Source organism: Impatiens glandulifera, chromosome 1 (assembly GCF_907164915.1).
Source record: "Impatiens glandulifera chromosome 1, dImpGla2.1, whole genome shotgun sequence".
In the NCBI taxonomy this organism is placed as follows: Eukaryota; Viridiplantae; Streptophyta; class Magnoliopsida; order Ericales; family Balsaminaceae; genus Impatiens; species Impatiens glandulifera.
Genome location: NC_061862.1, coordinates 50,404,964 through 50,477,052, shown reverse-complemented (window position 1 = coordinate 50,477,052; position 72,089 = coordinate 50,404,964). Strand labels below are relative to the sequence as shown.

The following is a 72,089-nucleotide window of genomic DNA, read 5'->3' as shown; positions in this document are numbered from 1 at the left end:
AAATTCGAAACATACATATAAAATTTTTGATTTTATATTTAACTGTTTTAAGTTTATGGGCGGGTCAACCCATAATCCGACCCAAATATTCATTTACTCTCACATATATATCCAAATTAATCATAGCTCTCGACCGGAAATCCGGACATTTTAAAAATTAAGCATCATTATATATATATATATATTTGGAATTCTTTTTTATTTTTAAATAATTTTGTGTATCTCAACTAATTTATGAAGAGAGAAAACTAACTAATTAATTTATTATTTTAATAGGTTGATTTTCAATAATAATTGAACTTAGAATCTTATATTGAAAAGTCTCTTAATTTAAGTATATTGTGACTTAAATATATAATACGAATTCATAATAATAATTTTGTAGGAGAGATTTTGTGAGGATATCGACAATCCAAAAGATAGTTTTGAATTTCAGGATTTGGAAAGAGTAATGATAGGGAGTGATGCTAGGACAACGACCCCATAGCAGGCTGGAAAAAATAAGGCATAATGGAAAAAAGAATATCATGTAAAAAGTTATGTAAAAAGTTAGTGAGAGAAAGTAATGTTTGGGGACAGAGAATAGTTTCGAACATGGCCATATTCGGGATAAAATACTCTCGAAAATGATTTTCTCTTCCTAACTTTTTAAAATTATAATTTTTTCTCTATAACTTTTTACACAATAAATTATTATTTTCTCACCATGGCTGTCAAATGTGGTTCACTGGGGAGCCGTTGTTAGGGATGACAATGAGTATCCGTATACCCGATACCTGTGAATACTCGATGGTCGGGTTTGGGTATTTAAAATTGGGTTTGGGGTCGGAGATGGGGAGTGAAAAATGTTACCCGATTTGGGTTTTGGTTCGGGAATGGATTGAAAACCCAAACCCGATACCCGAATATATTAATATATATATATTGTTAAAATTTAAATGACTTTTCAAATTCTACATTTAACCATCATTACAATAAATATACTATTTATTTTCTTTTTACCCAAAACCATAAGTCATACCAACATCATTATAATAAGTGTTTTACTCTCATTAATATGACTCTTAATCTTTATTCTTCATTATTCATCTTTTTCACTTTACTTCAACTTCTATCTTAACATTCTCTCTAGTTTTTGTTATAACTCCAAGTCTCTAATAATAAAAAGATATTTATATTGTTCAACCTCTACAACATAACTATAAAGTAAATAATGTTTTATTTGTGTTTTTCAAATTTCGATATTACTAGTTTTAATGTTATTTATTATTTAATAAAGTTATGCTTGTTCTTCAACTTTTATAATCTTATACTTATTTATTAACTTAATATTCGATCTCTATTTTGTAACATATTTTTTTGTTTTAGCAGTAACAAAGCTAACATTTTTATAATTTCTACCGGACCATTCAAGAAGAAATTTTTTTTTAGAAAACTGCATTATGATGAATATTTTGAAGTTTATGTTTAATTAAGTATATGTTTTATGTTTATTTATAAGTATGGATTAATTTATATTCTGTAGTAGGAATAAATTTATATTATGTAATATGGATGATTATTTGTTATTTAAGGATAATATATTTATTAATATTTTTTGGTCAATTATATTTTGTAATAACATATTGATTAAGATATTAGATTTAATTTATAATTATTTTAATTTAAATGTGTTAATTAATTTTTTTTTAATATTTAGTATATTTAGAAAATAATAAATACAATTTCATAAAAAATATATTTTTTAATATTTAGTTAAAATATTGAATCATTGTCATTCTGCATTAATAAATTTGTTGAAGGAATGACACTGTGTTTTCAAGATCTGCTTGATAATGTTCTTGGCATTTGATACGGTTAGAGTTTGTTGCCCGAAATCTTGTTGGGCCGGTGGGCTTTGCCCGCACTGTATGGACATGTAGACTTAATGGGTCTGACCCCTTTTAATTTATGTACATTGTATTTTAGGATTAGACAATATATAAAGAATACGACCGTCTTTTCTCTTATTAGTTTTATGTTGGCCACGAAAATTGTACAATCTTTGATATAGTGAAACCTTCTCTTCTACCCGTGGTTTTTCACCCGTAAAGGATCCACGTAATTCTTGGTGTTCGTTTTTCCTTTTCGCTTTTATTATCGTTTATTGTGGTTTAATTCTAACAAATTGGTATCAAAGCCAAATTTGCTTGTTTTATTTTTGGTCATGACCACTATGAAGTACGATATTCCGCTGATGGATCGTAACACCATATTTTCGTTATGGCAAGTGAAGATGTGGGCTATTTTGGCACAAATGAATTTAGAAGATGTGCTATTTGGCGCTGACAAGATGTCGTCTTCGTGGACTGATAAAAAAAAGCAACGAGCAGATCGAAAGGCTCTATCGCAGATTCATCTACATCTATCGAATCAGATTCTTCAAGATTGTTTTAAAAAAAAACAGTTGATGTGCTCTGGCTGAGATTGGAGCAATTGTGTATGACGAAAACTCTAACTAATAAGCTACACTTTAAGTAACGCCTGTATTCCCAACGTATGTCTAACGACACGTCTTTAGAAAATAACTTAACTGTTTTAAAGTAGTCTCTAATTTGGAATCTATGGAGGTTAAGTACGATGAAGAAAATTTATGTCTGATATTATTGTGTTCACTACCTCCTTCGTATGCTAATTTTAGAGATACTATTCTCTATAGTTGTGATACTTTGACTCTAGATGAGGTTTATGATGCATTGTTCTCGAAAGAGAAGATGCATAAACTCGTTGTTGGTTCAGATAACATGGTTAAAGACCTCGTTGCACGAGGCAGACAGTAGGAGAGGTATTCTAGAAGTAATAATCGTGGCAGGTCAAAATCCAAGAACATTGATAAGACGTGTAGGTACTGCAAGAAGAATGGCCATATTGTTGTTGAGTGTTATAAGTTACAGAATAAGAACAAGAGGGCTGGTGAGGATCATAAGAGAAATCAGCTAGAGAAATATGGCGAAGCTAATGTTGCTGAAAAGTACAATGATGGAGAACTCCTCGTTGCGTCTGATATTGATTCGAAATAGAGCGATGAATGGATTCTTGATTTTGGTTGCACATTTCATATGTGTCCTAATTGGGATTGGTTCTCTACATATGAAGTGGTTTCTAGATGTACCATTGTGATGGGCAATAATGCATCTTACAGAATTGCTGGTATTGGTACGGTTAGAGTTAAGGTGTTTGATGACACTATTTGAATACTTGGTGAAGTAAGGCACGTTCCTAACATGAAGAGAAATCTGATCTCATTAAGTATTCTTGATTCTAAAGGGTACAGATACACCGGTGAAGGTGGAGTTGTGAAAGTTAGCAAGGGGTCTCTTGTTGTGATGAAGGGACTCATGAAAACTGTTAGTTTATATGTTCTGCAAGGCTCTACGATTATAGGTGATGTTGCTATCACTAGTTCGTCTATGTTTGATTCCGATGCTACGAGATTATGACACATGCGTCTGGGTCACATAAGTGAGAATGACATGGTTGAATTGAACAAGAGAGGACTTCTTGATGTGTAGTGTATTACGAAGCTAAAGTTTTGTGAACACTACGTTTTTGGTAAGTAGAAAAGAGTTAGGTTCTCGGCTGGTATTCATAATACGAAGGGGACGCTTGACTACATTCATTCTGATTTGTGGAGGCCTTCTAAAGTACCATCTAAAGGTGGTGCGTTCTATATGTTGACTATTATAAATGATTTCTCCAGGAAGGTTTGGGCATTTTTTTTAAACAAAAGAGTGACGTATTTTCTACCTTTAAAGAGTGGAAGTTCATGATTGAGAAGTAGACAGGGAGGCAAGTGAAGCATCTCCGAACTGATAATGGTTTGGAGTTTTATTCTAATGAGTTTAATACTTTATGTAGAAATGAAGGTATTGTGAGAAATCATACAGTTCGATATAATCCTCAACAGAATGGAGTTGTAGAGAGGATGAATATGACTTTGATGGAGAAGGTGCGTTGTATGCGCCTTAATGCTGGGCTACCGATGTTGTTTTGGGATGAGACCGTTGCGTATGCATGTCATCTCGTTAATCACTCTCCTTTGACTTCTATTGATAATAAAACTCCACAGGAGGTATGGACTAGTTCTCTTGCTAGTTATTCTGATTTAATAACTTTTGGATGTCCTATGTATCCTCATGTGGATAATGGGAAGTTAGAGCCACGTTCGGTGAAATGTGTGTTCATAGGGTTCAAGCAAGGTTTGAAGGGATACAAGCTATGGTGTCCTGAGACTAGTAAAGTTGCCATTAGTAGAGATGTTATTTTTGATGAGACTAGCATATTTCAAGGGTCTCCGTCTTCAACTCCCTCCGAGGGAAATTAACAGAAGTCAAGTATTCAGGTGGAGCTTGAGATTAGGTTGAAACCTACACTAGAGAAAACTCCAGGGCCTATTCCAGTTTCTATGGATGGTGCTAGCTCTTCAAAAGCACCTCCACAACATTTAATTACTAAAAATAGGCCTCGTAGAGAAATTAGACGCCTTTAGAGATATGTAGATGCTGATTTAGTTGCGTATGCATTAAATGTGGCTGAAGAGATTGATTTAGAAGAAGAACCTGCAACGTATTCCGAGGTGGTTACCTGCGAAAACTCTAGTATGTGGATGATTTCTATATAGGAATATATGAAATCGCTTCACAAGAATACTACATGAGATCTAGTGAAGCTACCAAAGAGCAAGAAGGTTGTTCACTACAAGTGGATGTATAAGAGAAAATAAGGTACGTTGGGAGTTGAAGAAGTTAGGTATAAAGCCAGGCTTGTTGCAAAAGGATATAGTCAAACTCTAGGTGTTGATTTTACTGATGTATTTTCTCCAATTGTGAAGCACAGTTCTATTCGGGCTTTACTAGGTATTGAACAGTTAGATGTAAAAATTGTATTCTTACACGGAGAACTTGAGGAAGACATCTACATGGAGCAACCAGAGGGATTCGTAGCCTTAGGAAAGGAGGACTACATATGTCAGCTGAAAAAGTCTCTTTATGGTTTGAAACAGTCACCGAGACAATGGTATAAGAGATTTGATACATTTATGACCACTCGTGATTTCAGAAGGAACAGTTACGATAGTTGTGTCTACTTTAAAGTAAGTGATGATGGATCGTTCGTTTACTTGTTGTTGTATGTTGACGATATGCTAATTGCCGCCAAAGATCAGAGAGAGGTCAGAAAGGTGAAAGCGCGGTTGAGTAGCGAGTTTGAGATGAAAGATTTAGGTGTAACAAAGAAGATGCTTGGAATGTAGATTCTTAGAGATCGATCGGCTGATAAATTGTACATAAGTCAAAAGAGGTACATTGAGAATGTTCTTAGTAGGTTTAACATGCAAAGTGCCAAGCCGATAAGTACTCCACTAGCTGCTAATTTTAGACTTTCGTCTTCTTTGTCACCACAGTCAGATAGTGAGTCAGATAGTGATGATGATTATATATCGCGAGTGCCATACTCTAGTGTCGTTGACTCCCTTATGTATGTTATGGTTTGTTCACAGTCTGACTTAGCATATGCAGTTAGTGTTATTAGTAAATATATGGCAAACCCTAGTAAGGAACATTGGAAAGCAGTTCAGTGGATTCTCAAATACTTATGTGGTTCTATTGATGTTTGCTTATAGTTTGGGAAAAGTAGAGGAGTTGTTGGTTATGTTGATTCATATTACGCTGGAGATCTTGATAAGAGAAGATCATTGTCCGGTTATATTTTTTGTGTTGGTGGTTGCGCTATTAGTTGGAAGGTTATGCTGTAGGCTATAGTTGTTTTGTCTACTACATAGGCTGAGTACATGGCGATTACAAAAGCTTGCAAAGAAGAAATTTGGATGAAAGGCTTATTTGGCAAACTTAGTGAAGATTTGCAGATTTCTACAATCTTTTGTGATAGCCAGAGTGCTATTTTTCTGACGAAGGATTAGATGTTTCACGAGAGGACTAAGCACATTGATGTACAATATTATTTTGTGCGTGATGTGATTGCCCGTGGTGATATTGTTGTGAGAAAGGTGAGTACACACAATAATCCTGAAGATATGATGACCAAGTCACTTCTTGTTACCAAGTTTGAGCATTGCTTGAACTTGGTTGATCTTCATTGTTGAGTTATGCCCTTAGGGGCTTGGGTGGAAGATGTTTGATTTTGTGGTTTTTCTATCAAAGATTGGAATTCGTTTCAAGGTGGAGATTGTTAGAGTTTGTGGCCCGAATTTTTGTTGGGCCGGTGGGCTTTGCCCGCACTGTATGTACCTGTAGACTTAATGGATCTGACCCCTTTTAATTTATATACATTGTATTTTAGGGTTAGACAATATATAGAGAATACAGTCGTTTTTTCTCTTATTAGTTTTATGTTGGCCACCAAAATTGTACAATCTTCGATATAGTGAAACATTATCTTATGCCCGTGGTTTTTCACCTGTAAAGGGTTTTTCATGTAATTCTTGGTGTTTGTTTTTTCTTTTCGCTTTTATTATCGTTTATTGTGGTTTGATTCTAACATATACATGTAAATCTTTATATAGAACTTTTAGTAACTGTGTAATTGTTGGCATTTTTAATTTTGAGTAATGTGTATTTTGTCACAATATCTGTGGCAATAGGATTTCATTGAAAATGTTAAAATTTCATAATAACATGATTCAAATTATAGAGTAATTCTTGATTGGGTAGGAGAGTTTTGACTCACTTCAATTTACAACATTCTTAGTTGAAATTTTGATCTCTCCACTTGCTATCTTAATGAGTCTTAGTTTTTCATGATTCTCACACAAAGATTGGTAACAAGTTTGATGAAAAGTTATTTTAATTTTTTTGTTCAATTTATTTCAGAACAATCAAGTTAATAGTTAGGGGATGGACATGAAACTAGGTAAACTCTTTGTCTAGGTTTTTTTGAATGAATTTCTGACAATGTCATTCTGATTGGGTTTTTTTTCCGGCAGGGAGATAGAACACACACAAAAAAAAGTGGTACAGTAGATCGTGAATATGTGTTTCATAACCTATACAAATCTTTTTCTTATTTTCTTCTAAAAAAATAAATATTATTTTTGCATTTTCATTATCTTCTAAATTCATATCATTTGCATTCAGCTTTAAATATTATTATGGGCTAGTTTGATTCAGCTTATTCTTAGTGTTTATTGACGTCAATTTATCCAGCTCATTTTCAAGTACGTTTTATATAATCTCAATTTATTTAGTCGTTAAATTTGGGTATGTTTGATTCAGCTTATACACCAACTTATTTATTTTTTATATTTATAATATTATTTAATAATTAATATTATATATATAAATGTTATATATATTTATTAATTTAATTTTAAATATTAATAAATTATTTAAATTAAAAAATAATATATTTGAAATAAATTATATTAATATATTAATTTTATAAATTTTTTTTATTAATTTATAATATTAATAAATAATTTAAATTTGAAAACAATATATTTTAAAATAAATGATATGAATAAAGAAAATAATTTATTATTATTATATATATTTTTCATCTTTTAACGCTTCATCTCTAACCCAAATTTTCAATTGTAATACATTTCGGTTACTTTTGATTCATCACAATTGTAATGGGTACGTTTAGATAATTAATTAAAGCTAATTTATTTCTAAAAGTATAATTATAAATAATAAAAAATCACAAATTATTTATATTTTATATTTTGTTTAACTATTTTATATATTAAGATACACATATTATAAATAATAAATAATAATATATTTAAATATATATTTTTTATTATAAATTTTTTATATAAATATATAGAAAATATTATAAATATATGAAATAAATGAGAGAGAAGGAATAAAAGGATTATAAAGAGATTAAATAAATGAGAGATAATGAATAAAATGATTAAAAATAAATAAAATAAATGAAAGAGAATGAATAAAAAAAATTTAAAAATGATGGGAGAAAGATTACCATCTTAAACGCGGAGAGGGAGATAAAGAGAAAATTGAGTTTAAACGTAAATGTGTGTTTAACTATAGCATATTATTACGCAAAACGTTCGTACGCGACTTATAAAACCCGAATCAAAGGAGGCCTATATTTTATTTCTCATACCACGTAATACAACTTCTAAAGATTCATAGAAGGTACAATATCATCACATATCCTTCTATTGGTTTTTGTTTGATCTGTGAGGCTATTTGAAAATTATTTCAACTAAGCCACTTCAAAGGCTCAGATATTGGCTACAAATTTTAAAAAGGTTAATCATTATATTTCTAATTTGTTTTCGGGTTTTATCATATTTAGGGACGGTAGTTGATGTGCAAAGTGATGTAATCTTATATTTGATATTGCAATAAGGCCTTCTTCTCTTTGAGTTTAAAAAAAACTAAACAAAATTAATTTTTCAATAATCACTTCTTGTTGAGTGTGAATGCGATTAGAGTTTGGCATAGTCAAAAAATTTGACATCTGCCTCCCACCAAGAGAATAGTATTTATTTATATTATTAGATCAAGTCCAATAAGTGGGTTACTAGAGATTGAACCACAATTGGACCACTATGTTGGGTCAACCAATACCCAACACTTTTTAACAATCACACCACTTATTTCATTAATCAAAAATATTAAAATATCTTTTATTTAAAATTATTATTTTTTATTTTATTTATATATATCAATACTTTTTAAGTATTTTTACCATAAATAATTATTACCTCCTCAAAATCATCAATAATTATTATTTTTTTCTCCTTCAAGGTTTTAAGAAAATCCGAATCCGGTTTAATTTTGAAATTAAGGTTGAGAATCTTGTAAAATGTGGAAATTGAAATTATTATTTGTAGATAAGGAGACAGTCAACTATAGAACTACAAACTTTTCAGAGGAGACGAGAATTAGCAGCTAAGATCATCTCCAATCGAAAAACTCATTTTCAAACTCATTTTGGTGTAAATGTCACATCAAACAACAATTCTTCTCCAATCGAAAAACTCATTCTCAAACCCAAAAAAATATTCTTATAATATTCTTCTTTACATTAACTTTTATAATTTTTTAATATTACCCCATATATTTTACAAACTTATAAATTACACCACAATATTATAATATTATCCAATTATTTTAAAATTACACCAGTATTTAGTAATTTTTATAATTATATTTATTATAATATATATATATATATATATATATATATATATATATATTAAAGTAAATTGTGTTTTAATATTATTATAATTTTTTTTTGAATATTATTATAAAAAATATTATATAAATGAATTAAATTATATAAATAAATTAAATTAATAATTATATAAATAAGCTCAATGTAAAATATAGAATAAAAATAAAAATATAAACAAATAAAACATATAAATAAATAAAACATATAAACAAATTAAAATATAAATAAATTATATAAATAAGTTTAATATATAAAATTAATTAAGTAAAAGTTAAAGGGCTAAATTGTAAAAAAAAAATATATATATATATATATGTGATTGTGTACAGTAGCAACGCATATTTGCGTTTTTTAAGAGGGAAAATGAGAAATCTCATTTTGGGTTTCCGTTTACCGTACGATTTGAGAAGAAAACCTATTTTGGGTATAGGTTTGCAGTACCATGGAGTTGCTCTAAGGAGGACAAGAAATAGATTGATCCTTTCCTAAAAAAAGAAGATTCACTACCCAAAAATAAATGTAAATATCTAGCTAGATAGGTTATAATTTTGTTTTTAATTTTATAGGTTGATTTCCTCGCATTTTTTTTTTATTTTCAATTTATAGTCTTATAGCTCTCAAGTAACTAACAATTATTTGTGTGATTTCTTTTATTTTTTAGTTTATTTATTTTAATTGTCTAGATATAGTTTGATGATAAATGATTGAGAGAGAGAATTTGAGCAAATGAATGGAGAGAGAATAATGTGGTGCAATTTGATTAGCCAAAAAAATAACAAAATTTGTCTCTCTTCTCTCTCTCCCTTCTCACCTTTTATCATTTTTCCAACACATCATTTCCTCTCTCATTCTCTTTTTCAAAATTCCTCCCGCTCCTCTAGTTTGATTTTATTTTGAATATATGCTTAATTATATATAACACATTCACTTTTCTATACACTTTATTTTTTCTTTTTTAATTATTTTCGTTTTCAATTCTATCCATACATTCAGAATTAATGACCATTGATGTGGATTTGCTGATTTGTGGACGAAATCAACAAAATTAATTATTCATCAAGCAAATTTGTCCGATCAGTTTGAGTTATTTAAATAATTTACATTTTTTAAACATCATTTTACTATATTTTTAATTTTAATTTTTAAATATATAAATATCATTTAAGTTCTTTTTATAAAAAATAATCATTCATAAAAATTATCAATCATCTTAAGTTTTTGTAAGTCAGTGATAATGATCCAATAATAATTAGGTTATTATTGAGTTTCTCTCAGGCCTGGTTCGGATTGAGGTTTTTTAAAAAACCTAGAGGGAGAAAAAAATAATGATTGTTGGTGATTTTGGGAAAGTGATGATTATTTTAGGTAAAAAGACTTAAAGGGTATTGATATATGTGAATAAACTAAAAAATAATAATTTAAAATAAAAGGTATTTTAGTATTTTGGTTAATGAAATGAGTGATGTGATTGTTGAGAAGTGATTGATTGGAAAATTGGTTTTGGTTGGATTTTTTTAAAAACCCAAAGAGAACAAGGCCTTAAAATGTTTATCATGTTATTTAATTTGTTTAATTATTATAATGTTATTGGATATTTTATTATTTTAATTGATTGAATGATTAAACAATAAATAAGATGTGATAGGTAAATTTTCAATAAAAAAACAAAATATAAAATAAATAAATTATTATTTAAATATATAATTATAAGTTATAACTAATATGATATAATCTGTCTTTATTTATTTATTTATTTATTTATTTATTTATTTATTTATTTATTTATTTATTTATTTATTTATTTATATATAGAGAGAGAAATGATTAAGTGAGGGAATTTGGTGAAAGAATGACTTGGCATAATCTTATTATTCGGCTGAAAAAATCAAATAATTTATCTTTTTTTCTCTCTTTCCTCCCACTTTTACATTTCCAACCAAGATGTCAAGTCATTCCCTCACTAAATTTCCTTATCAAATTCCTTCTCTTTATCCCTCATCATATATATATATATATTTATATATATATTGACTAATTTTCTTATATTTGTGTACGGCCTAACTTACAAAATTAATAAATCAGTATACCGAGATTATAAATGGTCTTCATACATGAAATGATTGTTAATTTATAATTTTTAAAATAAATGATAAAAAAATTGATTAACCTTAAACAACTCTTTTTTTAAATTATCTCTAAAACAATTTTTTTTAACAATCTAACATCATTTATATATATTAATTTATTTCAACTTTTCAAGATTAACTAAAAATAAAATGTCAAATTTTGACATCAATTTATATAAATATGTTAAAATAGTGATTTTTTATTTTATTTATAAAAACATTAATTTTATTTCTTAGGAATCCTAGCCAGTAGGACCCATTTAACAAGCCACCTTATCTGGGTCCACCGAAAAACATGGTCAATTTTGCATTGAAATTCAATCTTATTGGGATAAATATTAGATTTATTGGTGAGGTTGGGATTATTTATGTTTATTTTCTTTATAATTTAATTTTTAAATAATTCTACCTTAATAAAATAATTATTTATAAAATTAATAATTATTTATTTTTTTTATAATTTAATTTTTAAATAATTCTTTGATTTATATATAAAAAAAATTAAAAATAGTATTTATAAGATTTTATTTTATTTTAATAAATTTATATATATTATTTTTTTAAATTAGAATTTTCGAATTAATATAGGGATTTAAAAATAAATTTTAACATTATTTTAAATTTGGTCAGTTTAAAATTTTCTTGATAAGATTTTTTAAATCCACATATTAAAAGATTCTAACTTTTTTTAAATAATATATTAAAAATACTACATTTTAAATTATTTATTTTATAAATTTAAATAAATTATTTGAAAAATTAAATTATAAAAAAAATACAGTTGTTATAAAAAAATATATTTTAAATGGTTATTAATTTTATTAAGGTCTCGTTTGATCTTTTTAGGTTTTTGGAATAAAATCCAGATTTTATCTCAAAACCCACCAATCTTATCATAGATCAAATCAACCCTTTTATTAATTAAAATACCCAAATTATCCTTACTTAAATATTTTATTTTATATTAATAAAAAATAATATATATATATTTTATATTATTTTATTACATTATAAAATTTATTTTCATATAAATTAAATTAATAAATTATTTTATTTAAAAAAAATATATTAAATATAAATAAAATTATAACCTACTATATTATCTAAAATACCATTTAAATTTTAAATAGTTTAAATAAATAATTATATTAGAAAATAAAGTGAAATATATTTAAATAAAAATATTAATTAATTTATAAAGAGGATTGATAGAGAGCGCGACTCTGAGACAGCGACTGGGAGAGCGATGCCTACATGGTTGACAGGTGAAATTAATAAATAAATAAAAATATAATAATAATTAAAACACGTTTTGTAGAATATTCTCTCTCCTCTTATTAATTAATTTCTCTCTCTTATTAAACTTTAAACCCTAAATCCTAAACCCTAAACCCTAAATCCTAAATATTAAATTCTAAACTCTAAACCCTAATTAATATCAATTTATCTCTTTTATTTTTATTTTATTTTTATGACTTTTCAATTCCTTTATTTATCAAATATTTTTTATGTTTTTTTTTTTTTTTTATTATTTTTCTCTTGACTTATTAATATTTTTTTTAGTTTTATTACTTGTAAATAATTATAAATAAATGTTTATCTAATATTTCTATTCTCACGATTAATAAGAAGAGAGAAAATAATTAATAATAGGAGAGAGAAAATAATTAACAATCGGAGAGAGAATATTCCACCTGTCAACCCACGTAGGCATCGCTCTCCCAGTCGCTGTCTCAAGTCGTGCTCTCTATCATTTTTCATTTATAAATATATTTCATTTAAATTAAATATTTATAAATAAATTTATTTAATTTTTTTTAATATAAACTAACTTTAAACTATTATTCTAAATAGATATTCTAATAAATTTGTTTGAATTTTAGTTATTATCTTATAACATTAATTTCAAGTAAAAATTTTATATTAATTATATTAAATAAAAATAAATACACAATATAAATAAGATTATAATATACTATATTATTTGATGTAATATTTAAATTATAATAGTAGTTATTTATAAAATTAGTATTTATTTAAATTTTTATTTATATATTAATAAAAGTTAATATTAATATATTTATAGTTTTTTAATATTTATTTATATTTAAAAAAAAATTAATATAAATTAAATTATTTCATTTAAAAAATATTATTAATCATAATATATATATAAAAAAGAGAAGAGGTGTGTGTGGGGGAGAGATAGGGTAAAATATGAACAAAATTTAAAAACCTAGATTTTTACCTAATTTGGTTAAATATGAGTTTTTTTAGAAGAAACCAGACAATATCCTCCTGATAACCCAAAGATCAAACGAAGCCTAAGACTGTTGCACAGTGGTTTGGACTTTGGAGTCACTTGTATTATTTGAAAAATGGTTTATTTGTTTATTAATATGATATATTATTTTACATTTGACTTTTATTTTGAACAAATATTTGTATTTAATTAAAATTTAATGTTACAAAAATATTTTGTTTTATTTATATATATATTTTTAGAGGAGTGATAGAGTGAGAGAATTTAGTGAGGGAATGATGTGGCATCACCTTCATTTGGTTGGAAAATATAAAAGTGAGAGGAAAGAAAAAAAAGAGAGAAATTATTTTGATTATGCCACATCATCCCTCACCAAATTCTCTCACCAAATTCCCTCACCTAATCATTTCTCATATTTTTAACAATATTGAAAACTTTTATTATTATTAAGTAATGCCCAATAAATACAATATTCATAATGACATCATTACTTATGTACTTTATCTAATCTCTAAATATATTCGTTTTCTTTATTGTAGTCGTAAATATTGTCTATAAGATATTTCATCGTTATCATTATTGTTATGGTTAATTGTCACCGTCTTCCTCAACGACATATTATCTTACAAAATTATATAAAAAAATAATTATTAAAAAGATAACTTGTTTAAATCTCTATTGAAAATTCATCATTTTTTTTTATATTCTAATATACGCTTTGACTGTAGTTCAAATATGAGTGTATAGTTTATTTATCTATTTTATTTATTTAAAGTGAGGGCATAGTTTAAGTGTTTGAATTTTTTATATTTTATTATCAAGACTATATATTAATATTATTAGAAGTAAATTTTTTTATCCAATTTTTTTTAGTGAATCAAAATGAGGACATTGAAATTGAGACTAATACTATAAATAAATATATTCCTTTCATCTTAAAGAATTCATAATTTAATTATATTATTAAAATTATTAATTAAAATTATTGTTTTATAAATAATTTTGTTTATTATATATCTTTACATATAGATATATTTACTAAAATAATTAATTTTTCAATTTATTTAACAAATAAAATTATTTACAACTAAATATATTATTTAAAATAGCTCATTTACCAAACAAGTATATTATTTAAAATAACTCGAGCTGGCCCAACTGCTTCCCAACTACCATGTATTTAAAAGTGTTTTTAAACAGTTTTTTTTTGTATTTTTTTTTTCATTTAAATTTGTTTAAGTAAAGATGAATCTTAATAAATTTGGTCTATTAAGAACAAACATTTATGTTATCTAGTTCCCTTAAAATGGTTTAAAAGTATTTATTGATGATTATATTCATCCAATATGGCAATATTGTATCAAGTTTTTTTTCTTTCTGTTAGAAAATGAATTTTATTTATTTATTTTTTCTTCTTTGCTAAGACTTTTCAGGCGTTGATCCAAGTCAGTATTCTCATATATGTCACCCTCAACCAGAACAACTTCCATAGAAAGTTTTATTAATTCCTTTCACCGGGAACTTTAGTCTTCTTCTTATATAAAGATTTTCATCAATTTGATCATCCAGCAGCGTCCATAGTATACTATTTTGTGTAATTGTTGTCTGCACTCACTGTAATTCATCAATGGCAGGTCGCTATGACCAAAATCCTTTCGACGAAGATGGAGTTAATCCATTTTCTGTAAGCTTTACTGTTTACTGTTTGTTTATATACCAACTTCTAAGATTAACAATGTGCTGATAATCAGTGAATTCTTATTAGTATGATGATATCTTTACTGTTTACTGTTTATGTTTTGAAATTGAATTCAATCATGCTGATTCTCCCTTGTGAAGTTACGTGAGAATCAAGGTTATGCATATTCTTATAAAATGTAATTCTTAACAATAGGAATCAGCTGTTAAAGCAACAGGGAAGTCCAATTTCAGTGGAGGTGCATTTTATACAGCAGTAAGTTGAATAGCTTTACTTGGACCTGCTTTCCTGGTTATATAAATGCTAAATCTAGTCAAATCTTAATTCAGTGTTTATGTTGATAACTTAATTGTTTATCGAACTTCCCAAAATACAGCCACAAACTCGAGACTTTCACATTTTCCTCTTGAAGCAGTGGAGTTCAACTATGATACTCAAATTTACTCAGCTGCAGTATGTGCAATGTTTAATTCATTACTTACTTTTCTCTTGGTTTTGGTCATAGTAAGTAGTAAAATGTTTTTTTAGGATTTGGAAAAGAAAGAGAAACAGCTACAAGCCAAGGATGCAGAATTAAGGAAAAGAGAACAGGTAATCTTGAAAGTTATGATGGGTTAATAATACTCATAATTTTGTACTGTTCTTTTGTGATTACATCCAATAGAAATTCTATAATTCTGCAGGAATTGAAGCGCAAAGAGGAGGCTGCTGCAAGAGGTGAATAGAAATTTCTTCATCTTTCCTAGTATTGGATTTTGTTCTGGTTGATGAAGAGTATTTGCTTACTCCAACATTTACTTTGCAGCGGGCATTCTTGTAGAGAAGACAAATTGGCCACCGTTGATCCCAATCATTCATCATAATATTGCAAATGAAATACCAATTCACCTACAGAAGTTGCAGTATATTGCATTTACAACACTACTGGGTAAGTTGCATTATACTTGTGAAAATCATTAACTTTTAATGCAGAATTTCGTTCCACAAATGGAACAAGATGCTACCATTTATTATTCTAACTTTATATCCATTTCTAACAAAATCAGTCTTTTTAAGGAATGAGATTTATTTGTTCTTCATTAAAAAGAGTGGTTTTTAATTGGAATGTTGGAAATTAATAGCTGTGACTGTACAGGACTAGTTTTATGTCTATTATGGAATGCAATAGCTGTGAGTGTGGGATGGATTAAACTGTCATATGATGATAAAGTGGCAGGTGAGTAACTTGTGTAATTTTACAAAATTTTCCTTTTACCATGTTTCATTTTGTTTTGTTGGATATTTCATTTCTTTTGTTTTGCTGCAGGTGTAAAAATATGGTTTCTTGCTATTATATATTTTATAGCAGGAGTTCCATTAGCCTATGTCCTGTGGTATCGGCCACTTTACCGAACTTTTAGGTAATAAAAAAATTACTTTATTTAATTACATTTTAGAATAGAAATATCTTCTGTTTAGCTTTAGTAATAACTAAAATCTTATTATCTACAGGCATGAAAGTGCCCTGAATTTTGGATGGTTTTTCTTCTTCTATTCGGTAAACACTACTATATATAATATACTCCAAATGAACATTCAAGCTCTTAATTTTATTGTTCCTGGCTACAGGTTCACATCTGTTACTGCATATTTGCTGCGGTTGCACCTCCCATATATTATGGTGGATATATGTTTACGTAAGTTCTTGATCCACACAATGAACATGATAAATTATTGGTCTGAAGTCTCGCACTAGAGTTTGATTATATGGTTGATTATTTTTGTGTGGAACAGTGGTATTCTGACTGCTCTGGAAATGATAAGTTTAAGTTTCTTAGTTGGGGTAAGTTTGTGTGATATGTGTTGTTAATTTATCATGAACAACAAATTGGTAGAAGCCATTATTAAGTATGAGCTAGAATTGTACTAAATTTAGTTTGGTCTTCAATTTTCAGATATTTTATTTTGTTGGGTTCGGGTTGTTTTGTCTTGAATCGCTTCTCAGTATCTATATTATGCAGGTACATTGTTGTTTCTAAGGTCTTTTGTTTATTACGTTGACGATACTAATCCTCTGTAGTGTGTGTACGTTTTAATTTCGGTTCTGATGCAGCAAGTATTCATGTATTTCCGAGGAAGTGGGAAAGCCGCTGAATCGAGTAGGAAAGCAGCTGCTGTTGTATGATGATGATGTTGTTGGACTTGGCTGAGTGAACAAAAAATGTAGTTGTTAAAGTTGTTATTATGGTTCGGTAGTGTTATGTTCTGTTTGTTTCATTTTTGTCTTAGTCATTTGTCTTGTTGGTGATAGAACACTATCATATATTTTACTATGATTGTAAGTTGTAACATATACTAGCTTTATCAAATATTGGTGGCATATGTTATAAATTGTGTAAAGATATAAAATTAATAAGTTATTTTTTTTAAGTTATTTTTTTTGTTTGAGAAAACAAATTAGTGTCATTTCATAAAATAAAAAAACCCAAAAGAGGGAAAAAATACAAAAGTTTAAGATCAGAACTAGAAAATTTCTAAATTTGAAAATGAAACAATAATTGAATTATAGCCAACAACAACAATCAATTAGCGCCTACAACGCTTTTACTTTTATTCTACTTGTGATATTCTCAAACGAAATATCTCATATCTGGTAGAGCTTTTTATTCTCTTCAATCCTTTCGATTCCTCTCTATGATTGAATGAATGCATTTTCATCTGAAGTTAAATATCTCAGAATATCTTCAACGGTTCTACTTCTTCCACTGTGAGTTCTTGAATTTCATTTTTTTTCCAGATATTATAGATTACTGCTCTAAATTAGCATTTCAACATACTTACATAGAAAGATCTTTCTTTTGCTTTATTCTTCATCCACTCTTGGATTTTTTTCCCATATTCCTGGAAAGTTGATGATGTTCATGTTTGCAGCATACATCCTCCAAATTTGTATTACAAAAGAGCATTCCCTAAATAAATGGTTTATGCTTTCCTCAACTCCCGAACATAGGACACAGTTGATATCAGGAATGTTTATGTATTTTCGAATTCTGTCTTTTGCTGTCAATCTTTTCCTGTATACCAGCCAGAGAATAAATTGGTGACGATGAATAATTTTGGAGACCATACCACATTATGCCAATCTACCTCCTGTCCTCTTGTTTTTAACTATTTATCATGCCTTTCCTGTAATAAACTTCTCGTTGCTTTCTGTTTTCCAGCATATTTCATCATTACTTTCATTGAGTTGCTTCTGCCTCATTAGGTTTAGGATTTTATCACCTTCTAGAATACGCCTCAAAAGTGAATCACATTTACCTTTATAGACGTCTCTAAATGAGTACTTGGTGTATTCTCTTCTAACTTTGTTTCCTTGCATTTCTTCTTTGAATATAATGGGAATATTATCCAGCCAATATTCATGCCATAATAGTACCCTCTTCCATTTTCAATGGTAGTTTTCACAATTTGAAAGACATATTTTATTGTTCATAAGATTTTTTTCAATGACCATGTCATTCTTTTATTGATGTTTCGTGTCCAAATTGATAAGTTATTACTATTGGGTAGAAATAAATAAATATGAACGTTTGTCCAGCCCGCCATAGCCCGGGCTCGTTTGTTTTATTTTTTATAATTTCTTTTACTCTCATATTTAAGTGCTTTATTTTATTTGAAAATATAAAAATACATAAAAATAATATTTTTAAAAATATATTTTTATTAGGGTCTGTTTAAATCTTATTATATTTTATTTAAAATCATGACATACTTATAATCAATGACCTAACTTAGATGAATGTTTTAAAACTAAATCAACACAAGCCTAGGTAGGACAGATCTATCATAAGGACTGAGGAGTGGGCTAAAAGTCATCCCCAAATTAAAATAAATAATAATAATTTTTTTACGCTAAAATTATTACATAACCCCTCCTTTTCTAATGTTTTAAATTTAATTAACTATGTCTTTCTCTAATTCTCAAATTCTAAAAAATAGGCAAATATATGCGTTGATTTATCCGTTTAATTTATAGTTAAAAAAAAAATTAAAGTCCACCCCTAAATATTTTTATGTCATGATTATATTTGAGAAAAAACTTGATAGTCATGTCTTATGACTATGATTAGAGAGTAAATAAAGGGTAAAAATAATACATTTTAAATGACAAAATTTTTTTAACAGAAATTATTCATTTGGTGGGCACGTGAGACATATTGTCGAAACCCTTTCTTATATGTAATAAAGTCTCGAACCATAAAATAAAATTTCTAAAATGTGTTTAAGAGTGTTTTGCAAATGCAAACAATGTTTTTTTTATATTTTTTCGAGAAATAAATTAAATTGACTCTAAAACAAGTTAAAAATTAGTATAATCAACCAATTAAAAGTCAACTCTATGATATATCTCAATTAATTAGTTTATCGTCTCATCTTTGATATTCTAGAGAAATGTAAGTAGTATTAAAGTATAACTTACAAATTTTATATTATTCCTTAATAATAATTTTCAAAATAGTCATATTTTTTTGCTTAATCAAATTTAAACAATTTCTTGATTTGTGTCATTTTTAAGGAACCATATTCTTATAATGACCATTATTTGTAATATTTAAAAAGATTAAATGGATAAAAGTCAGAAAACTAAAACAATGCCAAATAAATGAAAGTAATTGCCCATGATATGATGTCTCCAACAAAATAATTGAAGACTCAAATATAATGTTAGCCAATATAATGAAAAATGAGTTTAAAACCAAAGTCAATATATCGCCTTACTGTCAAAGATTCTTTCTATTCCTCTTGAGTCAAATGTCCATTAAAAAATGAATGAAACTTGTTACAAGGAACCAATAGTATTTAGTAGTACCACAAATCCTCCAATTTTTGCATGTGCCATGTGAAAGCATACCAAAAGGCACACATGGAAAAGAGTTTTCAAGTAAAATAAGATTTAGGAGTTTAACTGAACCAATGAAGGAGATATCAATAACTTTTAAGAAATCGGCAAGACATTCAAAAGAAACAAAACGAGAAAAATAAAAAAGATGGAGATGCGGGGGATCGAACCCCGTGCCTCTCGCATGCAAAGCGAGCGCTCTACCATTTGAGCTACATCCCCAATTGTTTGTTCTATAATAATTATGTTATTATAAAACATTAATTAAAGTGGTTATTTTATATGATTGAGTATAAGTCATTTGTAATTAGGAGTGATTTAAGAATATCATAAATTTACTCATATTATAAAATTTATATATTCATAGTAAGAAAATTAACAAGACCTAGATATCATTGGATCAGATATACAAGTGACCTCCACCATAATTTAAAACGTTTTTGAACAATGTAAATAAACATTATTACAGCTTATTAAAAATTTAATAGTAAAAAACAAAAACAGGCAAACAATTTAATGATAACAAGCTAAAAACAAAAACGGATCCATAATGTCTCATGTCAAGAGAATCATAACTTTCCGCCAATGTCATGAAGATGAAACTCATAATTAATATTGGAGGACATCATTATGATTGTGTTCCTTAATTTGACTAAGAAACTGGGCTTATAAGTTGGAAGTATGAGTCAATATTTTGCTAGAATGCACATTCATGTGATTTTTCAAGTGTTTTACAAGTCACTTAAGTGTTCCATATGAAACACCACTTGGTTAACTATTATTTGAAAGTCGTGATGCATCTTGTTGCGACTAAGTTTGTTGTCCTTAGAGTTAAGATACTTAAATAGTTTATGTGTGAATCATAAACTTTGATACTAGTCATGGTCGTTGACTCGCTATGAAAAGGTGAAAAGAGTGATTTTATATTTAGATATATGTGAAACACTTAAAATACTTGAAATTGTAATATTTGAAGTAGCTAACTAAGGAATGAGTCACCATCGCTAAAGATATCAGGAGAAATATGTTTATGCACCTTTTTATAACTAATATTTAAATTTATGGTCATAATATGCTTAATATCTCGAGTTGATGATCTCTCCATAATAATAGAAGGACTGAGTTTGTGTTTCATGAAGCGAAGAAAGTATTGTTGGATATGATAATATTGGTCAAGTGAAATTAATGTGAAATTAATTACGGATCTTAAACATAGCTAGAATGCAACCATCGATTGTTCCAAATTATTATAAACAACCAGTATAACCAATACAGAATTTGGAATTGACACAAATAAAAAAAAAAAAACTTAACATTAACAACGACCAATAAAGAAGGTAAAATTGTGGTTATAGCTAGATCAAAATATGGAAGACCTTTAACCACGGTAAACAAACTGTAGTTATAGATAAAATACAGAAGTCCTTTCATTACGGTAAAATCGTAGCTATAGTTAAAACGCGAAAAACCTTTAACCACACTAAAAATCGTAGTAATAGCTAAACCGAAGAAGTCCTTTAACCATGGTAAAAAAAATTGTGGCTATAGTCAAAATACAAAAGTTCTTTAACCACGGTAAAAACATGATTATAGCGAAACGAGGAAGAACGATTAACTATTGCATATACTTACCCTGGTTAAATAGCTTTTGTTTTTGGTATAACCATGGGTATTTTACCCTTGTAAATTCGCAATAGACCATTCAGACTCCTCTTATTTTTCGCTTCATTTTTTTCAAAATTTTTTGTTATGCTTATTTCACTATAGGCTTTTTTCGCCTTGGCTAAAGAGCGTTCTTTTACTTCGACTTCAGACGATGTTTAGGGTTCTGGATGAGGAAGCAGACTAGAGAGTAGCAACTGGTGTGGAGGGGGGAGGGAATCGTGCCAAATTATGATATGAGTCGTGTATTTCGATTAGAACCTTAAGATTAAACTAGTCTCCTTTCTTCTCTAGGTTATATCCATACCGATTCTACCGGTCAAATGACAGATTTATACATTTGCATAAACATTATACAAATATTATTAGATTTATACATTTGCATAAACATTATACAATTACTATTGTCTAAACTTGTTTGTTCGATATGAGAGAATAAAATTTTACATATATTGTTTATTTGTGTTTGACAAAAAAAAAAAAAAAACTTGATCCTTTGACATCATTATTGAAATCAAATTTAGCATAAGTTTTTGAGTTATGGAATTCAATAATTCTGCATATAGAATTTTTATATTTCAAGTCCAAAAATCTTTAAATGGGCAACTCAATGACAATAATTATAATAATAGTAGAGGCGATGAAAGTTGCATACAGTATTTTGGACTTTTAAACTCTTGAAAGAAAATTTACATCAAATAAACATGAATCTTAAGTATAGACACTCATTTTTACCCATAATTTTATAGTTTATGTTTTTAATAAATCTGAGCCTATACAAAAAAATTGAATTCATTCACGGACTTATTGCACGATTTATTTTAAAGACGGTTATTTTTAGAACAATCGAGTTTTTAAAAATAATTGATTTTAAATTCCTAGTAAGTTAAGGTAGTAATTTATCTATAACAACACAGGGAAGTTATTATACTTGGAATATTTAAGGTTTTATTTAATTAATTATCTTGAGTATTTATAAAAAAAAAATTACAAAATATATATTAACGTTTTTTTATAAAGTTTAGTCAGGTATATTTAATGTATTTTTGTTTTCATTAATTAGATTAGTTGTTTTGAATTATTAGATTAGTTGTCGACTAGATTTAGTTGTTAGATTAGATTTTGTGATTTTATATTTATTAGTTAGTTAGCATTTTTATTAATTAGGATTGTTCATTAGAAATAAGAATAATTAAAAATAAAATTATTTATTTGTTTTTTAACAAAACTTTTTTTTTATAGGATATTGAAAGGGTGTGTTAAGGGGATAACTGTGCAAAATAAAAAAGATAACGGTGTATACGCAATCGTGAGTTAAAAAAAGTAAAAGATGAAGTACGGTCAAAGGAATAAAAGAGGTTGCTAAAATAAAGGAGGAAGTTGCCTAAGGAAGAATGATTTAGTCGTGCATTAAAAGAGAAGCGTGAATGCTTAGTCATTTATTTTATTAAAATTAAAATAACCAAATATTGCATCATATATAATTAGAGCATCTCATACCTATCTATACCCATACATATGTATAAATATGTGCCACACCAGAGAAGGAAATTATACCTATCAATTTATACTTTTATTCCCCAACCATCTCAGGTACAATTGTTACTATTTCAGGGTCTCACCATCCACATCATCTAATTCATACAATATTTTTTAATTCAATAATTCAAGAAAATCTTGTTTCATTTTTAATTATATTAATTACAAAATAACAATTTTATATTTTTAATCAAAAATAAACAACATGTCAGGTGGGACCACTTTTTGGCTTACTTTTCTTCATTTGTATCGGTAGTAAATATTTGCTTATCTATTTCTCTCTCCACAATTATACCCATACTCCCATTCATGTACCCAAGTACAATTTGTCTCCACATCAGATTTCCACCCACCAATGGGGATTCTCTTAAAGCTTAAATCATATTGGATATCACTTGACATTTAGTGACATGTCAAGTGAAGATTGCTCCATTTTTTTAAACATTTGTAAATGTTTAAAATGATTTTCTCTGTGTGTTAAATGGGTCGGGTTTCATAGTTTTGCATATAAATACCACTCTTAACACTTTGCACAAGGGTTCTCTATTTCATTCTCAACGCCCCTAAACTGCCTAACTAAAAACCCACTTTTTCAATCTCACTGCCAAACTTTCTCCACAACTGAAACCCTAAGCAAACACCAACCATTCTTGGGTTGTGTCACAAGTTTTGCCTCCCCATTGTAAGCCCCTTTGCACACACCTTGTATTAGAATTTAAATTAGAATTTATTTTTTATCTTTACATACAAATTCCATGCATGATTTCTTTTTAAGTTTACTGTTTTGATAGAAGATTAGGATTTTATTTTTCTGTTGTAAATATTTAAAATAGTTAAACTAAAAAAATAGAACAAAAAAAATAGCAAGTATAAAAAAAAAGAACAATTTTTTTATTTAGTTTATTATTTGTGGAATGTTAGATTTAGGATTTAATTGTATATTATTAATAATCTAGTTAGGTTTAAAAAAAGAAAAACTCAAAAATATATAAAAAAAAGAAAAAGAAATTTATTTTGGTTTAATTTATTATTTGTATGACATTAGAATTAGGATGCATGTTTCAAAATTTTCTGGAAACTTTTTATACAATTTGGGATCCATTTGGATCACCAAATATTTTGTTAGATTAGGATTAGGTCAAAAAATCGGTAGAATAGCAGGTCTGCTGCTTTAAGACCGGAAAAGCTATCCCTAGATAGCATCCGACTGGAAAAGGCACCCTGAAACATACTCGGGTGCCATTCGATCAAGGACCCTCTCTACATGCAAAATTCGACGCCTTCCCAACGTTTCCATTGCTTCTGGATGCTTCTGTGCACATAAAGACCGAGGAAACTAGCCTAGATCCGCGCCTGTGATAGTTTTCTGTCGCTCATAACCCTAAAACTAGATCCAAACATTTTTTTGACCGAGAAAACCTAGTATTTTTCTTACATCCAGTACTTTTTAGACTTTCTTAGGATTTTATTATATGTTATTTCATTTATTAGTCTTTTTGAGTTGCAATTTGTCATATTTTTTAGGCTAACAAAGGAAATAACATATAATAAAATTATAAGGAAGTCTAAAAAGTACTGGATGCAAGAAAAATGCTAGGTTTTCTTAGTCATAAAAAGGTTTGGATCTAGTTTTAGGGTCCTGAGCGACAGGAAAACTAGCATAGGCGCGGAGCTAGGCTAATTTCCTTGGTCTTTATGTGCACAAAAGCATCTAGAAGCAATGGAAACGGCGGGAAGGCGTTGAATTTTGCATGTAGAGAGGCTCTTTGATCGGATGGCACCCGAGTATATTTTAGGGTGCCGTTTTGTCGGTCGGGTGTTATTCCAGGGCTAGCTTTTCCGGTCCTAAAGCAGCAGACCTGCTATTCTACCGATTTTTCGACAGAATCCTGATATAAACAAATATTTGGTGATCCAAATGGATCCCAAATTGCATAAAAAGTTTCCAGAAAATTTTGAAACATGCATCCTAATTCTAATGTCATACAAACAATAAATTAAACAAAAACAAATTTTTTATATATATTTTTGAATTTTTTTTAAACCTAACTAGATTATTAAAAATATACAATTAAATCCTAGATCTAACATTCTACAAACAATAAACTAAATAGAAAAAACAGATGGTTCTTTTCTTTAAAGAGTAAGAAAGTTTTTGTCCCTTTTTTTATACTTGCTGTTTTTTTTTAGTTTAACTATGTTACATATTTACAACAGAAAAATAAAATCCCAAACTTCTATCAAAACAGTAAACTTAAAAAGAAATAATGCATGGAATTTGTATGTAAAGATAAAAAAAATAAAATTTAAATTCTAATACAAGGTGTGCAAAGGGCTTACAATGGGGCTGCTCCTTTGCCTTTGGTATTAAAACAGAAATCACCTTAGCAAAACTTGTGACACAATCCAAGAATGGTTGACACAACCCAAGAATAGTTGGTGTTTGCTTAGGGTTTCGGTTGTGGAGAAAGTTTGGCACGTGAGATTGAAAAAGTGGGTCTTTAGTTGGGCAGTCTAGGAACGTTAGAGAATAAAAAAGATGATCCTTGTGCAAGGTGTTAAGAGGAGTATTTATAGGCAAAGCTATGAAAGGCCCAAAAGCACATAGAAATAGAAAATCATTTTAAACATTTACAAATGTTTAAAAAAATAGAGCAATCTCCACTTGACATGTCACTAAATGTCAAGTGACATCCAATAAGATTTAAGCTTTAATTGATATATGATGCAATACTTGGTCATTTTAATTTTAATAAAAAAAATGACCAAGACGCTTCTCTTCAACGGCTGAATCATTCTTCCTTTGGCAACTTCCTCTTTTATTTTAACAATCTCTTTTATTCCTTTGACCGCACTTCTTCCTTCACTTTTTTTAACTCACGATTGTGATTGTGTAGACACCATTATCTTTTTTTTTTGCACCGTTATCCCCTTAACACACCTTCATCCTATAAAAAAAGTTTTGTTAAAAAACAAATAAGCAATTTTATTTTTAATTATTCCTTCCTATTTTTAATAAAAAAAATCTAATTAATAAAAATGCTAACTAACTAATAAATATAAAATCGTAAAATCTAATCTAACAACTAATGACAACTAATCTAGTAATTCAAAACAACTAATCTAATTAATGAAAACAAAATATAAAAAATATACCTAAGAAACTTTATAAAAAAATCGTTAATATATATTTTGTAATTTTTTTATAAATATCTAAGGTAATTAATTAAATAAAACCTTGAATATTCTAAGTATAATAACTTTCTTAAGTGCTGTAACATAGACAAATTATTACCTTAATTTATTAATTATCAAAAATCAATTATTTTTAAAAACTCGATTGTTCTAAAAATAAATTTCTTTAAAATAAATCGTGTAATGAGCCCGTAAATGAATTTGAATTTTATTTTATAAGTTCAGATTTATTAAAAACATAAACTATAAAATTTGGGGTGGAAATAAGTGTCTACATTATAGATCTTGTTTTAAAAAAATGAGTTCTTAATATTAAATAATTTTAAAAGATCCCTAAATTTGAAAAAAAAAGAGTTATACAATAATATTAAATTTGATATTTATCCGTATATCATTAATTTAAAATATAGTAAAAATAATTTTATACAACAAAAATAATATTTTTTATTTGAAAAATGTCCTTATATATTAAAAATGAAAAAAATAAAGCATATATGAAAATAAAATAAAAATAAATAAATAAGAAAAAACGTTACTTAATAAGTTATGGAGTTTGTAAAATTTTAAAAAATACCGACAAACTTTACTAACTTTTCTAAACTAATTTTAGAAAAATAATAATATTACGCATAAAAAATATTACTTTAATATATTTTTATTTTTCAATTTTAATACAAAAACATATTAATAATTTACTTATTTGTATAATGATTTGACTATATCAATATTTAAAACATTTAGGCTATGTTTGTTAGGTAGTATTAGACTGTTGGTATAGAATAATAATACTAATAGTAAATTTTGTTAAGTGTTTAGTTGATTATTTTGTATAAATAATATTTAAAAGTCATATAATTTATATGAATTAGGTACAAACTTGTACCTAGTAAAACCAGTTACAAGATTTACAAAAAAAAAAAATATATACCCTAATTTTTTATTCCTTGAAAGCCCAATTTTATATTTACCTTTATATTTTAGTTATGTTTTTTTTTCTTCCTAATTGACATGTTATTTAACACTTTTGAATTGTAGTTTGTAGAATCTATATAAGAAGTTAATATATTGTTTATTTACTTCTTCAATTTCAAAAATGTTAAAATTATTAAAAAAAAAATATTAGATCTAGATTCTATTTAAATATATAATATTAAATAAATAAATTATTGGTGCTATAAAATATATAAGATAATTTAATATATTGTGTTAATCTTATTAATTATGTGATGATTAATGTGAGTAACTTGTTTGTTAATCATTTTCTTTATCAATTATATATATATTCTTAAATAAGATAAATAAAAATTACATATTATTAAGTTCATATTTAATATAGTAGTAAAAGATTTGATTATTAAATTAGATATAACGAGTTTAAGTTTTCTCCATAAACAAATAAATAAAACAATTATAAGTGAGAAACAAAGTTTTAATATTCAACATAAACAAATATTACATTTGTTAACAACCATAAAATGTGTTTACAAATTACAAGTAATAATAAAAAAACATGAATAGAAAGAAAGAAAGAAATAATTAAATTAAATAAATATTAATTTAACAATTAAATTAAATTTATATAAATATAAAGAATAAAAATGTATTTTATATTTTATATAACATTTTTATACTATCAACTCAACACAAAATTATAAAATCTATACAATTTATAACCTCTCTTATACTATCAACCTAATACAAATAACCTATATAATTTATACCTCTTAATACTCTTTTACAACTCATATCCCATACAATTAATACTTATATAATTTATACATATAACAAACACTACCTTATAAAATTATTTTTTACATATTTAATTGTGAATAAAAGAACGTGGGCCTCCACAAAGTAGAGTTTTAAAATATTCCTTTTATTTATTAGCACAAAGAACTATGCAATGAATCTGAATCACCCAATATATAACCATTGTTTATTTGGATTTATTTGAAATTAATTCTAAATACTATTCAATTTTTTTAACTTTTTTTTAAAAATATATTTTTACATGTCTTGAATATTTCTTATTAAAATAAACTACTTTATATATAACTATAATTGAAAATAATAATCAAATAACAGGTAAAGACGAAAATGTCCGGTGAACTCCCGCGTTTTTTAATTCAATAATCAAAGTCGTCTCAGAAAAATAAAAATAGAAAAAAAAAGTTTGACTTTTAAGAGTCTTTTGGTTGACCAAAGACTCAAATTCCTTGTTCTTAATTCAAATTTTCATCTGAAGATTCAATTCCTTTCACCGGAAATTTTGCTCTTCATATTCAGATTTACATCGATTTGATTTGATCATCGTCTTTAACTGTTTCGTGAAATTGTTGTCTGCACTGTAATTGTTCATCTATGGCAGGTCGTTATGATCAAAATCCGTTCGCGGAAGAGGACGTTAATCCATTTTCTGTAAGCTTTTCGGCTAATGCACCTTCTCTCTTCTAATATCGTTTTACTATCATTTATTATAGTTCATGTGAACTTCGTTGATCTAGAAATATGCAGTTTGAAGTCAACTTAGTTTTTTAGAATACCGATTTCTAGGGTTAATGATCTGATGATAATCAACTTAAAAATTGGCCTTAGGTTATCGCATCTATTAGTGCGATTCAAAAATCGGTTCATGATTCAATTGAAATGTATGTGGATTGTGATTACCTTGGTTTAGTATGATTCGAGATTTGATTTTTGATTCAACAATCAGAGAAAACATATGTAGATCAATGTCTTCATTGTTTTTACATGCTTCTGCCAAATTTCATTTCATTCAAAAGGTGGTTTGAGCAACATTGACAAATGACAAATGTTATTGATAACTTACTCTCGAGGTTTTGAATACTTTCATATGCTCCTCTGGTGATTGACTTGCTTAATGAATATCCAGAATACAGCCGCAAAATCGAGGCTTTCACCTCTTCCTCCTGAACCTGTTGACTTCAACTATGATCGTGGTGCTCCAGTTGATATTCCTATTCACACACCTGCAGTATGTGCTTTCATATTTATGAGTTTATATTTCCATATTTTTTCTTTGTGTTGCTATAGTAGTAAAACGATCTTGATTTTCAGGATTTGAAAAAGAAAGAGAAACAGCTGCAAGCCAAGGAGGCAGAACTAAGGAAGAGAGAACAGGTACTCTTGGAAATTTTGATGTGTTAATAATGCTCAAAATTTTCATGGATGAATGGTCTCCCATTTTGTAATGTTCTTTTTTCAAGCACCTTTTCTTCTATGATTGTAGATGTACAAAGTATTATGCATAATACACCAAATATAAATTATATAATACAAGAAGTTCCCGATTAGATTCTCAGTTAGGCCACGATTCTTGATCTGCTTGGTCATCTGTATACATGTCAGTGGAAGTCTAAACAAACCATGTTTGAATTAAAATTTGTGCCTATAGATTTTATGTTTTATTGTTGATTACTCCTTTGTTTTCCGGGCGGCGATGGACTTACTCAAAAGACAAACTGCTCCTTGGCTTAAAAGCCAATGCGGAATCAAAGGGTGGTTATTCAATTTTCTAGATTGTTATTTGAAGATTTGATTTTCACGAGTATTAAGAACTTCAATGACTTCCTTTTTCTCATTCTGATATAAACTATCATTCTATTGATATTTTAATTTTGAGAACAATATTGCATTCTTGAATGAATTTGTTTCTTGACAAAATTTGAAACAAGATGTCTTATAGTTCTGATATTTGGTTATCTTTCTTGGACTATGAAGCTCCATTTCATTAGGCATAGGATCCAGGGTCTTTTCCAGTTGTGTTAACCACTAAACATCATCATTGCATCTAGTGCTAGATTTTTCCTCTTCTGTCTTTTGTCGTTGTCAGTGTCTGTTATCGGTTGTGTCATTGGATGGATGCTAATGTCACACATATCATCTTTTTTCCTCCAAATATTTAAACAATGGCTTATGTAATTGTGCAGGAATTGAAGCGGAAAGAGGAGGCTGCTGCAAGAGGTGAATAAGAATTGCTATATCAAAGCTTTAATATCCTCATCTTTCCCAGTCTTAAATTGTTGGATTTTCTTCTGGTTGATGAAGAGTATTTGCTTACTCCAACATTTACTTTGCAGCTGGCATTGTCATTGAGAACAAAAATTGGCCACCGTTCTTCCCAATCATACATCATGATATTGCAAATGAAATACCAATTCACTTACAGAGGTTGCAGTATATTGCATTTACAACACTTTTGGGTAGGTCGCCTTATCCTGGTGAAAATTTGATCAATCTATTTTTTTATGCATAATTATTTTCTAGATATTGATCTTCCAACATTCAAGATGCTACAATTTCTAACAGTATTTTAACGTTTAACTGCTAATGAGGTTAAATTTGTACAAGATGAAAAATCTTTGTTGTATGTTTTATGGATGTTTTAGAGAAGGATTATTTTTTACATACAAACTCAAGATTGAGGAGCTTTTTGTTTTTTTTTCATCTCTTTCTCCCGTGACATTACATTAGCTGTTGCAACCATACCTTATCTTTGCTAGTAATGATTCTTAATCACTGACTTCATTCATATGAGAAATTGGCCTACGAAGTTTTGATAGCTTGGTGACTGGATGGTCCAAACTTGTTGCCGGGTTAATCTTGATATGAAAAGTGATTAATTTTGTTTTATCCACTATGCCTTGTCTTTGCTGGTTTTTGATTAATTTGAATTCTACTTCTTGTGATTTTTCCTTTGAAAGGCTTGGTGTTCTTGTCTTATATGACACCATAAAAGTTGTTTTGGATATTTCATCTATATAATTGTAACCAAAAAAAGGTAATTTGTCTCTTTTCCGAAAAAGAAAGAAAAATAAATTGAAAAAAAAAACTCAGGAAAAGGCCACCTGGAATAGAATCAGAGTGGTGAAATGGGATAGACTTTCGCCCTTGAATTATCATTCTTTGTCCTTCATTAAATGGAGTGATTTTTATTTGGAATATTTGAAAGTTATTAATGATTCCCTAATTAATACTGGTTCATACCATTGTTGACTCTACAGGACTAGTTTTATGTCTCCTCTGGAATGTAATAGCTGTGAGTGTGGCCTGGATTAAAAAGGTTGAAGGTTAGTGAAAATAGCATCATGGTAATTTAAATACTTGTAAATTTAAATAAATTTTCCCTTATACCATGTCTTTTCTTTCTTTTCTCAATTCCTTTGCTTGGCTGGATATTTAATTTTTTTTTTGTTAGTTCTGCTGCAGATGCAGATGTAAGGATCTGGTTTGTCGCTATTATATACTTCATATCAGGAGTTCCATTAGCCTATGTTCTGTGGTATCGACCACTCTACAAGGCTTTTAGGTAATTAAAAAACTAATGTTGTTTAACTTTATAGTTGGTTCATAGAAAGTAACATTTATTTAATGATAGTTTCTTTTAATAAAAATGAGTTATGTTTTCGGTTTTTAGTATCATATCTTATTATCTACAGGAATGAAAGTGCCCTGAGGTTTGGGTGGTTTTTCCTCTTCTATATGGTAAACACTACTACTATACTCTAAATAGTGAAATGGTGCTCTAATATTAATATACACTCTTAATTATGCTTATATTATTCCTGGCTACAGGTTCACATCGCTTACTGCATATTTGCTGCGGTTGCACCTCCTATATTTTTTAGAGGGAAATCACTTACGTAAGATCTTGCTTGATTCAGACTTGACAAACTGTTTTTTTTCTAATGATTTTGACTAGTTTTTATGGTGTGAAACAGTGGTATTCTGCCTGCTATGGATGTGATAAGCAAAAGTGCGTTGGCTGGGGTAAGCTTGTCGTGTTGTTATCAATTAGAAACCGGATTTTGTTGAACCCATTATGAGAATTCTATTTTGCTATCAATTTTCAGATATTTTATTTCATTGGGTTCGGGCTGTTTTGTCTTGAATCGGTTATGAGTATCTATGTTCTCCAGGTACATTGCTGTTGTGAGTTTTGAGGTTTTTTGTTTTTGTTTTTGTTTATGATGATGATTATATATGATCCTGTGTGTATGTTCTTTTGGTAATGATGGATGCAGCAAGTATTCATGTATTTCCGAGGAAGTGGGAAAGCTGCGCAAATGAAGCGGGAGGCTGCAATGGGAGTACTGAGAGCTGCAGCTTGAAGATGGGAAAGGTAGTTCTGTTTTGTATGTGTATCTCATATTTGGTTTGTGAATGGTTTATAATTGAAGAAGTATGGTGGTAGATATTGTCATATTGAAAGAAGTGAATATAACAAGATAACTAACTATATAGTACAATCATATTGGATTCTAATAGGATTGTTTTGTGTTTAATTACCCACGTCTAAAATAGTTCAAATGGTAATAGACAGACTATGCTTTGAATAATTCTGAAAAGTGTTGGATGCTACAATCTTTATAGTAATCTTTTAAAGTTATTTGAAAATAGTGGTCAAATATTCATACATAGATTAGATTGCATTACCCTAAAGCTAGACCTGATTAATATGGTCCCTCTGAATTAGATATTAATCATGAATGGAGTTGAATCATATAATATGAAACGCGTCTTACTCTTTTGAGTAGTGTTTTCCAGCTTTAATGTATTATTATTATTATTATTATTATTATTTTTTTGATGATGATGATCATCATCTAAAGATTAATTCAGTTGATTTACATTGTAGTGTTACATCACATCCCATGTGGCCCTGTTAGCTTGATCATGCTTACTTGTTAATTCTTAATAATATCGTAACTGATCTTTTTTTAAGTATATATTTTGTGATAATCTCTGTTACATTTACCTTCATGTCAGAAAAATCGTCAAAGAACCTTGACGAGGGATATATATTGCTACGATTTTCCACGAAAAAAGTCTATATTGATAGAATTATGGAGACGTTTCAAGCAGATTGAATTGGTGTGTAGTTTACTGTTAAAGAATTTATTAACTTTTTTTTATTGTTTATATTTAAGCAAGTAATTGAGTTTGAAAAATTATAAAAATAATCATTCAATACTATAATATTGTTATAATTTTTGTGTCAGCTATAGGCTTATAAGCATTGTGCTAATCAATATTGATTATATTTTTTTTGTAATATCTTGATTGGTTTAATTTTATCCTTTCAAATAAATATTTGATTGATTTGTTACATTTTCATATGTAAAATTTAAAATGAATGATGACTTATTAATTTAATATATAATTCATTTTTGTTTATACTAGATTTTATAATTATATCTTCTTTACATTTTTTTTGTTAGAAAAACTTAATGAATACATTTTTTTTATCATTTAAAACACTAAATTATATCCATTTTTACCAAATCAATATTTTATTATTTTATTATTGTTATGACTTTGGAGGTGCAATATATACACTATTCACAGTCATCAAAGTTTTCTTTCATAATTTATATTAATTCTTTTTCTTAATTAATCTATATTAATATAATAAAGACTTTGTTTTTAAACCTTTTATATTAAGTTACATAGATAAAATCCTATTTAATTATATATATTCTCTTATTAATATAATTTTTTATTTACTCTATTATATAAATATCATATATATAATTATTTTTTATTTCTAAGTTATATATAAAAAATCAATATTTTAATTATATATATTTAAATATATATATAATGAAAAAATAAATTATGATGAGAGTAAAAATAAAAATAATTTCTATAATCATTAATTTTATAAAAAAAATATTATTCCCTCCTAACTAATTTATATATATACTTTTTCTCTCATTAATTTACTTTTTTTTATTTACTCTATTATATAAATATCAATAAATAACGAATAATTTTGAATTAGAATAATATATATATATATATATATATATATATATATATATATAAAAGATAAAAATAAAAATTATTTATATTAATAAATTTATATAATATATTGAGAAAAATCAATTCCACCTAGAGTGTTTCAGAGCCTAAGATCATGTCGAAAAATGTTACCAAATGTTGGAAATGTAGAAAACCTAAAAGTTACCCAATAGATAAATTCAAGTGGGAATGCATACGAAAAAGATAAACAAAAATGACAATAACGGTAAAATATATAGTTAATGTGTCTTATACTTAATAAATAATAAATAAATTTTAATTAGAATAATAAATATATATATATATATATATATAAATAAAAGAGATAAAATTAAAAATTATTTTATTAATGAATTTATATAATATATTAAGAAAAATTAGAATAAAAAATTTAATTATCATTGATGCATTATTAAATATAATCTTTTGAAATACTTTTGAATATAAAAAAAGAAAAAAAATATTAATAACTATTTACATGTTTTTGAATAATCATTTAAATGTTTTTTAAAATTTATATATTAGACGAATTTAAAAAGATAAGGAAACATCCAAATTTTTACATATTAAAATTAATTAAAAAATTTGAATAATATTATTTTTATTTAAAATATTTATATATAAATAATATGCTAGTTGTATATAATTTTATTTAAAAGATTAAAGAATTTAGGTTCAAATATTATGTATAATTAGAATTAATTAATTTTTTTTTTTTTTTTTTTTTTTTTTGTGTAATATTGATTATTCTTTTGAATTTGGTTTAATTTATAATTTTTAATATGGTTTAATTTTGGTTCAATTTTATTTAAGGGTTTTATTTATAATTTATTTATATTTTTATTTTAGGCTTTGTAATTTTTTTAAAATTATTTATAATTACATTGCATATACCGATTGGTTGATTGGTTAACAAATCAGTGAGTGTGCCTATACCGATTGGTTATTAACCAATTGGTATTTCCCAGCGTCCCTTTATCGATTAGTTCGTGTTTCTCATTCTCTATACCGATTGGTGAATAACCAATTTGTGTTTCTCAGTGTGCCTTATACCGATTGGTTCAGAACTAATTGGTGTTTCTCGATGTTTCTATACCGACAGGTTATTAACAAATCAGTGTTCCTTTAGTTTATATTACCGAGAGAGGTTCTAGCGATCAGTGACGATCATATTACATCTAATCATCTAATCGATATTTTCCTATACCTTGGTTCACCTATCTGTATAAAAGTTTTTTTTTTACCAGTGCATAATGATACTAAATTCTTAAATTATATAAACAAAAAATTAAAAGATTTGTGACCCAATTAGTTATTAAGGTGACTCAGCATGCATGACTTAATAAATCAAAATCCAATCTTAAATATTTGATTCATAAGTTAAGATGTTTCACATTTAAGTTAATGTATTTTTAAATATATACTTATGCTACATAGATTATGAAAACAATACATTTATAGACATAAAATAAAAGTTCAAAAGTCAAAAGTAATGTATTAGTTTGATTTTCACTAAAACTATGATTAATGTCTTAATTTCAGCAAACTTTCTAACCAAATTAATTTTTTAATAATAATAATTACATTTAAATATATATTATTTATAAAAATAAAAATCATAAAAAAGCATCGATTATCCATCCATGGAAAATACATATTATTATTATTATAATCTGATCTCTATCAAAGATCAGATATTACTTAAAACCATTCTACATGACTTAATTATAAAAAACATAGTGGTAATAAGCAACATATTGCTTAATTATGATAAGTAGTAGCTAGTCCACATTGATTTAATTAGCTAGCAATAAGCAGTACAAGTTTTGGTGCAGTCAATCGTGCAACCGCCTCCGCCGCCACCGCCGCCGCCATTCTTGCCGGAATGGCTATAAGAATAGAAACACTTGGCCGGACACGTCAGCTTCTTCTTAAAACAAGGTCCCTTCTCCTTGCATTCAAGGGTCGTCCTCACAATCCCACCTTTCGAGTACCCTCCTCCTCCACTTGGCCCACCATACCCAGCTCCATACCCACCACCACCACCACCACCCGCCCCGCCACTTCCCCACCCGTTACCGAACCCGGGTATATTGAAACCATTTCCGGGTCCAAAGAACCCTCCACCACCTCCACCTCCACCGCCACCACCGCCGCCGCCGCCTTTGCTGGTGGTATCATGATGATCCTTTGGTTGTGATCTGGTTGCAGAAGAAGAAATTAGTGAGATGGTGATTAGGAAAAAGATGATGAGAAAAATAGTAAAGGGTTTCATTGTGTTGTGTGTGAAGGAAAATGTTTTTGGGGACGTGGTATTTATGTAGTGGGAGTGGGTAAAAGACGGTGAAAAAGGGAATTTATTTTAAGAGAAATTAAAGATATTGGATAGAAGAAGTTAGGTGTCATTAAAATGGAAGGAAAAAATGTGATCTTTCTGGCTTAAATCAATTGGTCAATGGACTGCTTTTTCTCCTACTTCATTTCCACCCCCAATTTTATAATACTAACAATAATTTGTATGATCTGGGTTGGATAATTTTTTTAAGATACAAATATGAATCTTATCCAACTTTTAATAAATCATTTAATTAATAAGAATTAAAGATCATTTTTGTTCAACTTATAACTCAACGAGTTGATAGAGCACATACACTCATATATGTAAGGTTATGGGTTCTTTGTATTTATCTTGAACTATTTAAAAAAAAAATTACATTAATTATAAGGGATTTTTGTCTATTTCACCTTGACTCGTAATCAAAATTTAAATACAAATATATATTTGAACATTTCTTTCCTCACTATGACCTCTATTCAAATGGTAATTTTTTTAGTCTAAGGTTTGTCACCAAATTAACATAGGCTAGTATTGTTTAAAATATAATAAAAATTAAAAATAAACCCATATTGGGTATTGTTGTGTAATACTATAAAACTAATTAATATTATAACTAAAAGTAAATGACAAATAACATAAATGTTATTTTTGGTGTGTACAAAATAATTTAAAATTTTAAGAAAATTCCAATTACTAATTTTCCAAAACCCTATATATGAAAAATGATAGAGAGCGGAAAAAATTGACAGAAATATGTAGGGAAATGATGTGTCAACTCTCCATTGGATTAAAATTTTAAAATTTTCTCTCTTATTACATTTTTAATCCAATGGAGAGTTGACACATCATTTCCCTACATATTCTTGTCAATTCTTTCCCGCTCTCTATCATTTCCCCCTATATATATTATTTAAAAAAGAGTTTGTACTTGATTTTGAATCTTGGATTTGGGTCTTATTAGGAAATCGTAAATAATTTAATTTACACTTGTGGTGGACTATGATACACCGAAAATCACTACATCTTTAAATGTCTGGTACCATCTAACTGTCCAATTATTTTAAATTTTGAACATCACTTAGATCTCTATTAAAGATAAATATTTTATATATCGAGACTGTTGAGTTTTTATTTATAAGTTTGAAGGGTTGGTTATTGGTAGTTAATGCAAGTTGAAATTTACCAAATAAGGAAGAAATGGCAATGAAGGCGAGTGCAGGCCAGGCCAGTGAGGGCCTGACATGTGAACAATGCTTATCCATGTTCTATGGAGCATAAATTTCTTTTGTCTTATGATTAATTATGTTATCTTTATTGAATGTGTTGAACATCAATAATTGTAGAAGCTAATAAGAAAATCTAATTTATTTTATTATTATTAATTTGGGTTTAGATAAATGTTGTATGACTAACCTAACAACTAAGTATCTTAAAACTTTTGATAAAAATAAAAATGATTCATACTATTTCTAACAAAAAGGTCAAACCAACATATATAATGTAAGTTTCTTCAATTTAAACGTTTAGCTTTTTCTTATTATTCTGTATCAATAAATTAAATAGACATATAGTGGTAGAAACATAGTTGCATCTATAATAAAAGAGTTAATAAGGACGTTTTTGGTCTTCCATTTCCTAGTTTTGAATCCGCAATTTGTGGATTACTTTTCAATGAGGATGAGAGGAAATGTATTTCAATCCTGAGTTGATAGCTATCTATAAATTAATTATTTGAGAGTTAACAAATATTTACCTTTTGTAACGCCCAAAATTTGTACCTCGGGAGGATTTTGACTCGTCTCGATAATCGTCGTTCCATAACTCACATTCTCTCGAGTCTCGTATGAAACGGTGAGCTAAAATGGTATGTGCGATTGGAGGTCTATAAAATGTTCATTTTGGAATAGCTTTCACTTTTTTAGAATCGTCACATAATTTGTTTCTCGAAAAATTATGAAAAAAATATATTTTGCATTACAAACACATTTTAAATTTATGTTATTAGTTCGGTGTTTGGTTACACGTGAAAAATAGTCGACGATGTGTCTCACGTGCCCATCAAATGACCATCAAATGACGGTTTCTACTTTAAACTTTTTGCCATGTAAAAAAATTATAATTTTACACCTTATTTATTTCTTACGATATAATATATTCGTCTAAAAATGGATTCAAACTTAAACGTGTGACTAGGTTGATATCAATTTGTTCCTAAAATATAGGTCTACATTATTGTCATAGATCCTAAAATAAAAAATTTGAAGAAAAAAAAATGAGAGTACTTGTAAGTTAGAAATGATGCTCAAAAAGGTACCTAAAGAAAAGAAAGTAAAATGTTAGTTTAGAGATAAAAAAAAATATCAAAAGTAGTCCCTTATCAAAATATTTTTGTTGAAAAATATTTATTTAATTATTTTATAGGTTTTAGAATTTAATTGGACTCTTAAACATCAAAATAAAAGAAGTAACAAAAATAGGAAGACAAACGAGACCTAATTCAATGGGTTAGGGTCCATTGTTAAAATTTACCTAATTCAATGGGTTAGGGTCCATTGTTAAAATTTCGAGTAAACTTGTGAACTCGTTCAAGTATGTGAGTTAACTTATGGAGATCAAGTGACGAGTTGAATAAACTTGTGTGGGAATAAAATCGTAACGAAATCGCGAGTTAATTCGGTGAAATCGTCAAACTCGGTAAAATCACTAAAGTTTGTGATATTACTTTTTTTTCTACACTCTCTTAGTATCTATTATAATGGTATTACATCCATCTTACCTTCTCCTCGAACTTTCAAATATTCTTCTCCATTAGTCTATGTAGATCTGAAGATTTTTAACTTCTTTCTCATTATGAGAGAAAAGAACATAAATCACTATTGGTTTTAATAAGAAAACTATAGTGAAGAAGAAGGTATAGAAATTTTAGTGAGAGTAAAAATTGCAGAAAAGAATAAAATGATGGAGACGGCTATGAACTAGGTCTAAGGACTTGTTTGAGGAGGTGCTTTTTTTAGTTTTATTTGAATAATATGATATTTGAGTTTTGAAATAAAAACTGAGTTTTATTCGATAACCAAACATCAAACAAAGCCCTAAGTGGGATGGAATAATCTATTTTATTATAGTAAAATATAATATATATATATATATATATAATAAAGATATTTATTTAATATTTGATTAAATATAAAATTATAATTTTTATTTTATATATACATATATTTGAATATAATAGATATTAAGTTTATTTTATTAATAAATATTAAAAATATTTTTTAAATTAAAAATATATAAATAATAATAATTTTATAACTTATACTTATTTTTTTCACTTTAAATTTTACTATTTAAATAAAATTCTTTATTTATTTTATATATATTAGTTGAATATTAAATAAATTATAAATATATTTGATATATCTAATTTATTAAAAATATTGTTGATTTATATTTTGAAAAGTTAGTTTAACTTATAAAACAATATATAAATTGATTAAAATTTTAATGCTACTTACTAAATTGTTAGTGATTTAATTTATTGATTAAAAGTTGATTATGAATAATTTATTAAATATTTTTAAATAATTTTTATTTATTAAATTTAAAATAATTTGAACTCTTTATTATTTAATAGTTAAATATTATTTAATAGTTAAATATTATTTATAAGTAAACTCTTACGAGTTTACGATCCAAGTTTACAATGGTCTAACAATTTTATGTAAACTCTCGATTTTATGTAAACTCTCGATTTTGACAGTCTTAAATAACTCTTTTATCTAGACTTCAAGAAGTATTATCGAATTAACAAAGCTATTAGCAGTTATAAAAAAGAGAATGGAGAATAAGAAAATAAAGAACAAGAAATGTTGAGAGAAAAACCCGTAAAGAATTTATGATTTTATTATGCATTTATAGTCACAAAATCCAATATAGGTACAAAAAACTCCTAAATATTTTAAGGAGGTATCTCAAATAATTTTAATATAAAATATTTCATAAACTATATAACTGACACTAACTAACCAACATACACAAGTAAAAAAAGGATAATCGCGAGCAAATCCAACAATTGGTCTAAAGACCAATCGTTATTATTCAAATAATAGTGATTGGTTTAGAAACCAATCGTTATTATTCAAATAATAGCGATTGGCCTAAAAACCAATCGCGGTATACCCCATAAAACCAAAAATAAAAGGCGCCAACTTTTAACGCGCATCAGTAGTGGTGATTGGTAAGGTTACCAATCGCGAAACTTTTTAATTAACACTTCCATTATTTCCTCTTAGAAACCCGCTCCCCTTTCTCACTCATCTCTCAATTCCCTCTTAGAAACCCTTATATTATTTATCTGTAAAGATGAAGATGCCATCCTCGTACAATCCATGAAATGGAGAAAACCCTAGCCGAGCTCCGTCTACTTCATCTCTATCAGCTCCAGCATATCGGCCCTTCTGCTCGTATCCTAGCCCTATGTCTTTCCTCTCGCAAGAAGAATCTCTACAATCAACCCAAACTTAGTTTCTACGGAGAATTGGGACTCTGTTGACACCAACTGCCGCAAGATTACAAAGGACAGTCAACGAAGAAGAAAATGCTATAGTCATGTGGCTAGACAACGAAAAGAAACAGACGGATTCATTCACGGGCGTCCTCGAAGACTAAACTCGCGTTTCGTGTGGAGGAATTCGGATACTGCGTGCAAAGAAAGAAAGAACTCACATCGGCAAAGAAAATCGCAAAGAAGCAGGGAGAATCCGGCGAAACCGTCTGCATTGTTCAATCGTTGATCTCGTTTCGTTTTCCTTTGCTATTCAGGTAATGTTCCTCTCTAATGTGATACTTGTGTGATGATTAAGGCATCAGTTTTGTATACCGATACCGACACCGATGCGGTTTTGCGACGATCCTGAATATGCAAAGAAAATGGTGGAAGAAACATGGAGCAAACATAAAGAGGTATGATGGGTTTCGGTTCTGATCCCGGTTTGTTACAATTAATTTGTGTTAAAAATGTTTGAGATATTGTGTGTCAGTTTGCTGCAGGCTGAGAAGACTGCATTTGAAGAGGCAGAGAAGAAGAAAGAAGAGGAGGTAAATTCCACATAAGATGTTTGATTTCTATTTGGTCATTCCCACCAATCCACTTTCACAAGATGCTTCTGCTAGATTTGAGTCTGTATAGACTTTTTTTACATGATCTTGTGTGTTCTTCTTCGTTTATAATGCTTTTTTTATTTGTTTTTTTTATTCCCAGCAATTCATTATGGAAGTGCACTTGGGAAACCAAGTGGTCATGCATTTATGATATTGTTTGGGACCATTAGGTGACGGTGATACTTACATAAGCTTTCTTACACTCTTATGTATCAGATATCATATGATATTGTTTTATGATGTAAAGTCTTAATAGATGACTATGGATGTATTTAGTTTTGTATAGAAGAAGTTGATGAAAGATTTTTTTTAATAAAAAAAAGGTCTATCGCGATTGGTAAAAACTTAATGAGAATCACCAATGGTCATTAACCAATCGCCATAGCCTTCGCCTGGTAGTAGCGATTGGTTATTTAACCAATCGCCATCTGTCTATAGAGATTGGTCATCCACCAATCGCCTTTGCCAATTATGGCAATAGCTTGAAGACTTTTGCCGATTGAGAGATTGGTATATGACCAATCACTATAGACCTATAACGATCGGTTTGAAGGATAATAGTGATTGGTTTATCAATCGCTATAGAGTGTTTTTTTACTAGTGATATGGTTGTAACTTCTATCAACAAACAATACAATTAGTTAACTCAAATTAACTAACATTAATATCCAATTAACTAACATTAATGACAAATTCTTCTTCACTCCCCCCTCAAGATGAGAATCTTGTATTTTAATTTTCTGTCTAAGATTCAAAAATTGATTTGTTTCAAATATCTTGGTAAAAATATCTACAACCTACATACTAAAAGGCACATGTATTAGTGAAATAAAACTTGACTTGTATTTATTTCTAACCAAATGACAATCAATATCGATATATTTAGTTTGTTCATGAAACACTGAATTTTCTATAATGTGTATTGCTGATTTGTTGTCAATATGAAGTGAAACCGATAAATCAACATGAATCTTAAGATCATTAAGAAGATATGTTAACCATTGTAATTCGCAAACTGTTGCAGCTAAACTACGGTATTCAGCTTCGACTGAAGAACGAGAAATAATTTGATGTTTCTTTGTTTTCCAAGCTACAAGTGAATTACCAATAAATATACAATACCCTATTAATGATTTTATAGAATCTAAATAAGATCTCCTATCAAAATATGCACATAAGTTAACACAATTATCTGATGAATAAAATACTCCTAAAGATGGAGTTCCTTTCAAATACTTGACTACTTATATAGCTTCCTCAAAATGAGACTTAAAAGGTTTATTTAAGAATTGACTTAGTTGTTGAACACAATAAGCAATGTCAGATCGGGTGAAATTTAAATATAATAACTTGCCAACAAGTCTTCTGTATTGGTTTAATCACATAATTCATCATTAATAGGATCATTAACAAGCTTCACCACTTTTATCATAGGAGTTGTTGCAGGTTTAGAAATAATCAAACCTAGATCAGAAATAAGATCCATAATATACTTTCTTTGGTTCACATATATACTTGTCTCATTATGTATGATTTCTATTTCTAAGAAAAACTTAGCATTACCAAAATCTTTAATAGAATATTTAGCATCAACAATACTTTTAACATATTCAATGTCTTGTAAAGAATTACCTGTCAACAAGATGTCAACAACATATAATAGTAAACAAGTAGTTTGTTCTCCTATTCTTTTAATAAATAGACAATGATCATTTTCAGATTGTAAAAAATCAATATTTGAAAGACTTTTAGAAATTTCAGAATGCAATTGTCTTGAGGACTGTTTCAGTCCATATAAACTTTTATTAAGCTTACATACTTGATTTTGAAATTCACATTTTAAACCTTCTGGAATAGATATGTATACATCTTCATCAGTACACCCATGCAAAAAGGTATTATTTAAATCAATCTGATGCAAATATCATTTATTTACATTTGTCAAAGCAAGTAATAATTTAATAGTGACATTCTTTGTCACTCGTGCAAAACTTTGGTAAAAATCAACACCATCAATTTGATTATATCCCTTTGCCACTAAACAAGTTTTACATTTGTTTATACTACCATCATCATGAAATTTTATTTTATAAATTCATCTACAATCTATCTTCTTTTTACCTTTTAATAATTTTGTAAAAGTTCAAGTATTATTTTTAATTAAAGCATCGAGTTCTAAGTTTATTGCTTCAATCCAATATGGATTTGAAGCAACTTGCTTATAGGAAATTAGATCATTTGATTGATCAATATTTCCTAAAAAATCTGTATAGGCTAAATCATTACATATTGTAATGAAAGGAAATGTTGTAGATAATAAAATTTTCACATTTTTTTCAATACTTTATCATGATTAGTATAATCCTGCATCCAGGATGGTACATGTGAAGCCCTAGAACTTCTTGTTAATGAACTCTCTAGTTTATCGGATGACAAAGATTCTTCAACTTGAATGTCATCAAAACATTCAAGCAAAAATATTTTCAGTTTGAATGTCAGCAAAAGGTGTTAGGATCGGTGACAACTATAGAGAGGGGGTCTGAATATAATTGACAACTTAAGACACTTTCAATTAAATTTTTATCCTATTAGAGATTAAATTATGTTTCCATTCTTCACAAATCTTCACAAGCTCTTGAAGGGATTCAAGTTCGGAAATGCTTGCTCAATTTAAAGAGACAGATAAAAGATTGGAAGCTGTAGAAATGAAAGAGCACAAGGAGTTTTATGGATGTTCGGAGTTAAAACTCCTACGTCACCCCTTCTTATATTTCTAGAAGGTTTTCACTAGAAGGCTTTGATTCGTATAAAACACTACACAAACTCGGTCAGACACACAGGACTTAACAACTACCTACTTCTGAACTTCTAGCTAACACTCTATTAAACATACATCATCTATTCAACTTACAATACTGAAATTTCACACAGAAAGGACAATAAAAAATTGCTTAGCTTAGCTTAGTGAATCATACAGAAAATAAACACACAGTTTGGTAATTTAGAATTTGTGCAATTGTTTTGGTGAGACCGAGATTAACTAAGAGAAAAGAAATTTGTCGTTGTACTATGCTTTCTATTTATAGGGAGATTGACAACGGTCGAATCTTCCTCTTGGATACGTATCAGCTATCCGTTGGATGTACACCAAGTGTACGGGAAGGTACATAGGAATATAATTGTTGGATCGTGACCTACCAGATTGTACTGGAGAATATTCACTGGAACGTGGTGTACGAGACAATATAAAACGTGGGTTGGCGGAATATTTGAGTACGTGGTAGATAAGCAACTATAATGTGTTAAGTTATCTTAGAAGACGTCTGATAACGAAAAATGATGATTGCTAAGCTAATGAGCTGAGTAGATAATCGAACGCTTCTTCAGACGGCTGCTAAAGCAAGACATCTGTTCACACCTCTTCAGACTGCACGTCTGATGAAGTTAGACGTTTACTCGCGCACTTCTTCAGACTACACGTCTGTAGAAATTAGAAGTCTGCTCGCGTACTTCTTCAAACTTTACGTTTGTAGAAGTTAGACGTAGCTCGCGCACTTCTTCAGAATTCATGTCTAATGAAGTTAGACGTCTGCTCGCGCGCGCACTTCTTCAGACTTCATGTCTGATGAAGTTAGACGTCTGCTCGCGTACTTCTTCATACTACATGTTTAATGAAGTTAGACGTCTACTCGCGCACTTCGTCAGAATGCACGTCTGATGAAGTTAGTTATCTGCTCGTGCACTTCTTCATACTTTACGTCTGATGAAGTTAGACGTTTGATCACGCTTGCTCAGACAACACGTCTGATAAAAGGGAGACGTCTTCAGACGTACCTGCGCAAAGACAATTTACATAACTTAGTTTTGTTCAGACCACATCATTAAAACTATGTCATATTGATTTAAACTTATTGACCTAAGTTTATTAAGACATTTTTCCTTACTTAATTATTTCTCTTTTAATTAATTTCCTTTTTCTTTATTTAACTTAATCTAACAATTTTTCCCTTTTGATGATGATAAAACTAAGTTAAAGTCGAGTTAAGAACACAAAATTAAAAAGGTAGTCAATATATTTATATAAATATGAAAAACATAAGATATACAAAGTTTAAGTTTCCCTGTCTTTAAATAATGATCTTCGAGCACAAGTCGTTGCAGATGACTTCCTCCTTGACCACTTCCACCTTGACCACCATTGTGGCCACCTCTACGACCACCTCCTCGATCTGCTTGACAACTACCTCGACCACCCTTGATTGTCTTCTTTCTGGAACGAGTGCCACGAGCACTTGTTCCCCCTTGATTTCTACCTTCCTCCTTTTTAACATTATCAAGGTCATTAGCAATAATGGCGGTGGTTTTAGCAGCTTCAGCGACTGCATCTTCTTCATCCTGGAAGTGTTGAGCGACCACGCCAGCATCATCGATTCACTCAGCTTTCGCAGACTTGAGGGATTTGGATATTTCGACCATTTGGAGAGTGAAGATTTCTATAAAAGACCTCGTCTCTTTGTGAAGCTCAAGATTATGAGACTTTGACTTGTCGAGAAGATCAGCGTTTTGCTTGAGAGGATAAGATTGCATCCTAGTCATCTGGTTTCTGATCATCGAGACATCACATAGAGTTCTTAAAATTTCTTTGTTTTCCTCTACAGATGTAGAAGCATTCATAGAGGACCGCTCTTCCAAAGTTTCCAACATATTAGATATAGAAAGGATGCTTTGCTGCATTGGCACAAGAGCTTCCAAAATGAGCTTGCGGAAGTCCATCGTTCTCAGAGAGGCCCCCTCAGAAGAATTTGGAGACAAAGAGACGATATGGGAACCAACAGGAATAGAGAGAATAGGTTCAAGATGAATACTTACTTGAATGGACCGTTCTGGTTCCTTCTCTGGAGATGACGCTCGAGACACATTTATCATAGCTCGGGATCCATCGTCTGCTCCATTAATTTCATCACAAAGATCCTTGATAAATCCCAAAATCTCTTCAGAACTGAGAGATTTACCGGAGTGGGGCTTATTGGATTTTGAAGGTGATGGTTGATTGGATTTTGAAGAGGCAGACTTCTTCTCTTCAGACGTCTTCTCGTCTGAGGAGATGGTTTGAACAAACTGGGTCTGCTTCTTAGAGACAGGTGATGATCGTTGCTCAACAGACTTAGAAGGTCCCCCTCAACAGAAGGGGTCTGTTTCTTCTTAGACGTAGGGGGAGCAACCTTAGATGATTCTAGAGAAAGCTCCTTCTCAATAGAAGGGATTGTCTACTGCACTTTAGATGGAGGGAGCGTCCAGGATGGTGCATATGAAGCCTTAGAACTTCTTGTTAATGAACTATCTGGTTTATCGTATGACAAAGAGTCTTCAACTTAAATGTCATCAAAACATTCAAGCAAAAATATTTTCAGTTTGAATGTCAGCAAAAAGTTCAATAATATAATTTTCTTGATGTTTTTTTATGCTTACATATCCTTCTCAGTAGAAGGGATTGTCTACTGCACTTTAGATGGAGGGAGTTTCCAGGATGGTGCATGTGAAGCCTTAGTACTTCTTGTTAATGAACTCTCTGGTTTATCGGATGACAAAGATTCTTCAACTTGAATGTCATCAAAACATTCAAGCAAAAATATTTTCAGTTTGAATGTTAGCGAAAAATCAATAATATCATTTTCTTGATGCTCTTTTACGCTTACATCTTCAATTTTATCATAGAAAAAATATTGAACATTAATAAATTTCTTTTTAGTACAACCTCATGAATTATTATCTTTCATGGATGGAAATATTTCCTCATGAACGATCACATCTCTATATATAATTCCAGTTTCAAATTCATATACATTATATCACTTTTCATTCATGGGATATCCAATAAAGACAAACTTCTTTCCTCTATGTGTGAATTTTGATTTTTGAGGAAAAACATTTGTAACATAGCATAAACATCCAAAAATTCTAAGAAAATTATAACCTGGATTAGATTTATTAAGCATATAAATTGGAATTTTCCAATCATGTCTTTTCATTGGTGTACGATTAATCAAATATGTTGTTGTGAGCAATGAATATGGCCAAAATTTGGAAGACATATTAGAATCAAGGATGATAGATCTAGCTACTTGAACTAAATATCTATGCTTTTTTTTCTACAACTCCATTTTATTGTGGAGTATATGTACATGTTGTTTGATGAATTATACTAAGATATTTGAAAAAATTAGAACACCTATTATTTATAAATTATGCTCCATTATCAGTTCTAATAATCTTAACTGTAGTTTCATATTGATTTTTAACAAGTGTAAAAAATTGTTGCATTTTGTCAAAGACAGGTGTTTGTCAAACATTAAATAAATCAAAGTATACCTAGAATAGTCATCAACAATTGTGAGCATAAATGAACAATCTAAAACTGATTTTTCTCTATAAGGCCCCCATAAATTGACATGAATTAATTCAAAAAAATTATTTGTTTTAGTAGTGCTATGTGTGAAAGAAAAACTATGTGATTTAGATAATGGACATGTAAAACAATGTTTATTGTTAACAACATATTTTGGAAAAACAATTTTAATCGCTCTATCTGAAGGATGTCCTAATATTTTATAAACAATATGAGAATCAACATCAACATTATTACTAAATTGTTCATTCAAACTACAATAAAAAATATTGTTTTGAGAGTTAAAGTAAATTTCATCAGATACATCATTAGTAATTTATCATCCGGGACGAAATAAAGATTCTCTATCCTCTTTATAATTTCAACAACCGATGAAAGTTTATGGTTCTACAAAATACATATTGAATTTGAAAAAATACAATATGTTTTGTTCTCATCAACAAGTTTGGCAGTAGAAATAAGGTTATACTTTAAATATTGTGCAAATAAGACTCCATTAAGTGTTATTTTATTGAAAATTCTAACTGACCTTATTTCATCTATTGATTTGCAAGATCCATCTTCCAAGTACATTAGTCTAGGTTTTTCTAGTTTTCTAACATTACTCATTAGATTTTTATCATTACACACATGACAAGATGCTCCTGAGTCAATTAGCCATTTATACTTATCGTCTATTGAGTTATTGCTTCTCATGTTAAGTTCAAACAAAAATGTATGAAAACTTTCATGTGTGTTAAAGTTAGAAGACTTGCCTACAGATGTGCCGTTTGAAGATGCTCCAACAACCTATTTTACTTTCACATCTTTCATGCTTTTGAGAAAGTATTTATACATCCTGTACTCTTCAGTTGTTACAGCAGCGTATACATCTTGATCAAATACATTGTTAGCAACATTGAATCTCTTTCTCTGATTTTCATTATGTCTTTCTTTAGGTTGTTTCCACCAATCCGGGTAACCGACAATTTGAAACAGTTCACTTTGAGATGACCTTTTCCTCCACAGTGATTGTATATTGAGTTTGGACTTAGATTTGTCCAGATAGTTCCTCCTATAATTTCTTTCCCTAACATACATAGAGCTATGTTGAACATTCTTAGAGTAGTTCTTCTTTTCTACATTCTGCAGCATTGTAAATGCTTTATACATAGTTGGCCACAGTTATTGCATTAGAATCAAGTCTTTAACATAATTATATTGATTGTTAAGTCCCATCAAGAATTGTAACAACTTGTTTTCTTCGTTGTCCTAAAGCATTTCAACTTTAAGAAAATATCCATCATAATCAGTTTTAGTTCCTCCACACATACATCTCCTTAGTGACTTCAAACTGAACATTTCATCCCAAAGAAGTTTAACCCTATAGTAGTATTCCTCTAGATCATTTCATCATTGTTGTAAAATAACAATGTCCTTCTACAAATAATATCTTATTGGACCGTTATTTCCTTCATATCTGAACTTCACTTCCAACCACAAATCACAACTGGTCTTAGTCGATTGAAATTTTATTTGTAGTCTAACATCTATGGTGTTCATTATCCATGCTCGAACCATTGATTCAAAAATTCTCCACTGTCTTTCATCTTCTTGATCAATTGGCCTCGGAAACGTTCCATCAATAAATTCAATTTTGATCTTAACCAATAAAGCAAGTTGAATACTCAGATACGAACCAAAATAAATTCCTCTAGCTAAAATCAATGTAGTTAGAGTCAAACATGGATGATCTTCTGGATGAATCACTAACGAATCATTGTTATACTTTCTTTTGACTGAAACTGGTTGTTGATGAGTAGCTTGAGGTTAATTGGCCGTAGGAAAAGGATTTGTACCATAGTTAGGGTTTGGACTTTCGCTGCTTGTTTCTTCTCGGATATTCTCCATTTTAATGTCGATTCTCCGATTATGCTCAGCGTTAGATCAAAACTTGATCTGATATCATCTAGACTTGAAGAAGTATTATCGAATTAACAAAGTTATGAGCAGTTATGAAAGAGAGGATGGAGAATAAGAAAATGAAGAATAAGAAATGTTGAGAGAAAATCGTAAGGGATTTGTGATTTTATTATGTATTTATATAGTCACAAAATCCAATATAGGTAAAAAAAACTTCCAACTATTCTAAAGAGGTATCTCAAGTAATTTTAATATAAAATAAGTTATAAACTATATAACTGACACTAACTAACCAAATATGGTTATAACTTCTATTAACAATCAATACAATTAGTTAACTCAAGTTAACTAACATTAATACCCAATTAACTAACATTAATAACTAATTTTTCTACACCTTAGAAAACAAACGCCTCTAGCTCGAAAAGTGTAAAATCCGAAAAAAGCTTCTAAGTTCAAAAATGGCCGATTTGTGTGGCCGATTTATGTTCTTCACTCTTCCTTGTCTTTAAATCTCTCCCTTTTGCTATTTGTGATGTGTGAAAGATGTTAAAGCCTGTCCTCAGCCACTCACCCATATCTTTTAATTTTCCAAATTTTCTATTTTTGGGCCAAATGTTCATAAGTCAAATTCGCTTTAACCGATCCCTGGATTCGTGTAAGTGATTAGGGGAAATGGCCACTGTCCTTTTGTGTTTATTTTGTTTTTTGAATGACCGAAAATGGTCAAGAAATTGATAAATTACATCTCTTTCGAAAAAGGAAAAATGAAGGCTTGCTGCAGCTAGGCTCCTTAGAAGAAGGGAGAAGATCTACGTGGACGTGTCGCTCCTGGGCATCCTAGGCGTTTGTTGACCGGGTCTAGGTCTTCATTGACCCTTCCACGTAGGTATTGACCCAGGGGTCTAGGTGCCTTGCTTTACCTAGGCTGATGTTTTCGGAACAAATATATATTTTTTAATCTACAAAACAAACACAAACAAATTAATTAATAGATATAATTATCATTAAGCCCATTCATTTATTTATCTATTTATTTGTACATTTTAGAATTTATTTAAATAGTCCGAAAATTAGTTATTTTGCGATTGATATAGCATTGTTTCCAAACTAATTATTTAATCTAATATTGTGCAATGAACTTGTATATTAATATATTCAGAAATAATTCGTTGACTCGAGAATCAAGATTATTTAAAATTATAAAATTATGGTATAAAAATAAGTGTTTACAGAATGTCCCTCTTAAACAAAGTTAATGATGTTTGAGTTTTAAAAAAATACATGTAAAAGTCTGACAAATAGACTCTACATCTACAAACATCTAGTCTATAATTTTACTCGAACTTGTTTTTATTTATTCAGAACAACAAGATGGAGAGATAAAACATGACGACCACATGATCAACGACATCATAACTTTGGTGCTCGTTGGGCGCCTTATCGGATGGCTCAGATTTTGGAAGATGTTTGTATGTTCTTTTTCGTGAAGCTTTGTGGTATTGACTTTTAACTCTAATCGCAGTTTGAATGATAATGCAAGTGCAGGTACAAACAGAGACATACATTGCATAGCACTACATAAGATTTGCATCATCTTCATAATCAACGGAAACTGTGTATTAATCTCATGTTACTATAGTTTGAAGACGTACTACGTAAGATAACCGAGTGATTTTTGTCATCTTTCGGATTGATGAACACTGCGTATTATAGTTCGAAGACCAACTACGTGAGATGGCCAAGAGGTTCACGTCATCACTTAGATCGACGAAAATTATGTAATAATTTTACGACACTATAGTCCTCCGAAGACCAACTACGTGAGATAGTCAAATGATTTTTCATCCTTTTTCATATTGATAAACATTGTGTATTAAACTCACACTACTATAGTTCACATGTAGACAGACGTCTTTTATATATTAGTCTCATACTATTATACTCCTAAGACCAACTAGGTGAGATAATGGTCAATGATTGACTCCCTTTTGAGCAGGGGCGGAGCCACGCCCAGCTTAACCCGCGCTATAGTTAGTAGTAGAATATTATATAATATAAAATTATATAGCTATCTAATAGGTTAAATTATAGCCTATATCCCGGAGGCCCACCACAACCAACTAGTTATATATTATATATTATATATTATATATTATATTATATTTATTTTATCTCACTAATATATTCTATAATATATTTATTAATCTAACATATAAATTTCACTAAGATATTCTATTATTTGGGCCGCGTTTCTAACCTAATATCTAATTAATATAAGTAATATTAATCATAATTTTTTAACCTAATTGGATAAGCGGTCGTCGCTCTTTTCTAATCTAATATCTAATATTAATAGTAATTTTTTAACCTAATCGACTTCCACTAAGCGACCATCATTTTATATTCTAAGTTTCTAAGTTTCTAAGTCTAACCCTAAATCCTAACCTAATCGCCATCATTTTATATTCTAAGTTTCTAAGTCTAACCATAAATCACAGCCGTCATTTTCTAATACTAAATCCCTACTAAGTCCCCAGTCATTTTCTATTTCTTCAAGTTTACAAATTCGTAACAACAAATCAAAAATCATCTTTTGAGGTAATGTTGTTACTTATTAAATTTAGTTATTTGTTTAATTTATTCTTATTCTTATTGTTTATCTTTAATCTTTACTACTTTAGTTATTCAACATAACTAAAACAATATGTCCCTAACAATAATAGACACAATCATATTTTAAAATTTGAATTCTTTCTTATTACTCATTAGGTCAAAATGGAGGAGTGCATTCTGTCTGTTTATATTGAAATTCATTCAACAACTTTTAATGTCAAATTTAGAGAGAAAGAGAAAAAGCAATATTTTATTTTTTTTAAGCCAAAAATTGATAATCCTTCATTATCTGAGTCAATCGAACTAGATACAGTAATTTCTGATGAGAATTTAGAATCTCCTTCTAAATCTCAAAGAGTTGAGTTTGATGAAACTACTCTTGAACGAGATCCTATATTGCGTATTTCTATGTGGCGACATCCTATAAATCATCACGATGAAATTAGACGAACTTACATTAAAATGGGACCATATCAACCTATGTTGTCGGAGTATCTGAGATCTGAATTTGGAAAACAACAACGTCGATTTCAATACTCTTGGTTTAAAAAAGTTCTCATGGTTGGAGTACTCTCCTTCGAAGGATGCTGTATTTTGTTTTCCATGTTATCTATTTGAATCAGATAAATCCCAGCAATCTGCATTTACAGTTGAAGGTTTGAAAAGTTGGAAACGTGTTAATGATGGAGGTAAGTGTGCCTTTTTGTCTCACGAGGGTGGTTCTAACTCAGTGCACAATACATCTTCAAATTTGGTTGTTGATTTGATGAATGTAACTCGACATATAGATAAAGTTATGAATCGAGAATCTTCTGAACAAATTCAAAATAATTGATTAAGGCTTGCAGCAACAATTGAGAGTGTTCGTTGCTAAGTTTGCAAGCATGTGCATTAAGAGGTCATGATGAATCTTTAGATTCCCAAAATCGAGATAATTTTATTGAGATGTTAAAGCTCTTAGGAAAATGGAATGATAGTATTGCTAATGTTATCTTAGAGAAAGCTCCGGAAAATGCAAAGTATACGTCACCCGAAGTTCAAAAGGAAATCCTACATATTATTGGTAACATGGTCAGAAATAAAATACGTGATGAAATTGGTGATTCCAAATTTTGTATTTTGGTGGATGAAGCGAAGGATATATCTAACAAGGAACAAATGGCTATAATTTTTAGATTTGTAGATGTCAATGGTGTTTTGCGGGAACGTTTTTTCCAAATTGTGCATGTTAATGATACAACAGGTGCAACACTTAAGAAAGAAATATGTAATATCCTCACTAGATATAATCTAGAAATTAATAATATGCGAGGTCAGGGATATGATGGTGCTAGCAATATGAGTGGTATTTTTAATGGTTTGCAAGCTCTATTTCTTAAAGATTTCCCTTATGCGTATTATGTGCATTGCTTTGCCCATCGACTACAACTAGCATTAGTTACTACTGCTGAAAAGGAGATATCTATATGGCTTTTCTTTTCGAATCTAACGACTATTATCAATCTTATTACATCTTCTTCAAAACGTAATACTGAGTTACAGTCAGCTCAAGCTAATGAAATTGCTCTTTCTATTACTGATGGTGAACGTGAGCTTGGACGAGGAGCTAACCAGATTGGTAATTTACAACGACCAGGAACTACTCATTGGAGTTCCCATTTTGATTCTATTTGCAGCTTGATAGATATGGATGATGCAACTATTAATGTGCTTGAAAATATTATCAAAGATGGTTCCTCTATTTCGATGCGTGGGGAAGCTGGTGGATCTTTAATAGTGATGAAGTCTTTTGATTTCATTTTTATTTTGCACTTAATGCATAAAATTATGGGGATCACAAATTTGCTTAGTCGTGACTTACAAAGAAAGTCTATTGATATATTAAATGCAATGAATTTGGTATTTTTTACTAAAGCACTTCTCTTGAATTTAAGAAATGATGGGTTTGATATTCTTCTTTTGAATGTCATATCATTTTGCACAAGATTAGATGTTGATATACCAGAGATGAGTGCTCGTTATAAGAAATATAGTCGTTCATATGTACAAAAGGATACCATCACAGTTGAGCATCACTTTCATTATGATATATTCAATGCTGCAATAGATTTTCAGTTGGAATAGTTAAACTTCAGATTCAGTGATGATACAGTCGAACTTCTTTCGCTTAGTTCTACTTTGGACCCAAATGATAAATTTAAAAACTTCAACATCGACAAAATTTTGACTATCGCCAAAAAGTATTATCCCGAGGATTTCACTAGACAAGAAATGCATCATTTGAGGAGTCAACTACTACATTTTGAGATTGATATAGTTTGTCATGAAAATTTCCAAAATATGTCCACTATCTCAGAATTGTGCCGAGGTTTATTTGAAACAAAAAAGTTGGAACAATATCATTTGATTGATAGGTTGATCCGTTTAGTTTTAACTCTACTCGTTTTAACGGCGACTACTGAACGAGCATTTTCTGCTATGAAACATGTTAAAAAAGTTTATCGTAATAAAATGGGAGAAGATTTTCTCACCGATTCCATGATCATCTATATTGAGAGGGATTTGTTTCAAGTATAGACACAAATTCAATTATCGATGACTATTATATTTTAAAAAATCGTAAATCCCAACTTCAATAGTAATGTCATTATTGGTTTTTTTTGTATCTTTAGTCTAAGATATTTTTTTTCTCTTTTCAATATTTTTTATTTTTCTAATGTCATGCTTTGTTTCGTTGTGCTTAAACGATTCATATTTTTTTAATATATAATGGAATATTAAAAAAATATCATGTTATATTAGTTTTTGTGAAAATAATTTTAACCCGGGTAGACTTGAAATTATGGCTCCGCCCCTGCTTTTGAGGACGGAGAACTGTATTATATTAACCTCACAATTTTAACATTGAATATACATTCCTAATTAGTATGTCTTAGAGATAGTCAGACGATGACATTGGAGAAGCTAAGAGACCATTTGAGCAGACCAAGATGATTCATTATTATAATATATATATATATATATTTGCAACCTAACGAGGACTTATCCAGGCAGCAAAGACGGAGGTTCTCTTTTGTCATTTTTAAAGGAGTCGAATACATCCTAAAGAGACGCTACGAAGCGGTGAGAATTGAGGGCAAGTGGACAGTTGGCGGCTACTTTCTTGCCTTGGAATAAGACAGGACAGTGAGTCCTTTCTTCCGTGATTAACGGTTGGCACCGGTCCTATATTTTGTCTATTTGGATTGAAGGGAAGGGGATTCCGCGAGAAGAGGATTATATATATATATATATATATATATATATATATATATATATATATATATATATATATATATATATATATATATATATATATATATATATATAATATTATATAATATTTAAATATATTATTTATTTTCAAATATTAACCATTTTTTATTTTTTTTATAAATCTTTAATAATAAATAATATGATTTTTTTAATTATTAATTTAACATAAATATTAATAAATTACTTAACTAAAAAAATCATTTATTTTAAAATAAATTATATGAATAGATTGATTTTTATAAATTTTTATTAATATATAATTTTAATAAATGATGAAAAAAATAAATAAAATATTACTTACTTTTTTTTTGATAAAAAATTAATTAATAAATAATACAAATTAAAACATACCAAATCAATACAAACAATTGATGATTTAAATTTAATTAAATTATAAAAACAATTTATAAAATTAAAATTTATTATAAAAAAAGATCTAACAATAATGTAATTTGTTAAGGGTTAACTTCAAAAATAAACTTATTTGAGTTATTAAATGTGAGGGTTGAAGTAGAACAAGTATAACTAATTAATGAAATGGTGTCGGAAAATCTTTACTAAACATTTAGAGCGATAATTGAAATTATCTTTAGTCGATAATTGGTAAACAACGCCAAAAAAATTCTTATCAATGATAATTGACTATCTACATATATAGCCGAAATAGTAAAATCTCGTACAAATTATAGGAGGATACATATAAGAGGACATTTATACGAAAGATCAAATCAAATAACTCATTATTAAAAATATGAAAAACAATTATAGATATGATAACTTTGTCTACTTTGCTGCTAAAAAGGGATATGACATATACTTGAGAAAATATCACCAACACAATCGAAGGGTATGAGTAACAAATAACTCACCGAAATCTGAAAGTTTTATTCGAATCACACAAATATGAGATGAAATATTCGATTCAATTAAATAAGATGTCACATTAAACACATAACAATAATTCAAATCTGAATCGTAAAAATATAAACAGAACACTTTTCAATACTTATTTTTAATTAAAGAGAAACTAACATAACACCCTGTAACAATGGCCCCGTTTCAACTCAAAACGTTTTCAATTGAAATCGAATTTGTGCTCTTAAGTCGACTCTTACCACTGAACTATATTAGTAGATTAAATTATCTTCTCTGAAACATCTAAAACCTTTTTTTAATGAGAAAAGAGTGTCAAGCCTTTTAATTTTCTTAAAAAATTGAATCTATATACTTACTATAAACACGTACATATTTATTTGAGAAATAATTGGGAGAGAGAATGATATGGCACAATTTGATTAGCCAAAAAAATAACAAAATTTTTCTCTCTTCTAAATGACACATCATTTCTTCCCTCAAATTTCCTCACTATCATTCCTCTATTTATTTATATTAAAATACAAATTTATTAATAAATCAGACTCTATCTGCTTAAATATTTGTATTTTAAACATAAAAGATGTGATTATAATTTGTGGAACTAACTTATTAGATAAAATTATTATAGTCTAAGTAACTGTAAGAGCTTATTGTGCACTTATATATAAAGATCAAACTAACTTTATTCCTTGCCTTTAGACCCTTCAATTCCATGCTCTCTATTTCTCATTTCTACATCACAAGTATATGAATTAGTTTCGGGAATACCCAATTCAATGACTTTCCAAAAATCTCTCGATCTCAAGAAATCTCCCATCAACATGTTCTCCAATGGTCATAGTAGCAATCGTATCTGGTAATTGTCAACAAATAGCTTCCATTTCCATCTCCCGTCTTCTTGTTTCACGAATCGCTACATTATCAACTGAATCAGAGAACAATGAAATCATGATTGAAGTAAAGTTTTAACCTTTACAAAGGTAGAATATTATAGTTTAAGTATAATTTATTCACTTAAATAACCAAATCAAACCACATCCCAATATCACGAACAAATTACCACATATCCAATTCATTAGTTTTCTTTCAATATATCTGTTCCAACCATCCACCAAACATAATCTATCAATCTACCAGATGATGTATTTGGGCTATGCTTCAAGGATTAACACAACGACACTCATACAACATTAACAAGCATCCTAAAGCAGAGAACCAGGTGTTTGGGTCCTTTGAGTGTTTAATACATTGCTCATCTGGTGTTTTAGCCCCTGCAGTTTATTTTCCAGTTTGGCAATCAAAATACAGCAGTATAATACATGTACAAAGAATGATCATTTACATTCGATAAAAGTAAATCATCTACTACTATTTTCATTTGATATCATCAGTTAGACAATAGTTTTATTTCCATGAACAGGGTGAACTTGGGTCTGTTACCTTGTTAATGTAAAGTAGGTTATAGACTGGACGAGTTCCAACTGGCATCGATAGCTCTAATGATCTTTTCATGTAATATTCCTCCAGAACAGGCAACAATACCCCGATCAAGACCTTCGAGAAATACACCTCTCGAGAAGTCCAATGGCTGACCTCCAGCATCAGTTACCATGCCACCCGCCTCATGAATAATGATGACACCAGCTGCATGATCCCATATCTTCTCCTTGTAACCAGCTCGAGCAAACTTCATGAAAACTTCTGCATCTCCTCGAGCTATTGCTGCGTACTTCACCATGCTGTATACTCGTAAAGGCTGATTCCTGCATTTGAAAGGCGTCTATGAATTTACAAAAATTAAAACAAGAATCCTAATTTCCGAAAATGGTGGAAGGACTAATGAGAAATATCTACCTAAGACCAATGCTATAAGCAAGTCCAGCTGTGAAGGAATGGCTTGAATTTGCCTTCTCCACTGGCTCACAGAAAGTGGCGAGTGTCGGGTTATCAATGGTGGATACTTGAATTTGTCTAGAAGAAGAATCGGGCCACTCGAGTTTCTTGTCTCCCCGAAGTAAAGGCTGCATAAAGGCCTTCCCACTTCCCTTTTTCGCATAAATCACACAGCCCTTATCGTTCCAGGATTCAGATATACTCTCACTCACCATAGAAATGATTTTTCTATAGCCATTTGAGTAACTTAACCATTCTTTCCTCATTGGGTAGTTTGGACATCCAAGAACTCCAAGAACTACTTCTCCATCTTCTATTAATGCCAAAGCAACAGCATATTGATCTCCCCTAACAAAGCCCAAAGTTCCATCAACTGGATCCAACACCCAGTATCGCCCAATGGGTCCCCCTGTTGAGTTACATCGACCGATGGCCTCAAGTACGTCAGAAGTTCTGAGAGAAAACTCAGGTCCCTTGAGTTTAAAACGTGGTGCTTCAGATAGACATTGGTTTACCCTTTTCACCACTTCCTCTAGTAAGCCTCTTGAATCAGATTTGGAGAGAGCTTGAGCATCTTCTTCGGCAACGATGGAGATATCGTTATCTCCAAATGATTTCGATAGTATCCAACTTACAATAGCTTGTACACTCCAATCTGTTTATATTGAAAACACAAGAACACTAATGAATAAAGTTTTCAGAAAGAATCAAACAAAACCCATGAAAATTAGCAATTGGGGGGATACCTGCAATTGTGACAGGGGATTTGTCATCCTTAAACTGGACATGGTCGTTGTGCTTTGAAATTAGACTCTCTTGTACTGTCTGACAGAGCAAACATGCCATTTGCACAGCTCCAACTGCAACTTCAAGCTCTCTGGAATACTTCTCCGCTGGTTCTGAGGACGTGAAAAGAAGCTGGTTGAGATTTTGATTGTGACCCTCCATTGATGAACAAGAAGGAAGAGGAGGGGGTTGATTGGTTTTATACAGAGAGAGGACGGATTTTGATCGGAGATGAAAATAACATCTATTATCGCTGCCTACATGGTTTGAAGTGAAACTGGTTCTTCTGGTATGGAGCAGGGTATAGTGTGTTATCTCTCTGAGAAAAGACATTATAAATGAAACACAATTCTCCACGTCTCCTCCTCTATCTCTCTCAGAAATGGGTCTGCTTGGTAAGCTTTCAGGTTAGAATGACCTAGGGAAGAATGCAATACAAGACAGAACAGAAATCCCTCTCATAGTAGTCAGACTAGACTAGAAGTTCAAGAGCTAGTTTAGTGTATTTTGTTTTGTTTTATTTTTAAAATAAAATAAAAATATTTTATTTATAAAATAAAATATTTATAAAATTTTAAATTTAACTAATTAAAAAATATATATATATAAAGTGATGTTTAAAGTCAATAAACATCCTAATAATTTACGTCATCAATATAATTCCCGTCATCATCACATATTTTCTCTATCCTTGTTCGATACAACCCATGCATACAAGTAATGTCTGAATCCAATTATTATTTAACACATGTCACTCTTTAAATTACTTTCTCTCGCACTAACTTATAAATTTAACTATTGGTTGAAAATTTAAAAGAATAAATAATATATATATATATATTTATATATATATATATATATATATATATATATATATATATATATATATATATATTTATTTAATAATAATTTAAAATTATTATGTTATTCCTTCTAAAAAAATATATATAATAATTTAATATATAATTTTCTTCTTTAAATTCAACATATCAATAATATTATTTTTATTTTGATATATATTTAATTAATAATAATTTAAAATGATTATGTTATTCTTCTTACAAAAATATATATATATATATATAATAATTTAATATATAATTTCTTTTTTTAAATTCTCAACAACATATCGATAATATTAATGTAATATGTTTTTAATTAATAATAATTTTAAATTATTATGTTATTCCTAATATATATATATATATATATATAACAATTTCATCTTTTAAATTCTCAACAAAATACAGATAATATTGATATAATATATATTTAATTAATAATAATTTAAAATTGTTATTTTATAATTTGTATGTCACTAATAAATAATATTAACGTGATATATATTTAAATAATAATATACTTTTAAAATTATTATGTTAATTTTCATAAAAAAAAATATATAAAATAATTTAATATATTATTTTTCTCCTTTAAATTCTAGTTGAGTTTATGAACGAGTAGTGAGAGAAAAAAAATATAAAGATTGACATATATCAATTATTAATTGAATTAAAGTACTACCTATATGGGTAGCATCGAAAGAACTCCTCTCTACTACCTTCTCTTTCTTATTTAAATTTTAGATTTTAAAAATTATAAATATATTTTATCTTATATATTTTTCTTTTTTAATTATTTTCTCTCTCATTAATTATATATATATATATATATATTCTTATTAATTATAAATATATATTTTTTAATAATAATTTATATATATACAGTATATATATATATATATTAAATAAATATATATATATATATATAATACTATTTTCATAAATATATTTTATTTTTTTATTATACATTTTTTTTTTCCATATATACTTATATAATATTTTTTTCCTTGCATAAATAAATTTCTTTTGTGCTTATAAAAATTAATTAATAATAAATATTAAATACAAAATATATATATACATGCACAAAATAATAAAATTATTTAGACAATTTCAAGTGATTTAATAGTTAAAGAATTCACATTTTATGCTTAAGACTAAGGTTCGAATCTCAAAACATGCAAATTTAGATTTTCAAGGATGCATATGAAAGTGTGAGGTCGGAATTAGTCGTTGGTTTAACGAATATTTGAAAGTGTGAGATCACGAGATGGAGGTCGGGTGGTAGATGGTTTGTCAAGTGTGAGATCGAAATTATTGGTTAATTTGGTGGAGCATTTGAAAGTGTGAGGTCACGAGATGGAAGTTAGGTGGTGGGTGGTTTGTCGAGTGTGAGGTCAGAATTAGTTGTTGGTTTGGCGAGCATTTGAAAGTATGAGGTCACGAGATGGAGATTGGGTGGTGGGTGATTTTTCGAGTGTGAGGTTAGAATTAGTGGTTAGTTTGACAAGTATTTGAAAATGTGAGGTCACGAGATGGAGGTCGGGTGGTGGGTGGTTTGTCGAGTGTGTGGTCGGGAATTAGTTGTTGATTTGACGAGCATTTAAAAGTGTGAGGTCACGGGATGAAGGTCAAGTGGTGGGTAGTTTGTCGAGTGTGAGGTCGGGAATTAGTTGTTGGTTTAACGAACATTTGAAGGTGTGAGGTCGGAATTAGTGGTTGGTTTGACGAGCATTTGAAAGTGTGAGGGGTGGCTTGTCGTGTGTGAGGTCGGAATTAGTTATTAGTTTGGCGAACATTTGAAAGTGTGAGGTCACGAGATGGAGATCGGGTGGTGGGTGATTTTTCGAGTGCGATGTCAAAATTAGTGATTGGTTTGGCAAGCACTTGAAAATGTGAGGTCACGAGATGGAGGTCGGGTGGTGGGTGGTTTGTCGAGTGTGAGGTTGAGAATTAATTGTTGGTTTGACGAGAATTTGAAAATGTGAGGTCACGAGATAAAGGTCGGGTGGTGGGTGATTTGTCGAGTGTGAGGTCAGAATTAGTAGTTGGTTTGACGAGCATTTGAAAGTGTGAGGTCACGAGCTGGAGGTCGGGTGGTGGGTGGTTTGTTGAGTGTGAGGTCACGAGATGAAGGTCGGGTGATAGGTGGTTTGGCGAGTGTGAGGTCAGAATTAGTGGTTGGTTTGGCGAGCATTTGAAAGTGTAAGGTCACGAGATAAATGTCGGGTGATGGGTGGTTTGTCGAGTGTGTGGTCGAAATTAGTGGTTGGTTTGACGAATATTTGAAAGTGTGAGATCACGAGATGAAGATTAGGTGAATGATTTGTCGAGTGTGAATTGAGGAGTTAAGTGAGATGCCGAGGAGATAAAATATATACAGTATTAACATTAAGTTTAAAATTAAACTTATTTTCTTACAAACTAAAATTAATTTTAAATTAATTAAATTTGAATAATATTAATTTTATCTTAAAATAGTTATAGATAAATAATATTATAAATATATTCTTATGAGCATCATACTCCTACCGGTTAGAATAATATATGTATGAATAATATGTTTTATAAAAAAAAAATCAATAAAAAATTTAAATAATCCGACATCAAACAAGATATATTAGAGCTTTTTTAATTTTTATTATTTAAGATCTTTATATTTTAAAAAATGACTTAGGAGTTTTTTGATTTGGGATTTTTATTTGTTTTTGAAAAATCTTATTTGAGATTTTTGTATTGATGAATTATTAAAATGTTATTTTTTAAAAAAAATAAATTTAATAAATATTATGTAAGAGTATTTTAATATTTTAGTTAATAAATTAAATAATTTTATAATTAGAGTGAAGGTGTTAAATAAAATATATATTTTTTAATTTAAAAAAATCTAAAATAAGTTATTAATTCAAGTAAAAAAAGTTTTAAAATCTTAAAATAAAACTAATTTTTGTTAGATAAGAAAAAGTTAGATATTTAAGATTTTATATTGAAATTTTTAAATATTTTTTATATTTAAAATTTAATAAAATAAATAAAATTATTTTAGTTAATATGAGCTATTTAATTATTAAGAAGGCTATTGATTCTCTAAACCTCGTAAATGTGATTCTTTATGCAAAGTTTGGATATTGATAATTTGGTGGGAAGTTATTTATATCTAAATTCAATCTTAAAAAATGAATTTCTAACTTACTTTCTTATTAAAATTTTAGATTACAATTTAAATGTGAGGTATGGCTGTAATTATAAAATATTCAACAAATTTAATTAAAAAATAATGTTAGGCTTATTAGACTATTAATCTCATATCAAATAAAAAAAAAATAGACAATGTGATTCAAATATATTAAGTTATCAAACAAATAATTAATTTAATATTGTATAACATTGTTGTCATTCCATATTAAGAATGTTCCTTAAATATTTAGATTTTAGTCAAAATGAACAATTGTAAAAAGTGATGAATGTTTTATTTATTCTTATTAATTTTCTCAATCCGGAACTAGTCATTAGGAAAGAAAATATGATCATTATAATTAAATCTCTTATTTAAATTAGAAAAACTTTTTAAGAAAGAATTGAATATGATTTTTTTTTAGATAAAATTAATTTTACTTAAAATATTTTATATATTGAATTTAAGAGTATAGTTCTTTGTTTTTTAAAAAGATGTATAGAAAAATTGAATAGATTAAATTATATTAATATATGACGAATGAAACATCTTATCTATCATTATTAACTATAATTTTAATATTAAATAATAAATGTGACAAAGACAATAATGTGTTTCTACTTTCTAGATGATAATTTTATTCTTCATGACTTCAAATTAATGTCGGGAGGAATTCGCTTTAATCAATCGATATCGAAATAGTTATTTAAAAAGTCACACTTTTGAGAAAAATAATATTATATAAAAATGTTCATTTAAAAATCCAAATCCAGTACTCCATTATAGAATATAAATAGAATTCAATTCCCCAATAAATAAAACGAAACATGCTACCACTAAGAGCTTTGACCCACTCCAAGCACCTAACCTTTTTTAAGTACATACTTTTGGCTAATGAGCATATGATGTTTTTTTTTGGGAAAATAAAACAATTATTATTTACATATTAAGTAAAAATGAATTTAGTCTTTGATTGGTTGGGTGATGTAAAAAAATATAATATCTTGCATTTATAATGTTTAATTGTTTTTTTATTATTGAAAACTCTTGAAGAAAACTCGGACAAAATATGATAGTCCATTTGTTTTTTTAAATTCAAAATATCTTCTCAATTAATAATATAACTTAGAAGTGTTGTTTATTAAAAGTCATAAAAAAATAATATACAAATTTCTTTACCTATATTATTTAGAATCGAAATGACACACATGAAATTGGGTGCGAAAAACTATATAGTGAGTTATTTCGAACTTTATCAAACACGAATGAATCGTGCATAAATCTCAGTCTCAACAACAAAGTATGTAAATGTCATATGGTTCGTTATTATGTTTGTCCTAACCAATTTGACAACATCAATTAAATGACATGTTTACTTTAGGATGCACTAATTCATTAATATCATCAATGACATCAATGCAATCCTATTAAGTATAAAAGATTAGACATTATCAAACAAGCCTTGAAAACATCAATATTTATAATAATAATAATAATATTATTAATCAAATATATAATAAAGAAATCAATATCTTTAATAATATAAAAAGTGGATACAAACTAAACATTTTTCTTGAAAATTTTGCAAGGTCTACAAATTTTTATTATGTATATGTATTTGATCAAGATAACATCTCATTAGCATATAGTTGTACTAGTCATTTCTAAATTTTATATACTACTGTAGAATTATAGACTTAGAAATGTTACAAGAATGTAATATTTGATTTGTGTGACATTTTTGACTTGTTTAATACGTTTTTAGTTTTAAAAAGTATGTAATTTGTTTGAATCAATTTTACACGTTTTTGGTATGTTTAACATTTTTTTGACATGCTTAGCACGTTTTTGGTACGTTTAACACGTTTATGACATGTTAGCACATTTTTACACGTTTAACACAATTAACATGTTTTTTACACGTTTTTGACATGTTTAACATGTTTTGGCACGTTTAACATTTTTAACAAGTTTAACACATTTTGACAAGTTTAACACGCTTTGGTACGTTTAACATGTTTTGACATGTTTAACACATTTTTGGCACGATTGACACGTTTGACACATTTCGGCACGTTTGACACATTTTTACACGTTTAACACGTTTTTGACATATTTAACACGTTTTGACCTTTTAAATTATTTTTTGGTCCATACTCAAAATCAAGTGGTGGACAAACCTACTATGGCTTTTATTGTGCTCATGTTCAATAGTTTTTCTATTACCCTGCTAATACCAACAAAACCTGCATTTTTTATGCATAGAAGAGACACCACGACTATGTCACCACCTTATGAGGGCAATACACGAGCATCCGAGGAGTCTGTGATGTGAATTTTTCATGTAAAAACTCCTGTGTTGTTTTCTTAGAGCATCCTTATCCATGACCCAAAAATGGGTCATGATGTCGGTTAAAGTTGATTTTGTGAATTTATCATGACAAAATGGTTGGTCATTCCATGACCAAAATCAAAACCAAACTCATCCAATAAAATGTTGCCATTTGTCATATCTGCATTTGTCAGCATCTGATTGGTTGCCTAGATTTTCTTTATTTCTTATCTTTAAAATCCGATTTTAGTATTATTTATAATTTTAAAAAATAAATAAAATATATCAAAATTTATAATTTTTTTAGATCTATAAATAGAGATCACTCTTGCTATATTTTGGAGCACGAAAAAATCATCATTTTCTCCATTTTTACTAATTATCCTTCTTTGTTTACAATTATCCATAATATTTTTTAATTCATGATTGGTCATGGATAAGCACAATAACCAAAATCTTAGTCATAAAGTTCTTTTCATGATTAGTCATGATTATGATAAAAAAAAATGGTCACGGATAAGGATACTCTTAATATTTTTTTAATTTGAACCAATTTTAGAGATGTTTTCTTAAAAGTGTATATTTTGTTTTCTTAAATTATCATTCTAAATTTTCTGGGTTATTTACCAATTTGATTTTGGAAGTATTTTCCGCCTTTCCTTAGTTCAACTTTCTTGCGATTTTCCTGGCAATGTCTCTCGACGATGGCATGTTTGAAGCTTTAATTCCTTCTCGCTTCATCGTATTCACAATTCCTAACTCAATTCCTTCCTCCGCCGCCACCGATCGATGCTTCCTCCACACTCAATTCCTCCGAATCGCCGTTCTCGACTCACCCCAACAACCCTCTACAGATACACCCCGAACCGCGGCCATGTTCGTCCCACTACACCGAGAAAACGACTGGATTTTCACCACCGAGGCCGGTCATCTACAGCTCCTTTTCAGTTGCCCAGAAATTTCCCGATTGATACTAGTAGGCAATGACCCATCTCATTTTCATCCATTCGCGTATGATCGGCCGGAGTCAATAGATTCGAATCATCGAGAATCAATCGAGGTAAGCTTAACCCCTTTGCTATTTGCTCTTTCTCCAAGGATAAGTTTCAGAAACGGTTTACCCGAAATACCTTTTCTAGCTTATGAAGATGAGGTGATTCGTAGTGTGATTACAGAGAGATGCATTGGGTCTCTTGTTGGGGAAATGATAGTTGAGGATGTTGAATTGGATTCTAAGCTGTCTATGAGAGAGTTTAGACGTAGGTTGAGGTTTAAGAGAATGCCTAATTTGATACAAACCCAGATGCTTATTGTTCCATGTGATGATGATTCTGAAAACTTAAAAGAGATGAAATTTAAGCCAGAAATAGGAATTTTGGTTCATCCTTACTTAACACCAATGGTGGCTGCTCTTTCGTTGATCAGTTTGCATTTAGGGGAGAAATTTCAATTTGGAAATAGGCCAAATGCTTTGTGCTTGGGAGTTGGAGGTGGAGCATTACTTTCTTTCTTGAATAGCCAATTGGGTTTTGATGTTGTAGGTGTAGAAGCAGATGAGATTGTATTAGCCATTGCGAAAAGACATTTTGGATTGCAAGAGGGTGATAATGTTTCTTTAGTAAAAGGGGACGCCATCAAATTTGTAGAGCAACTCGCCAGCGGAGTTATGAACAGAAGTTGCAAATCGGTTTCTGAATTTGATGTGATAATGGTTGATTTGGACTCAACTGAAGCGAGTTTTGGCATGAGTGCTCCTTCAATGGAGTTTGTTGAACATTCTGTTCTTGTTGCTACAAGGTTAGTTCTTTCTAATATGGGAATTGTCATTGTCAATGTGATTTCTCCTTGTCGGTTATTCTATGAGAAGGTGATACATAGATTTCGATTGGTTTTCAATGAGTTGTACGAAATAGATGTTGATAATGGAGAGAATCGAATTCTGATTGGTTCTGCCTTGCCAATCGCTGCTGCCAATTCTGAGGGATGTAGTGATTATTTCCTTGGAAAATTGAGACTGGTCTTATCAGGAGCATATATGAATTCCCTTCATAAATTATGAAGCTACACAAATCTGTAAGAATCTATTTGTTTAGTATTGTTTTCATATGAACAAAACATGTCAATTAGTTTCATATTTCAATGCATTATTCCATATTTGATTTATCAAGAATGTTAAGTTTACAATGATGACTGTTAAAAGATGAATTACATGAATAATCAAAAGTTAAAACATAGTTTAAGGATGGTTCTGTTTAACAACTAATACTATATATTATTCCTTTCTGTAATAGTCTAAATTAATCAAGTAGCAGTTGCGATATCTCCTTCATCGGAATGACTGAAAACCCGGTTCAGTATCATCGCCAATCGAACCCCACCTTGTGCAATCCTCTTCATAACAAATGGCATTCTTGAATTGAAGTAATCATCTGTTGAGAATGTTCTAGATTAGAGATAAATAAACATATAAACATAGTTGTTACTTAACTAAATTGAGGTTTAGTACCTTAATTATATCGAATAAGCTCAATTTATTTTCTTTAGTTAAATTAGCTAAGGATTGAGATTAAGGAGATGCAAGATGGATTAAGTAAAAAAAAAACAAATCCTTACCAGTGAGAGTTTCACCAGATTTAACATCTTTGTATCCCCATTTACATGCTATATTTATACTCTCAGTAGCCCATCTGTTCATTTGAAAATTACAGTTGTACCAAGTGTTAATTTTTTTAATCCCCACCTTTCTACAGAAGAAGAAAGTGAGGCAAAGAGAAATACTTATTGACACATGTAGAAATGTCATTGCAATCCTTCCAGGAAGTTAAATCATCATGCCAGATTCCCTGCATAAGATGAAATTGAGATAATTTGATCACAAAGACCATATAATAGAAGAATGAAGAAGAAGAAGATGCTTACGTGGGTGAAGTTTCTTTCGATATCTTCTTGAAGTTGATCAACATCTTTATCGTAATAATCTGCTGCAGCTGTAAGAATGATTTCTCTATCCCAAACCTTGCAAGTATTCCAATTTCAGACTTAGATCATGAACTTAATAGTTAACTAGGCATAATAATAATAATTAAGAAATATATGATCTATTTATATAATCTTATTACATGGTGTAAGTTTGATTTGTGCCTAAACCATCTTAAATTGATCGCGTTTCCTCCTTCGTCACTTGTGAATCCGACATGCATAGGCTGATAAACAACAAAAAAACATGATTATGTTACATAAATTACTGTTGTAGAGAAATCTATTCCATGAAATCATCGTTGTTTGTTACCTGATGAATATCACCCATGAAGTGTGACAAGAACAGCAAAGCCTCAGTCATATTATCTTCAATTCAATTCATACAAAAGATGTAAAAAGAAGTTTAACCCATTAAAGAAAAGTTGTTTGTTTGTTTATACATACATCTGCGATCAGCTGTTCCTTCTCTATAATGGGAAAGCTGGGAAGTGAAATTCTTTATGGCTCCAGCAACACACAAGTCCTTCACACCATGAGAATCATGACAATCCCCTGAAATCATCGACTTTTTAAGATTACAGTTTCATTTGATAAATTTAATTGTGGTTGACAGATATAGTTACTCTTGTAATTGAAGGTGCAAGCTTGATCTGGGGTATCTATGAAGTGAAGTGGGCTAGTCCATCTGTATTTATACCAATGCCTTACTTGGTCTGGCCATACACAAAGAGATGATAAATCACCATTAGCATAATCAGGTAACAACATTTTAACTGAATGAGCTGCTTCTGGCTTCAACAGATCCTGTGTAAGTTTAGCCAAATCAGAAAATAATCTTGTTCGACGAGAAAATAGATTATTTGGGTTGTTAACCTTAATACCTGAGCAAGGCGGCATGTCATCATGTGACCTTCTTTGCTCCAAGCTTGAACACGAATTTCGAAAAGAAATGCAGAACAAAGAAAGAATACTTTGAGTAGCATGATCATAGTATTAATTCTATCAAGATTCATTATTCCTGAAATGATGAAATCCAGCAGCTATAGTAACATCAAGATGATGAGCTTCTTATGTATAAATGGCTGGCTTGAGTGTTGGAGAAGTTGATTACAATCACAAGCAACACAAGGGTATAGGAAGCATATTCCTTATTTTAGGAAAAATTTCGTCAGTTTAAATTTAACATACAGAGAAATCAGGAAAGCAAACTATAAAGTAATAATTTCAAAAAGTTGACTTAAAAGGAATATGATTTCATTGGCTGATCTTCTAAGGGATGAAGTTTTGACGTGCAGGAAACTTCAAATTTTGTAACTGGCCGGTGAATTTAAGTTTCATGTGACATATTAATATAATATTATCATGTATCTTAATTATAATATGTTTTTACTCTTTAATCTAAAAAGAAATATCACCTACTGCCAACCTCAATTCTTCTTTATATCAGCCCAAGATTTTCGTAAGTTTAAGTTTCTCAAATTCTAAATTTTGGATCCGTGTAAGATGGTTTAAATAACAAAAGTCGTGTTCAATAGAATAAAAGTTGTTTGTTCACTAAAAACATTTTAAGTTGAAGTGCAGTAATTATAAGCTTTTGTCCATTTTTGTTAGTATACTTAAACTTTTAATTGTTCTTTCTATTCACGAATGGTATAAAAAACTCTATAATATCGTTTAAATCAGATCGAACTGCGAATCAGTCAAACTATGTCAAGTCGGTTCTCATTGGTTGAAATTGAGCCCCTCAGTTTTAAATGCGCAAAAACCGATGGTTGACTTTGAGGCGCAGCCAGAGGGTAATGCAACCAATGCAATTGTATATGGCCCCAAATTTTAAACTCTTAGACTATCCACAACAGAGTATCAAATTTTTTAATTTAATATCTGCCACGTCAGCTTAACATCTATTTTAACATCCACTTTTTAGCATATCCTACAGCAGAGTGTTATTCAAGGTATCAAAATTATTTTTTCACTTTTTCTCACTTCCACATCATTTATACATAATTTCATTTTTTTAACCATGGGTAATTCATCATGTTTTGGTTTGAAGGTTGTATATTTGGGTTTTGAGCTTGATTTTGGAAGTAATTTGGAAAGAAGTTGTAGTTTTGTGAAGGATCCATGAAAGAGTTTGAAGATTTCAAAAAAAATGTGATACAAACAAGAATGATAATATGGTGGAAAATTTCAGAAATTTTTGGGTGTCCAAATGACACAAACCAAGTCTCTATTTATAGATCTCGAAAAATAAAAAATAATGATATATATATATATATATTTTTTTTGATCAATTATTATGCAAAAGTGTATTTAAAAAAAAAACAAAAAAAAAAGTAACCACCAGCGCTGCCACTTGGCACGCTGTGATTGGGCCACCTCAAATTTGGTCCCGTATCAAAATTTGATACCCATATTTTAACACTTAATTTTGATATTCTGTTGCACAATTTTATAATATTTTAACATTCATTTGATACCTTATTTGACACCCTGCTGTGATAGTCTTAATATATAATATTATTAATTATATATTATAAAATATATATTTTACCGTATAATATATTATTTATTTCTTTATAATACCTAACTTTTTCTATATATATATATAATAATTTTTTTTTCTCACTAAATATTATATAATATAATAATATATATTATTTATTTTTTTATATTATATATAATATATTAATATATTAATTTTTTTCTCTCCATATTATATCTAATATAATAATATATTAAAAAAAAATCTCTATATCATTAACCTAATTATATTATTTATATTAGAGCAATTTTTCATATCTAATATTTATTTATTTTTAATCATAAATTCAACCCTAACCTAATTATGAAAATCAGAGGTTACATTTTAATACTTTTAAAAAAAAATTATTTGTTCTTAATCTTAAGTTTATCTTCATAATTTCTTCTCATTTTAAAAATATCTATCATTTTTTTTATTATAGAATAATATACCTAATATATCACAAATATTATAAAAGGAGGTTACAAAATCACCAAAAGTATATACCACAAAATCAATGATCTAGTTATATATTTAATTTGTATATTTAA

General features: G+C 29.0%; 7 protein-coding genes, 1 long non-coding RNA gene and 1 other non-coding gene across 10 annotated transcripts; 5 read left to right on the top strand and 4 right to left on the bottom strand.

Annotated features, from left to right (window-relative positions):
• The first annotated feature begins 15,154 nt into the window (after nucleotides 1-15,154).
• LOC124921214 (secretory carrier-associated membrane protein 1-like) lies at nucleotides 15,155-17,690 on the top strand. The gene is made up of 12 exons (XM_047461843.1): nucleotides 15,155-15,280; nucleotides 15,491-15,550; nucleotides 15,665-15,748; nucleotides 15,824-15,886; nucleotides 15,979-16,012; nucleotides 16,101-16,223; nucleotides 16,431-16,511; nucleotides 16,602-16,695; nucleotides 16,787-16,832; nucleotides 16,904-16,971; nucleotides 17,069-17,295; nucleotides 17,388-17,690. The coding sequence occupies exons 1-11, from the start codon at nucleotides 15,224-15,226 to the stop codon at nucleotides 17,142-17,144; spliced, it is 786 nt and encodes a 261-aa protein (XP_047317799.1). The 5' UTR covers nucleotides 15,155-15,223; the 3' UTR covers nucleotides 17,145-17,295; nucleotides 17,388-17,690.
• Nucleotides 17,691-20,323: 2,633 nt separating this feature from the next.
• On the bottom strand, nucleotides 20,324-20,396 carry TRNAA-UGC. The gene has a single exon. It is a non-coding gene; the product is annotated as a tRNA-Ala (tRNA).
• Nucleotides 20,397-28,788: 8,392 nt separating this feature from the next.
• LOC124920732 (secretory carrier-associated membrane protein 3-like) lies at nucleotides 28,789-33,673 on the top strand. The gene is made up of 13 exons (XM_047461285.1): nucleotides 28,789-28,988; nucleotides 29,464-29,565; nucleotides 29,649-29,711; nucleotides 30,521-30,554; nucleotides 30,671-30,793; nucleotides 31,595-31,660; nucleotides 31,800-31,899; nucleotides 32,030-32,075; nucleotides 32,166-32,233; nucleotides 32,312-32,360; nucleotides 32,444-32,509; nucleotides 32,615-32,712; nucleotides 33,360-33,673. The coding sequence occupies exons 1-12, from the start codon at nucleotides 28,932-28,934 to the stop codon at nucleotides 32,699-32,701; spliced, it is 861 nt and encodes a 286-aa protein (XP_047317241.1). The 5' UTR covers nucleotides 28,789-28,931; the 3' UTR covers nucleotides 32,702-32,712; nucleotides 33,360-33,673.
• Nucleotides 33,674-36,082: 2,409 nt separating this feature from the next.
• LOC124920733 (putative glycine-rich cell wall structural protein 1) lies at nucleotides 36,083-36,698 on the bottom strand. The gene has a single exon (XM_047461287.1). It carries the CDS (start codon nucleotides 36,667-36,669, stop codon nucleotides 36,199-36,201), a length of 471 nt encoding a protein of 156 aa, XP_047317243.1. The 5' UTR covers nucleotides 36,670-36,698; the 3' UTR covers nucleotides 36,083-36,198.
• A 4,663-nt stretch (nucleotides 36,699-41,361) lies between these two features.
• On the top strand, nucleotides 41,362-41,953 carry LOC124918749. Its single transcript, XR_007097515.1, has 2 exons — nucleotides 41,362-41,694; nucleotides 41,782-41,953. It is a non-coding gene; the product is annotated as an uncharacterized LOC124918749 (long non-coding RNA).
• An 11,808-nt stretch (nucleotides 41,954-53,761) lies between these two features.
• LOC124927470 (zinc finger MYM-type protein 1-like) lies at nucleotides 53,762-54,940 on the top strand. The gene has a single exon (XM_047467889.1). The coding sequence runs from the start codon at nucleotides 53,762-53,764 to the stop codon at nucleotides 54,938-54,940; it is 1,179 nt and encodes a 392-aa protein (XP_047323845.1).
• A 2,761-nt stretch (nucleotides 54,941-57,701) lies between these two features.
• LOC124925236 (PAP-specific phosphatase HAL2-like) lies at nucleotides 57,702-60,090 on the bottom strand. Of its 2 annotated transcripts, none has more exons than XM_047465217.1 (4): nucleotides 59,647-60,090; nucleotides 58,862-59,555; nucleotides 58,448-58,770; nucleotides 57,702-57,932 (listed from the first exon to the last, which is right to left on the bottom strand). In XM_047465217.1, exons 1-3 carry the CDS (start codon nucleotides 60,017-60,019, stop codon nucleotides 58,467-58,469), a joined length of 1,371 nt encoding a protein of 456 aa, XP_047321173.1. In that variant the 5' UTR covers nucleotides 60,020-60,090; the 3' UTR covers nucleotides 57,702-57,932; nucleotides 58,448-58,466. The 2 variants fall into 2 exon arrangements, with proteins under 2 accessions (XP_047321173.1, XP_047321165.1); XM_047465209.1 differs by lacking the exon at nucleotides 57,702-57,932 and adding an exon at nucleotides 58,053-58,278 and having other exon boundaries at nucleotides 59,647-60,089.
• Nucleotides 60,091-66,683: 6,593 nt separating this feature from the next.
• LOC124925205 (eEF1A lysine and N-terminal methyltransferase) lies at nucleotides 66,684-69,270 on the top strand. Its single transcript, XM_047465178.1, has 2 exons — nucleotides 66,684-68,108; nucleotides 68,786-69,270. The coding sequence occupies exon 1, from the start codon at nucleotides 66,727-66,729 to the stop codon at nucleotides 68,092-68,094; it is 1,368 nt and encodes a 455-aa protein (XP_047321134.1). The 5' UTR covers nucleotides 66,684-66,726; the 3' UTR covers nucleotides 68,095-68,108; nucleotides 68,786-69,270.
• LOC124925214 (endonuclease 1) lies at nucleotides 68,168-70,170 on the bottom strand. The gene is made up of 9 exons (XM_047465188.1): nucleotides 69,896-70,170; nucleotides 69,638-69,818; nucleotides 69,459-69,566; nucleotides 69,325-69,380; nucleotides 69,155-69,238; nucleotides 68,955-69,050; nucleotides 68,814-68,878; nucleotides 68,649-68,722; nucleotides 68,168-68,464 (listed from the first exon to the last, which is right to left on the bottom strand). Exons 1-9 carry the CDS (start codon nucleotides 70,025-70,027, stop codon nucleotides 68,337-68,339), a joined length of 924 nt encoding a protein of 307 aa, XP_047321144.1. The 5' UTR covers nucleotides 70,028-70,170; the 3' UTR covers nucleotides 68,168-68,336.
• Nucleotides 70,171-72,089: the final 1,919 nt, after the last annotated feature.

Excerpts from the sequence above, each read along its gene's own strand:
- LOC124921214 (XM_047461843.1), top strand. The coding sequence starts at position 15,224 with ATGGCAGGTCGCTATGACCAAAATCCTTTCGACGAAGATGGAGTTAAT. Across the intron at positions 15,749-15,823 it reads CTCAAATTTACTCAGCTGCA|GATTTGGAAAAGAAAGAGAA; the intron begins GTATGTGCAATG and ends ATGTTTTTTTAG. Across the intron at positions 16,013-16,100 it reads AGAGGAGGCTGCTGCAAGAG|CGGGCATTCTTGTAGAGAAG; the intron begins GTGAATAGAAAT and ends TTTACTTTGCAG.
- LOC124920732 (XM_047461285.1), top strand. The coding sequence starts at position 28,932 with ATGGCAGGTCGTTATGATCAAAATCCGTTCGCGGAAGAGGACGTTAAT. Across the intron at positions 30,794-31,594 it reads TGCATTTACAACACTTTTGG|GACTAGTTTTATGTCTCCTC; the intron begins GTAGGTCGCCTT and ends TTGACTCTACAG. Across the intron at positions 32,510-32,614 it reads TGAGTATCTATGTTCTCCAG|CAAGTATTCATGTATTTCCG; the intron begins GTACATTGCTGT and ends TGATGGATGCAG.
- LOC124920733 (XM_047461287.1), bottom strand. The coding sequence starts at position 36,669 with ATGAAACCCTTTACTATTTTTCTCATCATCTTTTTCCTAATCACCATC.
- LOC124927470 (XM_047467889.1), top strand. The coding sequence starts at position 53,762 with ATGTTAAAGCTCTTAGGAAAATGGAATGATAGTATTGCTAATGTTATC.
- LOC124925236 (XM_047465217.1), bottom strand. The coding sequence starts at position 60,019 with ATGTCTTTTCTCAGAGAGATAACACACTATACCCTGCTCCATACCAGA. Across the intron at positions 59,556-59,646 it reads ATCCCCTGTCACAATTGCAG|ATTGGAGTGTACAAGCTATT; the intron begins GTATCCCCCCAA and ends CAATATAAACAG. Across the intron at positions 58,771-58,861 it reads GCTTATAGCATTGGTCTTAG|GAATCAGCCTTTACGAGTAT; the intron begins GTAGATATTTCT and ends TTTCAAATGCAG.
- LOC124925205 (XM_047465178.1), top strand. The coding sequence starts at position 66,727 with ATGTCTCTCGACGATGGCATGTTTGAAGCTTTAATTCCTTCTCGCTTC.
- LOC124925214 (XM_047465188.1), bottom strand. The coding sequence starts at position 70,027 with ATGAATCTTGATAGAATTAATACTATGATCATGCTACTCAAAGTATTC. Across the intron at positions 69,819-69,895 it reads TGACATGCCGCCTTGCTCAG|GATCTGTTGAAGCCAGAAGC; the intron begins GTATTAAGGTTA and ends AAACTTACACAG. Across the intron at positions 69,051-69,154 it reads ACAAATCAAACTTACACCAT|GTTTGGGATAGAGAAATCAT; the intron begins GTAATAAGATTA and ends AATACTTGCAAG.